Below are 68,198 nucleotides of genomic sequence, written 5' to 3'. Positions count from 1 at the left end.
TGAGGAGAGGTGGGACCAGCTACCTCTTTTGCTCCAGGGTCGACCTCTGCTAGGGGCACATAGGCCCAGAGTGTGGGCCAGTCGGCCGGAACCTGTCCAGACAGGGCTCCCAGCTGACTCAGAAACCTGGCAGAGGTCCCACCCAGCAGCCAGCTCCAGCGACGGGCCGGCCCCTGCTCATACTGTCCCCACTGCTCAGCTACCTTGCGACAAGGGGATGTGGGCCCTTGAACTTGAAGCAACTCACTGCTCGCGGAGAAAGCGGAATCCCAGGTTCTATGATTTAGAGAGAATTCAGAGATTATCTACTCAAAACCGTCTTCTTGATAACAAAGGAGAGAGAGAGAGAGAGCCGAGAGGGGCAAAGTGGGGGCAAGGAACCTGGGTCTATTCTGCCCCCACTTGGTGTTCTTACTACAGCACGCCGGCCATCTGGTTGTCCCCTGCCTTACTTGGCCTTCAGATAGAGAGGCTGGGGACATCAAAAGGTGACGCCAGGGTAGGGTGTCACCTCCCCGTGGTCGTGACTCAGCGTGAGAGACGCTGCACCGTCAGCCCAGGGATGGGTCATCCACGGATTGACCTGCCTTTGGCCAGCGGAGCCAATCAGTGGCTGCTGCATTTTAGTGACGCCTCACACATTTTGTCCATGATTTTCAGTGAATTTCACTGAGCGTGGAACCTGGTGCTCCGGCGGCCCTTATTAGAAACAGGAACCCCGCAGATTTCCTAACCGCTGGTTGATTTTGGACAAGCCGATCTCTGGGCCTCAGCTTCTCGGTCTCGAAGATGAGAACAGATTGTGGTGAGGCTCCCCTCCCCGCCACGTGATGGCATCCCCGTGACCTTGTCCCACCTTGGCCTCCACCTGGGGCCACGGACCCCAAACGGGGCTCTGCCTGAGCCCTCGTGGCTGCACTCTTCCCGTGTTTCAGCTCTGCTCGTAGGCACCCCCCCTCAGCTGCCTTTCCTGGCAGTGTGCTCCCTCGCCCGTCCTGAGCCTATCCAGGTGGGTCATGCACAAGCTGATGTCCCAGGACGTCCGTCCTGCCTGACAGTGAACGTGGGTGGGGAGCCACTGAAGCATGGTGGCAGCATTTCTGCCCAACTCTGCTGCCTCCTGAAGGCCCCCTGGTATAAGGAGGCTTTATCTCTATCTATATAGATGTGCACCTGCATTGGTTCACCCATATCTATAACAATTTCAAAGCGCTTTTTTTTTTTTAATTTTTTTTTCAACGTTTATTTTTGGGACAGAGAGAGACAGAGCATGAACGGCGGAGGGGCAGAGAGAGAGGGAGACACAGAATCAGAAACAGGCTCCAGGCTCTGAGCCATCAGCCCAGAGCGTGACGCGGGGCTCGAACTCACGGACCGTGAGATCGTGACCTGGCTGAAGTCGGACGCTTAACCGACTGCGCCACCCAGGCGCCCCTCAAAACGCTTTTTTTTTAAGTTTATTTATTTATTTTGAGAGAGAGAGAGAGAGAGAGCGCATGCGCGTGCGCATGGGGGAGGGGCAAAGAGAGAGGGGAGACAGAGCATCCCAAGCAGGCTCTGCCGCTATCCGTGTGGAGCTCCACTCGGGGCTCAAACTCGAGAGCCATGGGATCGTGACCTGAGCCGAAATCCAGAGTCGGCCGCTGAACCGACTGCACCCCCCCCCCAGGCGCCCCCAACGTGCTTTTCTATCCATCACATCAAGTGATTGTCACAACAGCCTTTTGAGGGCAGCGGGGTATGTGTGTATCTTTTTGGGGGAAAACCGAGGATCAACAGGGTTAAACGTGCTGCCTGAAGTAATGCGGATTTGGAAAGCATTTGTACTTTGGAATTAGCCCTGGAAGTCGAATTCCAAATATTCTAGTCACTTAACCTCACTGAGCTTCAATTTCTTCAACTGTAAAATGGAGACAGTAAGGTCACACCCCCCTTCTCTGCATGCTCCCTCCTGAAAATCACCTGATGTTTGTGTGCTGGCATAAGAGGCACAGTGAGTCAGAGGCCGGGGATGGGGACTGGAGACCAGTCTGCTGAGGCCCCACAAATTCCCCACCCCAAACTGATTGGTGCCTTTGACCCCAGGTGTCTGCCAGGTGAGGAGACAGAACCGAGAGGCAGCAACAGGTGAGGACAGAAAGAGCCTTTGGGGTCCAGGTTCAGACACTCTTCAGAGCTCTTACATTCCATAAGCATCATGCTCAAAGGCATGTGTCTGATTTGTGTGTGGGGGGGGGAATCGGGACTTGCCACATGTGTATGTCTTGGCCGTTACCAATAATGAGGTCATACCCAAAAGGCACTGACCTTTGAGTCAGAAAGCCAGAACTTCTAGTCCTTGTTGGGCCACTGAATTGCTCCCTGGCCGTGGTGGAGCCTTTTGTCCTTTCTGGGCCTTAGCCGTCTCGTGGGTAAAATGAGGTCCTTTCAACGCTTAAGTCGTATGACATTATGAATTGAGCAAATGCACTTGAACTTACTAACTCGGAAGCAGATCCTAAGGTCTCCAGCGCCGTTTCTCCTTCCGGTGGAGGACTTCTCGACCCCCTGACGTTGCTTGCCTTGTTCGCTCTGAGCCTGGGCATGAGTGGGTGCTCAAGAATTTCTTGCGCTGGGGGCGCCTGGGTGGCGCAGTCGGTTAAGCGTCCGACTTCAGCCAGGTCACGATCTCGCGGCCCGTGAGTTCGAGCCCCGCGTCGGGCTCTGGGCTGATGGCTCGGAGCCTGGAGCCTGTTTCTTTTTTTTTTTTTTTTTTTTTTTTTTCAATGTTTATTTATTTTGGGACAGAGAGAGACAGAGCATGAACGGGGGAGGGGCAGAGAGAGAGGGAGACACAGAATCGGAAGCAGGCTCCAGGCTCTGAGCCATCAGCCCAGAGCCCGACGCGGGGCTCGAACTCACGGACCGCGAGATCGTGACCTGGCTGAAGTCGGACGCTTAACCGACTGCGCCACCCAGGCGCCCCCTGGAGCCTGTTTCTGATTCTGTGTCTCCCTCTCTCTCTGCCCCTCCGCCGTTCATGCTCTGTCTCTCTCTGTCCCAAAAATAAATAAACGTTGAAAAAAAAATTAAAAAAAAAAAAGAATTTCTTGAGCTGTTGCATGAATGAGTCGACGGTTTTAGGTTTTACCCTCTGCCATCTGGACACCTACTCTCATCGAGGCCGTGTGATTGGGTGGAGAGGGCAAGGGCCACAGAGCCAGACGAATTCCATCTCTGCTTATGAGCTGGGGGACCCTGAACAAGCTACTTAGCCTCTCTGAGCCTTAGTGTCTCCAGCGGTGCTCACAGGGTTGTTATGAAAATTAAAAGAGATAAGGGATGTAAAGGAGTTAACACAGTGTTGAGTGCATAGTAAATGCTCGAGCAATGTTAATTATAAGCACTGGTAGCCAGAGACACAAACAGTGGCACCCAAAACCTGGTCCTTCTGAGAGGATAACAACAATCGTGAGAATAAATCCCTTGTGTTCGGTATATTACTTGAATAAACGGCCCAGTGGTTTTCAGGTTTTGTTGTAGTTGTCAGATTTGTATCCTTATAATCCTGACAGCTATCTTAGGGGCCAGAGCCGGGACTGGAATCCGGGCCCTCTGTCATATCAGTAAGTCTCCGGGGTCTGGCGCGCGGCCCATCAGGCCACTGTCTTTCCCTGATAGAGACACCGAGGGACACAGTGTAAAAGTGCACGATGATCTTAATTGATGTGAGGTTCGGAGATGAGGTAGACACCCGCCTCCCAGCCTGGGTTCTAGGGCGGGCATCACCCATTCATTCTTACCCTGGTTTTCCACTGTGTAAAGTAAGCCATCTTTTTCTAGAGATCCTTGTGGCACTGCTTATTTTGGCATTCGAGGACTTCAGGAACAAGTCTGACCTCCCTCAGCTTACCCCCACCATTTCTCCTCCCAAGCCGCGCCCTTTTGTACTAACAACACTCGTCTCCTTAGTCATTACTTGGCTTTGTGATCAGAACCGCAGGGGACATGGCTACCATGATTTGCACAAAAAGAAGGGAATATCCTCCCAGGATCCTCTCCTAGACTTTTTTTTAGCCATTTGGGTTGGAGCTACAGACAAAGCCCTTGTCTTCAAGAGCTTTTTTTTTTTTTTAAGTTTATTTATTTTGAGGGCACCTTGGGGGGGCTCAGTCGGTTGAGTGTCTGACTTCAGCTCAGGTCATGATCTCGCAGTTCGTGGGTTCGAGCCCCGCGTTGGGCTGTGTGCTGACAGCTCAGAGCCCGGAGCCTGCTTCGGATTCTGTATATATCTCTCTCTCTCTCTCCTCCCCCACTGCTCACTCTCTGTCTCTCAAAAAATGAATAAACGTTTAAAAAAAATAAAAAAAATTAAAAAAAGCAGTGAAGATGAGACCTGGCTGGATCCAAGCGACACATCTGCCAAGACCGATTTCTTGACTCAGGAGGTTATGGTGAGTCTGTCGGGCTAGTGGGACATTCGGCTTTGCCTGTGTAGGAAGTTAAGTGGGTGTCGATTTGAGACCCAGAATCATCCCTCATGTGGTCACATGCCAAATTTGGCCCCTGAAGGAGAAAATATTGAGTGAGCCAAGGGCCAACAACATTTAGGGGGCAGGAGGAGGAAGAGACAGAAATTGAGACCAAAAAAGGGGTGGTCCTTGGGGCGCCTGGGTGGCTCAGTCGGTTAAGCATCTGACTTCGGCTCAAGTCATGATCTCACAGTTCGTGGGTTTGAGCCCCGTGTCGGACTCTGTGCTGACAGTACGAAGCCTGCTTCGGATTCTCTCCCTCTCCCTCTCCCCCTGCTCCTCCCCTGCTTGTGTGCTCTCTCTCAAAAATAAACATTAAAAAAAAGGCGGGGGGAGGGTGGTCCAACAGTAGAATTGGATAGTGTATTGTCATAGAACCAAGGGAGCAGGGCGTGGCAAGAGGAAAGGAGGCCAGCCTGCCAGAAGCTTCCGAAAGGTCTGAGAAGGGTGATTGGACTGGCTGGTGACCTTTCAGAGAGCGTTCTAGAAGGTTTCATGGGAGCAGGATCCGGGGTTGGCATTCTAGGACCCAGTCTACTATCTGCTGGTCGAGGGGCCAGACCTGTCATCTCCCTGAGTGCCCATGTCCTCGTCGGCAAAGATCTCTTAAAGATTAGTGGTGCCTTGGCCATCTTTGTCAACCAAGGAAAGGAGGAGCCAGAAGGGGCCAGAAGGAGCATGCAGCTTCGGCCACTGGTCCTCTGCCCACGGTCTGGGGGTGGGGGGCTGGGGGTGGGGAGGGGGACTCTGTGTCAGAACCCTATTCCCTCTCCTCACCCCCAGGGCTGTTCCCTGCAGGGCGTTGGGTGACTCTATCCGTCCATCAGCAGACATCAGAGAACCCCTGTGAGCACAGACCGAAAGGCCCCCTCAGCTGTTCAGTGGGGTCTGGCTGTACAGGCTCCAGCCCCCAGGCCCTGTCTCCTAGCCCCCACCCCCACCCCACTCTGCCCAGCCTTTCACCCAGTTGGCTGGTGGGGAGGACCTGGGCTCCAAGCCACCCAGGCTCTTCTCTTTTGTTTCTGATAAAGTGCAATGATCACGATGAGGTCCTGGCAAGATCCCCGGGGATGCTGCAGTGCTCGGGAGGAGGGATTCTGTGGGGCAGGGGGAAACCATGGGAACCGCGAGACCGGCTCTGAGATCACCCCTTTTCCTGAGTGACTCTGGGGTCAGCTGGGTACCGTGAGGTTTTCTCTAAAGGAGCAGACTCACCAGCTCCTTCGAGTAGTGACAGCAATAAATAACAGAGCAGGAGAAGGGCAGATGGGGGGCAAGGCAGCATTGGCCATGGGCTCCAGCCTTCTAAAGTTCCCTCTCACTTCAGCCCCTCCTCCACTCTCTCCTGGAGTGCCCCCCTCCGCCCCACTCCCCGGGCTGGCCTCCCCGCTTCGCACCCATCCTCAGCTGTGCTCACTGCCTTTTAGACCTTGGTGGCTTCTCCTGCGGCCCTGTTCTCAGCCTTCGAGGCTCCTCCCCGAGATAATTCCCGGCTCTCCCTTTCAGATGATCGATCACTCCTTCTTCTGAGCCCCATGACCTTTAAAAAATTTTTCATTACGGTTATCGATGTATTGTGTTAATCCCCCTTTGGAAAAAAAATCACAGCCTTGCTCGCTGTTTCAGTGCACCTTTAACGGACATGAAAGCCTGCGTACTCTCCCTGGGTGCCTGCGTCATCCTCTCTTATCCTGTGAGCCAGGCTTTTTGGTTGTGGATGTCGGTTGCCACGCTTTAAAGCCGGAGAGGCTTCATTCTCTTCCTGTCGGGGCTTACGACATGCATGAAGGACGCTCAGGACTGATACCAGCAGGACACAGAGGAGGCTGACCACTGTGGCCATGGCCCGGAGGGGACCCTGTGCGGCCTCCACTACCCCGCCCCCCCACCTGCTGGCTAGAGTGATCTTCCTACCCCGCGACCCCCACCCTGCATCGGCTTGCTCTCCAGCAAAGTTTCTACAATGGCTCCTTTCCACTGACCTCATTAGAGAGAGGCAGGGTGATGTCCGGAAGGCGCCCGGCTGTGTCACTTGCTAGCTGTAAGCATTTCATCTTTCCTAAACCTCAGTCTCTCCACACCGTATTAGCTGTAACAAGATGGGTCCCGTTTGTCATGGAACCCGTGCCCCATCTGTTTGTCTCGCAACGGGCCAGTAAGTCGAGAGACAAGGTGTCGGGGCAAGAAAAGCAACTTTATTGGAGAATACCAGCTAATGGAGAAAATGATGAACGAATGTCCTGAAAGGCCATCTTCCTAACCCCAGTGCCATCAGGAGTTTTTCGAGGTGGGGGTGAAGCAGAAAAGAAGAAACGAGCGACAGTTGCCCCCGGCGCTTAAGCAGTCAATCAGAAGTCTTTCTTTTTTTTTTTTTAATTTTTTTTTAATGTTTATTTATTTTTGAGACAGAGAGAGACAGAGCATGAATGGGGGAGGGTCAGAGAGAGAGGGAGATACAGAATCCGAAGCAGGCTCCAGGCTCTGAGCTGTCAGCACAGAGCCCGACGCGGGGCTCGAACTCACGGACCATGAGATCATGACCTGAGCCGAAGTCGGACGCTTAACCGACTGAGCCACCCAGGCGCCCCCAGAAGTCTTTAACATAGGCCAGGTTGGGGGCACCTGGATGGCTCAGTCAAACATCCCACTTCAGCTTGGATCGTGATCTCTCAGGTTTGTGGGTTTGAGCCCTGCATGTGCTGTTAGCACAGAGCCTGGAGTCTGCTTTGGATTCTGTGTCTCCCTCTTTCTCTGCCCCTCCCCGGCTCATGCTCTCTCTCTCTCTCTCAAAATAAATAAACATTAAAAAAAACAACAACAACATAGCCCAGGTTCTTCGATTTCCCTTAAGAAACTTTAATTTCTTTTTGAGAGAGAGAGAGAAAGACAGAGCGTGAGCCGGGGAGAGGCAGAGGGAGAGGGAGACAGAATCCGAAGCAGGCCCCAGGCTCTGAGCTACCAGCACAGAGTTCGATGCAGGGCTCGAAGCCATGAACCCTGAGATCATGACCTGAGCTGAAGTCCAATGCTTAACCTGCTTAACCGACTGAACCACCCAGGCGCCCCTCCCACAGAAACTTTAAACAATTGATAACTATAAGCTTATCGTGTGCTTATGGAGTGACAGGCAAGAATGTTCTGTATTTTGTGCAACGTGTTCTGTCTTAATTCAGTACTCCTATCAAAACCCTCAGGTCAACAGATGTCCCAAGGGCTCACAGTGCCAGACAGGTCTAGTGTGGATTAACAAGCGAGGGAGAAGTGTCCAGGGCAAAGCGAATTCCAGATGGAGTCAGTTTTGCTACATGTTCACCTGGCAGGGTTGGGGGTGAGACACCCTAATCAGGAGAGCGTGCCAGCGCTCAGGGACCTGGAAACCATCCCGCTGAAATATGAGGGCCCCTCATTTACTCCTGATTCCCAAGGCTGTCCTCAACCCCACCCCCCGTTTTCCTGACATCCCACTTATCCTCAGTCCACCTTCGGGATCCAGGGCTCCAGGCGAGACCTTTCGCTCTGGACACCGATCCAGCTGGAGTCTGGGGGCCTGCCTCCCCACCTAGCCTTTAGGTGCCTCCATCTTTATTTCCTGGAGTCTGTGTGCGACACTACTGTCCAGTGTGAGTCGTGTGTGGTCCTGTACCGCACGCCGGTTCCGTCTCCCAAAGACCGTGCGCTTCCAGAGTCCAGGGCCAGGACCGTCCGGATCACCGTCGCGCCCCTCGCTCCCCCGCCACCACCACGGGCGCCTCGCACAAAGAGGCAGGGCGGAGGTCCCGCAATTCTTTTCTGAGATCTCCGCATTACCAGGGTTCCGAGCCCTGGGCGACGCCGAGGCCGGCTCCAGGGAGGCTGCGGGACGGCGCCAGCGTGGAAGGCGGGAGACACGGGAGTCCCGATTCCAGCGCGCGGGGGGAAGGGCGTCACCTGGCCCCGCCGCTGCGGGAGTGGGCCGGCATCAGGTGCAAAGCCCCGGAGCGGGGCGCGCGGGACCCTGCAGCCACCCCCGCGCCGCCGCGCGGCTCGTCTGGGATCTTCTCCGGCGCCCCGGGGCTGGAGTGGGGCGGGGGGGCGGCGGGGGAGAGGAGGTGGTGGAGGGAGGGAGGACACGTAGCGGCCTCGCCGCAGGGCTCCACTCCGCGCGAGCGGGCGGGCGGGCGGGGGGAGCCGGGGACCGCCGCTCCAGCCCGCTGGCCTTCGAAAGATCCTCCTGGGCCAATGGCAGGCGGGGCGACGCGCCCGGATTGGTGCAAGCGCTCTGCTGATCACTGTGGAAACCCGGGCGGCGGAGAACGCGGGAGGATGCGGAGCCGCGGGCGGGGGGAGCCGGAGGGGCGGGCGGAGGAGTCATCGGGGTCCTGAGCTCCCCGGGAGTTTTTACTGGAGGCGAAAGTCCACCGCGGGCTGGCGGGCGGAGGGAGGGGCGGAGGGAAGGGACCGATTGAGGGCCCTGGGAAGCCGGAGAGACTCGGGAGGGAAGGCAGGGATACTCCCGAGCGCGGGCGAGGAGGCCGGGGGGAGGGGGCGCGGCGGGAGGAGGAGTAGGAGAAGACAAAAGCCGAAACCGAGCAGGGCCCGGGCCGCACTCTCGGGCCGCCGGCGTAGGAGGCCGCAGTGCACGGGGCGTCCCTGGCGGCAGGCAGCATGGGGAAAGGGGGGAACCAGGGCGGCGGGGCCACCGAGCGCGAGGCGCCGATGCCCACCTTCAGCTGGGAGGAGATTCAGAAGCACAACCTGCGCACGGACAAGTGGCTCGTCATCGACCGCAAGGTCTACAACATCACCAAATGGTCCAGCCGGCACCCGGGGGGCCAGCGGGTCATCGGGCACTACGCCGGGGAAGATGCGACGGTAAGGCCCTGGGGGCTCCCCCGCCACCTTTCTCTGCTGCAGGCGGGAGTGGGGAGCCAGGAGTCCCAGGGCTGCAGACGAGACCTCCAGCGCTGAATGGAGCCTGGGGCGTCGGGGAGGAAAGGAAAGGTGTGCCTCCTGCGCTCGCCCTCCGCCCCCCCAGTCCTCATCCTTTAGGACGGCCCGGGCCACCCGGCTATGGGGGCCGCGGTGGGGATCCGGGCGGTGGAGAAGCGTGCGGGGTCTACTGCGCGCGCTGGGACCCACGCGTCCGCTCCTCCCCCCGGGTTCACACGGAGCCAGGGACTCTCCAAAGGGGGCAATCGGGCTTTAGGGGGGGTGGCACCCCCAGCGTGGAAGATGGCGGCTCAGGGGCACCGCGGAACCGAGCGGGAGAGGGGCCAGTTGTGGGACTCAGCGCGCGTCCCTCACTCTCCAGCCAGACAAGGGGGCGGGGAAGGAAAAAGCTCGTCCAGGCCTGGCTTGCTCCCGCTGGAATCCTTGTCTAAGAAGGTCCACAGTGGCTGCCACGAAGGGACCGCCCGGGACCTCCTGTTCCCAAGCCCTCAAGGACCCCCGGGGGGTGGGTTCTTGGGCCCCGGGGTGGGGAACTGGAAAGAGCGTTTGCAAAGCCCAGGTCGAGAGGGGCCTTGAGCTGCTGGGGATTCAGCAGCACTAGGCTGGCTTGGCTACAGGTCCCAGCTGCACCAAGGTTACTCGCGGGCTCCTCAACTACTCAATGGTCCTCTGTTTCTGAATCCTGCCAGCAATGCCCTTTCCTCATCTGCACACCGAAAGGTATTGGGGCGATGGGGCCTGGGCAGGAGCCACAGCTGCCCATCTTGCCCACACCAAAGGTGTGGCTCTGCCCCTGGGGCACCTCCCAGCCCCCTCCCCTCATACCCCCGCCCCCAGTCTGAAATGCTTGCATTTCTTTAAGGTGCAGCTGGAACCCAGTGGACTCACATGGGAGAGAGGGAAGCGAAGAGGGAGTCAAGGAGGGAAGAAAGCCTCTCTTGGTGGCAATGAGCTGAAAGCTACTTGGGCAGGGTGAAGAGGGGAGAAGCCATGGGACGGATACGTAGATCATTGCAGCTGGACGTTTGCTGTCCGGGGCTTTTGCTGTCCTAGCAGTATGGGCCCCTGGCGGTGCAACTTTTGATCTCCCTGCCTCTTTCAAGGCTCCTTGGGACGGGCCTAGCCAAGGAGGCCAGACCAGGCAGCTGTAATCTCCGGCTGTTAATGGCTTGCTGCTTTGATGAGCAGGGGCCAGGCATATGCGAGATCCCCAGGAGGGCCCACAGGAGAAGATGCCTATAGCTTTGGGGCCCATCCGGTCTCGCCTGCTGGAGAACAGTGCCCCGGGGGCTGTAATGCGAATCATAACTTAGTGGACATGAGGTTTTCAGACCATCTGCGTTACGGCTTGGGGACCTTCCCACAAACTGTTGGGGGAAGTTGGGTAAGGGCGACTCAAGTAAAAGACCTGACTCCGGGTTGGGGTCTTTCCACTATCAAACATATTTTCTTACGTGGAAAAATAATGTACTGTGTGGCAAAGCACTTCGTAAGCTGTAAACGCGAGGAAAATGCCACGGACAAAGCGTTATCAGACAAGTTGGAGAAAAATGAAGATTGTGTGAAATGAGCAACAAGGCGGCGGGGGTGGGGGGGCAGTGGCAGCGCCTGGGTGGCTCAGTTGGCTGAGCATCTGACTCTTGAGTTTGGCTCAGGTCATAATCCCAGGGTCGTGGGATCGAGCCCCGAGTTGGGCTCCACGCCAAGTGTGGAGCCTGCTTGAGATTCTCTCTCTCTCTCTCTCTCTCTCTCTCTCTCTCCTCTCTCTCTCTCTGCCCCTCTCCCCTGCTTGTGCTCTTTCTCTCTCCCTCTCTCTCTAAAATGAAATTTTTAAAAAGTAAGCAACAAGGAATTGGGAGGAAAGAAGTTTGAATCTATGCCAGCTTTTATCGGAGTAGCAACGCCTATATACAACCCTTTCCCCCAAAGCTTACTACCTTCTACGACGAGGCTTTTATGGAGCGGCATGCCCTAACTGGTGGTGTGGTTGAGTTAACAGTGGAGTGAAAGACTGGATTCTCTCTCTCTCTCTCTCTCTCTCTCTCTCTCTCTGTCTGCTGTCTGGGACCAGGATGGGAAAAGGCCGCGGGAAGCAGGGCTCGGAGAGGCAGGAATAGGTTAGGAATCAAGAGTTCCTTGGTTTTAAGCTGTTCAGCAGGTAGCTTTGCCCCTCAGAGCATGGACCTCTTCCTCAGAGCTTGGGGAGAGACAGAGTGTCTGCGCCATGCAAGCTTGGGGAGGGACTGGGCAGCAGACAGGGACTGCTCCCCCCCGGAGCACTGCAGTGCACTGTTTTGAGCCCATCGCAAGGCAGGAACATCCTCCCAAGAGGTCAGAAGTCAAGGAAGCCATTCTTGAGACCATTCGGGGCCTCAAGAAGGGATTTTCCTGCTCCTGGAGAAAAGGCCTCAGAAGTCAGGAACACCTCTTTGTTCCTCGAAAGGACAACTGAGCCAAGGACCGTTGTCGTTTGGCACTTCTGCAGAAGTTAGCACTTGGCGTTGCCTGAACTTGATTTTTGCAGCTCACAGGGCACACGCCTGCATGTTAGCTCAGCCCCACAGGTATCTCTCATTGCTCTCGGGTTTAAAGACCTCGCTCAAGTTTAAAATTTTGCTCAAGTGGCAGGGCTCAGCCCTAAGCCGAGGGTTTCTGAATCTTCCCACCTCCCCTTCTCCCATCCACCCTCCCTTCCTATTCTTTCTTCCTCTGGCCCTCCGAACTTTCCTGACTTGGGGCTTTTCATCTTCAACTACGATTCATCTGACACACGGATTCAGGGTCTCTGTGGCTTTGGGCTGGGCCCTGGGCATAAAGATGGATAATTCAGGGACGTCTGGGTGGCTCAGTTGGTGACGCGTCCGGCCCTTGGTTTGGGCTCAGGTCATGAGCGCGTGGTTCACGGGATCGAGCCCCGCGTCGGTCACACTCTGTGCTCAAGTTCTGTGTCTCCCTCTGTCTCTGCCCCTCCCCTGCTCGCATGTGCTCTCTCCTTCACTGTCTCTCTCAAAATCAATACACTTAAAAAAAAAAAAAGATGAATAATTCAGAGAGTGACCGCATCTATTGGGTTTGCTTCACTCCTTCCTCAAGCCCCCTCCTTCTAGGCACCAGCTCCCTCATTTCTGCCCCCTGGGCCTGCCTTGTCTCCAACTTCTCCTGCCCTGTCTGCATAGGTCCCCTCTTAGAACCGAGGGAAGGTGAGAAGAGGTCAGGATTGGTTCCATCTGCGAACCTGCTCCTACGCTGTTCTGAAAAGGCGCCACACTGAAAATGGAACAAATCTCTGACCTCCTGTAGATAGGGCAGGGGGGCCACGGTTTCGAGAGGCAGAGGACCTAGAATCGCACCCCAGCTTTGTGAATCCCGCGGCAAGGCACTTGCTGTGCACTTTGCGTTCTAGGTCTGTGAAATGGGAGGTCATTGCCAGGCTCAAATGGGCTGTGCGTGAGGTCACCCCTTGAACTTGAGGACGCGCTCTGAGTGTGAGGGATCGGTACTGTACTTACTGTGTGTCCCTTGGCCTCCCGCGCACAGGTGGGCACGTGCATGTCCCCAGCACACATGGCAAGGGGGTTCAGGAAATAGGAAACGGAGTGTGAAGAAGAGAGACTTCAGTGACCCCTTTTTTTACCAAAGGAAGGGGCATTTACTGCATGTGAAATCCGTCTTCTGGTTGTGACTGGAGGGCAGCTGTACCTCCTAGAGCTGGATCGGGACCGAGCAGTCCCGTTCCCACTGACTGCGGTCTCAGGGAGGGTGCCGTCCCCAGCTCAGCATCCTCCCACGTCTTAGCATCCGTGAGAATCTGTTGCCTTTTGCAGGCACCTGCTTCCTTTGCGACTGCATCCTTCCCACCGGGGGGTGGGGGGGCGTTGCATGGGCCAGACATCAGCTGGCGCACTCCCCTCGAGGGCCCTCTGGCTGCCCACAGCCTCCATTGCCCCCTTTCCCTTGGCCCAGGGCCTCTGCTGTGCAGAGGAAGTCAGCGACCCCGTCTCTGGCCGGGAACTCAGGGTCCCTCCTCTGCTTCTCCCTCTTTAACCCCTCTTGTTCTCCAGAGTCCCTGCAACCTGGAAAACCTGGAATGCCCTGATTTTGCTGCTCCTGTACTTTCCCGGTCCCGGGTTAAGGCCCCAGATGTCCAAAGCCGGACCGGAGACTAGCTTTGCTCTGCTGAGAAGGGGACATAGCCGGAAACAGATCATGGCACCCAACCGTTGGTGTGGTCGGAAGACCCTGGGGCCGGGCCAGGGAAGGTGTCTTCATGCAGAGGTTGGCTGGCGTTGGCCCTGGGTTGGTGGCAGAAGCGGGAAATGTGGCGTGCGTGTCTTCCGTTTGGGAACCTTTGGTGCTTCTTCCTGCGGCCTGCCCTCCCCACCCCCCACTACACACACCTGCCCACCTGCCCTCCTGGGGACAGTTCCAGTCTGCTCCCAAACTGTCCCCACTCCCTTCTCTTTGCCCCTGTCCCAGCCCTTCCTGGAAAGCCTTTGGCCTCCCTTCCTGTTGGGCTAGGGTAGATTCTGGTTCCAAGTCAACGTTTGCATTGCCCTGTCTTGCCTTGCCTGGGGACCCACCTTACACCAGCCAGACCCTTCTGTAACCAAACAGCTCCCGAGAACTTTCTGTAAGTGCGTGAGGCCTGCCCGCGACACTCCACGCTCCGAAGCGGGGAGGCCCAAAAAAGTGCTCAATTCTCAGGGAGGAGAAAGCTCGTTTGGACGGACGCCTGTGTACTAACATTGGAAAACTCTAGAAGTAGGCACACCTGGAATGTGACGGTGGGCTAGCAGTTTCACCTCCCTCAGCCTCTTGTCTCTAAAATAGGACCTGCCTGGGGTGCCTGGGTCAGTCAGTTAAGCATCCGATTTAACCGACTCAGGTCAGGATCTTGCGGTTCATGAGTTCGAGCCCCGCATCGGGCTCTGTGCTGACAGCTCAGAGCCTGGAGCCTGCTTCCGATTCTGTGTCTCCCTCTCTCTCTGCCCCTCCCCTGCTCGCTCTCTCTCTCTTTCTCTCTCAGAAATAAACATCTTAAACATTTTTTTTTAAACCTAACAAAATTAAATAGGGCCTGCCTCAGAGTTTGGTAAAGATTACTGCCTTACATACACAAAGCCTGTGACTCAGTGGCTGTGTCAGTGTGGGGTGGTTCCACAGTCACCAGCACGGGTGCTGGAGAAGGTGAAGTGTTCTGGGGTCTTAGAAGCACGAGCAAAGTTGCACCAAACGGACCAAGAAGAGTCTGAACGTGATTGCAGAGTGGAAAGGCTTCCGCGGGTCAGAGAGAGCACAGCTGGGGGGTCCTGGGCCCTCGCACTCACTTGCGAGCCCCTCCTAGGCACCGGGGTTGCTCGTAGTGAACCAGACAGTTGGGGTCCTTCCCTTGTGGAGCGCGTATCCTTGTGGGAGAGACCAGCGAGAAGGAAGTGAGTACATACAATGGCTTGTGAATTCGACAACTGTGAGGGAGACCGCAAAACAGGGCGAGGCCCAGAGAAAGGGTGGGACCGGAGGGTGGTTGGGAAAAGCCAGCCGGGGGACACTATGGGAGCAGGGCTCCAGACAGAAGGAAGAGCCGTGCAGAGACCCCGGCATGGGCACGAGCTTGGTGGGTTCGTGGGTGGTCCCCCCAGGCCTGCTCAGAAAGCTGTCAGAACTACTTGCCGACTTGAGCTTCACCTCCCAGCGAGGAGTAGAGAGCAGCCGGCCCTCAGGAAACTGCCTCACCAAGGACTTCCTGTCATTTCTCGAAAGCCGAGGTCTGATGTGAGGAGGGCCAATGAAGAGGCTTCTGTAGGCTCTCACCGGAGGGCAGCGTTGCCTCCACGGCACCGCCGATTCCCCGGGCCCTGCCTTCAAAGCTCCCGGCCGGCCTTTCCCCGGGGGGCCTCGAACTTGGCGCTGGGAAGGTCCTCACTTCTCAGAGGGCGCTGAGGCTGGCCCAGAGTGGCAGAGCTGGTCAGCGCCGGCCCCCAGGCCCCCCTCCCCTCCTGCCCGGGGCCCAGACCAGCATCACATCTCTGCTCTGAAAATACACTTGATCTGAGCCCTTTCTGTTCAGCTAGTGGGGCATGGACATTTTTTTTTTTTTTTCCTCCAAAACTGCACAAAGTGTGGCTTTGTAAGTCTGTTCTAGATACAAATGGAATAAAGACTGGGCAAAAAGACTTGATGCCAGGGATGCAGTGAGGGAGCGGGAGAGGCCTGGCGATTGCTGTCGTGAATACCTGTATTTCCTCAACCAAGATCGCAACGTTTTGCCACTTTTGCATTTCCCCTCTTTATGCGCGTGCGATTTTCTTTGCAACCTCGGCCCTAGATTCTTCACCACCTCCCCCTAAGAATAATCACAATGCTTTTGCTGCTATTAAGAAAACTAATAACTCCTTAATGTGATCAGATGTCCGGCCCATATTCAAATTTTCTCATTCGACTCCCAAAATGTCTTGGAAAACGGCTGAGGTTTTTTTTTTTCTCCCCCCCCACCCTCCAAATATGAGCCTTTCAAATCAAGCATTGCTGTTGGTATGTTTTTGCTTTTTAAAAATAAATGTTTCTTCATTAAAAAAAAATTTCTTTAATCTTTATTTTTGAGAGAGAGACAGAGTGTGAGCAGGGGAGGAGCGGAGAGAGAGGGAGACACAGAATCCGAAGCAGGCTCCAGGCTCTGAGCCGTCAGCACAGAGCCCGATGTGGGGCTCGAACTCACGGACTGTGAGATCATGACCTGAGCTGAAGTCGGACGCTCAGCCGACTGAGCCACCCAGGCGCCCCAAGCATTGCTGTTTTTATATCTTTTTGTCTTATCTTTGTCGGTTTTTAAAAATCGAAACACCCACCTCCCAACACGCACACGCACACTTTTTTCTCCACTACGGTGACATTTCTGATGATTTCTCATGGCGTCATTCTAGTCCCCTGTCCTGCAATGTCTCAGTTTGGTTCACTGCAGGGTAAATGTTGTTGACCACTGGGACAGCATGTTGTAGCCCACGAGGGGGACCTGATGCCAGCTCACCTCTAATGGAACTGCTGCATCTGTTATGAGGTGGCTTAGATAATAATGTACCTAACAGAGGGGCGCCTGGGTGGCTCAGTCGGTTAAGCGTCCAACTTCGGCTTAGGTCATGATCTCATGATTCGTGGGTTCAAGCCCCACGTCGGGCTCTGTGCTGACAGCTCAGAGCCTGGAGCCTGCTTCGGATTCTGTGTCTCCCTCTCTCTCTGCCTCTTTTCCACTCGTGCTCTGACTCTCTCTCAAAAAATAAACATTAAAAAATAAAAAAAAAAAAAGTAATGGACATAACAGAAAAAAACCTGGAGAAAATGAACTAAAATATTAACAATGGTGCTCACCGTCTGGGTGGTACTTATTTTTCTCTTTATTCTTCTGTACATTCCTTAAATTTGCCCAAATTAAGCATGCTATTACTTTATAATCAGAATTACCATAATATGATGATATGATATTACAATATTATTTTTTTATTTTAAAGGCAATGTATCCGTGTTAGAGAAAGTTGGAAAAGTAATGGAATAAACAACACGTAATAGTGTAAGGCTTCTCCAAGGTTTTTTTTTCATAATTTCAGTAATTATTTTCATACTTTTTCAAATTACGAAAACTTTTTTTTTTTTTTCAGAAATGGTTTTTACCTAGTTCTGTAATTGTTTTTGGTTTGACGTGATCTCCTAAGCACGTTTTCTGTGTCGTAGCAGGCTCCAGCCCGGTGCTGTTGGCGGCTAGCCAGGTGCACAGCCTGGTGGGTGGTCCAGGCACCCCTTGGAGGGATTCTACGGAGAATCTCATCCTTCCTGGGCTCTGCCCAGCTCTGTGCCCGCACAGTGCCTCTCCCTGGATGGGCGCATTTTTCTGACTCACTCGGCGGCATCCTGAATGTCCGCATGCACCCTTGGTGAGCTCAGGGTGGCGACCCAGGCATGCCGCCGGTGCAGCCGGGCACAGAGGGATCCACCAAGATGAGGCTGGAGAGAACATTTAGGGCCGGGTCCCGGGAGGCCTCAGTCAATGGCTAAGTGGGGACACAGAGAGCCGGTGCTGGTGAGCCCTGCTTTCCCTGGGTTGAGGCCCCCACTCACCACCTGCTTTCCTGCTCCCCAGGATGCCTTCCGAGCCTTCCACCGTGACCTTGATTTTGTGCACAAGTTCATGAAGCCTCTGCTGATCGGAGAGCTGGCCCCGGAAGAGCCCGGCCAGGACCATGGCAAGAATGTGAGTGTGCCCAGACCAAGAAAGGAAGGGAGGGTGTGTGGGGAGAGGGGGAGGTGCTCGCCCCAAGACAGAGAGTGCCGGGGTGGGCCAAGGGAGCTTTATGTCAGTCCAGAAGAGCCACTGCCCAATATCTGGGGTCAGAGAGCACCCAGAGGCTCTGCAGTGAGCCCTCTCCTCTCGCTGCCAGCCTGGGCTGGCCCCCTACCTTCGAGTAATTCATTCCCCACCTTTTCACCTCCAGGGTCTCAGTTGAGCTAGGCTGGCACAGGGTCCTTCCTTCTTGTCCAGCCCCTGAACCCCCCTTCCACCCCCCCCCCCCCCACCATTTTCTCTCTCCTTCCCTGGGAAATACAGGCCATTCCTTGTGCCCTCCTAAGGTCAACCTCCCTTCTGCCCTGGATCTCCACCGCTCTGCCCCTACTCTCCCTTTTCCCTCGAGGTCTGAGCAGGGAGATTGTCTTCACCCCTCCCTGGAGCTGACCTGGGGCTCCTTCCTCCCCCCTCCCCCCCGCACCGCAGGCAGGCGGCTTCTCTCCTCTCCACAGTGTCCTGTGGGTTCCCTCCTTCCTGGCCTTGCTTCTCTGGCCCCCACCTTGTTTCCCTGCTCTCCCTGCTGCTTAAACGGTTGGCAGATTCTTCGACATTTATCACCCAGGCTCCCAAACCTGGCTTTCTCCACGCACGCCCCGCCCCATCTACCCTTTCAAAGCACCCTCTCTCCTTCCCTGCCTGCCCTACCCCTGCCTCCCAGCCCCCTTCTGTCTCCCAGTCACGTTCGTTTCCCCAGAGCCACCCCCAACTCCTCCCTGGTCTCCGGGGCCCCCATCCCCAGTGCCCATCAGGTGTCCTGCCTCCCTGAGCTGTCTGCTTTGTCTCCTCCACTGCAATCCCCTCAAGCCTCGACAGAGTGCCCAGAACAAGTCAGGGCAGTGTCGGGGAGTGGGAAATGCAAGCTTGCATGTGCCTGTGTGTGTGTGTGTGTGTGTGTGTGGTAATATATACATATCCATAGCATCAACTTTACCATTTTAACCGTTTTTAGATGCACACTTCAGTGGCTTTGAGTGCATTCAAACTTTGTCATGCCAACTTTACCACCACCCACGTCCAGAACTTTTTCCCCACCCCAAACTGCTACTGTCCCCGTTAGACATGAACTCCCCGGTCTCCCTCCCGCCAGCCGCGGTCAACACCATTCTACATTCTGTCTGTGATATGCCCGCTCCAGGTAACTCAATTGAGTGGAATCATACAATATTTGTCCGTTGGCGTCTGGCTTCATATCACAGAGCACGATGTCTTCAGGGCTCATCCGTGTGGCAGCAGGTGTCAGAATCTCCTTCCTTTTTGAGGCTGAGTGATATTCCACTGTGTGGATGCACCACATTCTCCACTGATGGAGGTCTGGGTTGCTTCTGCCTTTGGCCTTGTGAATAATGTCACTGTGAACACGGTGTGTACAAGGCAGGCTTTTGAGTCGAGTCCTTTCTCCGCTACTCGACTGGCTGTGGCCACACGGTGCAGTCCCCACGGCTGCGGAGGCTGCTGATGCGGTGCACGGTGGCCGGGCTCCCTGGGGTCGCAGGCTTGTGGATCGGCCCCTCTGGCCACCACTTCTCTGGGCCAGAAGACGTCGGTCCCCTCCAGAGCAGCCACGTGGCCGACACCTTCCCTGTGCTCTTGCTCAACAGTCCCAGATCACGGAGGACTTCCGGGCCCTGAGGAAGACCGCTGAGGATATGAACCTGTTTAAGAGCAACCACCTGTTCTTCCTCCTCCTCCTGGCCCACATCATTGCCATGGAGAGCATCGCCTGGTTCACCATCTTTTACTTTGGCAATGGCTGGATTCCAACCGTCATCACGGCCTTTGTCCTTGCTACCTCTCAGGTGAAGTGTGACACCCTCACCGGTCACCGGAAGCCCCCGCCCCAACCGCCCCCCTCCCCCGCCTCCAGCTCACAGGGGCCGGTTACGGGTGAAAGCTGGCACTGTGAAAGCATCTCTCTCCCCAGGCCCAAGCTGGATGGCTGCAACACGATTATGGCCACCTGTCAGTCTACAAGAAGTCCACATGGAACCACTTCGTCCACAAGTTCATCATTGGCCACTTAAAGGTAAATACCAGCAGCCCTGGGCGTCCACCCGTCAGTCAGCGGTTGGCACGGCACCATCTCACTTTGTGGAAGCCAGGTCTCCTCTTGGATCGGTGGCCGTGGCCGCAGGGTAACGAGGCAGAGCCACCTGTGAGCAGTCTCTTCCCACCGGGCTGCTCTGGGCTCTGGGACTGAGCACATCCTGCATTTCTCTGACCTTCTGAGCCCTGTCTCCATATTAAATTAGACCCACAAAACCAGCAAAAAAAAAAAAAAACCAGAGGGCAGGTGTATCCTGCTTTTGTATATTGACTCAATTGATTATATTGTTTACTCCTTATCTAAAGCCTTATCTAGTAAATTCCTTTTAATCTCAAAGGGAGATATTGTCATAGAAGTCTTTAGATAAGGGGCATCAAATAGCGTGATGATCGGCTGAGCCCAAGGGCCAGTGCTGTTTATTTTTTATTAAAAAAAATTTTTTTTAATGTTTATTTACTTTGGAGAGAGACAGAGCATGAGCAGGGGAGGGGCAGAGAGAGAGAGAGACAGAGTCCGAAGCAGGCTCCAGGCTCTGAGCTGTCAGCCCCGACGTGGGGCTTGAACCCACAGTCATCGAGATCATGACCTGAGCCGAAGTAGGAGGCCCAGCTCACTGAGCCACCCAGGCGCCCCGGGCCAGTGCTATTTAAAGCTCATGAGTAAATAGGTCCTCCTTTCTCACCTCCTTGCAGATGAGGGGGTGTCCCCACAAAGCTTTACAGTGAGGCAAGTTCGGAAGAGGACAGGCTGGCCTTGCCCGTGACCTTGTGCTCATTTGATAGCCGTATGTCCTTGGTTTTGGAAATAAGTCCTTGCCAACTCATTCTGAGACAGATCATCCCCCAGTCAGCCCTTCCCCAGCAGCCCCCAGCTGCTCCCTAAGAAAGGCTGTGTCCTAAACAATTCCATCCCTCCTCACCCTGGCGTGGGAAGAGCTACATGTGTGGATTAAGCATGTGTCCCTGCAACTCAGGCTGCGCGGAGCCCTTGGCTTGTCGGCTGCGGGTCTGGTTGGGGGTGAACTGGCAACGAACTAGTAACGAGTTCCGCAGCAGTTTGCCTGGCCCTGAGCCTGAAGGGGCCTGAGAACCTGGTCTCTTTCCAAACATTCAGGGGTGAAGGGAGAGGGTGCGTATAGTGGAGCGCTTTGTTTTGTTTTATACTCTTTTCTGCTGGAGAAAACCCTCCTCCGTATTGGAAAGTTAACATTTCACTCCCAACCGCTGTCAGCCCCACACGCTTAACAAAGATGGGCCGGGCCGCCGTGTCCTGTTTCCAGACGCCGGGTGGGAGCCGGGAGGGAAGGCCTTTCCTGCCTGATGTCCCTCGGTCTTTGAAGGGCCCTGGAGCCTCGCTCTTATGTCAGATGGAAGACGAGGCCAGGACAGAGGACATGAGTTTATGAAATCAGAACCCTGGCACAACGGGCAGAGGTCGGGGACATGGGTTCCGCTCGTGCCTCTCCAGCCCTCCGCTAACCGTGTCCTTCCGGCTGTGTCTAGGCTAGTGGCACAGGCATGCAGTTCACCCCGGGGTGCTCTGGACCCAGGAGGGTAACGGCTTGCCTGAAATCGCTCGGGCACCTTGTAGTCACACAGCAGCAGACAAGTCTTGTAGGCCCAACTGTTCGTCTGGTCCCTTTGCTGGGAAAAAAGGGGGCTGGCTGCAGGGAGGTCCCCAAGTGCCCTGACAACTTGGATGTTTTAGCACAAGCCGGTGAGGACGGAGAACGGCGGGCCGGGAGCCTCGAGGAGCTGGGACCTGATCCTTACTGGCACCCTGCTGTGCTCCAGGATTCCAGTGTGAGCTCCCCACATCCCGAGGGCCCCCTCTCCTTCAGCCCTGTCACTTCCAGTGGACAAGAGTTCTGAGCCATCACGCCTCTGTCGAAAACCCTTTATTTGTTATTTAAAAAAAAAAAATTTTTTTATAATGTTTATTTTTGAGTGACAGAGCGTGAGCAGGGGACGGGCAGAGAGAGAGGGAGAGACAGAGTCCGAAGCAGGCTCCGGGCTCTGAGCTGTTGGCACAGAGCCCGACACGGGGCTCGAACTCACGGACCGTGAGATCATGAGCTGAGCTGAAGTCAGACACTCAGCCGACTGAGCCACCCAGGCACCCCTGTTTAAAACCCTTTAATCGGTACTCTGCATCTGGAGATGGAAACCAGAAAACCGGCAGCCTTTTCAGTACATCATCTCGGGCCACCAGGACTAGGGTTAAGGCGAGGGAGGCACTTGCCTCGTGCACACAATTTCGGGGGACACCAAAAGACTCAGTAATCGACATTTGAATATGTTTTTTAAAAAAACGAAATTAATGCAAAAAACTTGCCCGTGAACAAAATAGCAGCATTTTAAAGAAAGGCCAGGGCTGTGCTGAGCCATATTGGAACCTGAGACAAAAGGGAGGAAAGATCTGGGGCGGCACCTGGGTGGCTCAAGTCGGCTAAGCGTCTGACTCTTGATTTTGGCTCAGGTCATGATCTCACGGTCCATGAGTTCGAGCCCCACGTCGGGCTCTGTGCTGATGGCTCGGAGCCGGGGGCCTGCTTCAAGTTCTGTGTCTCCCTCTCTCTCTGCCCCTCCCCTGCTCGTGCTCTGTCTCCCTGTCTCTCTCTCTCAAAACTAAATCAACATTTAAAAAAATGAAAAATAAAGGGGCGCCTGGGTGGCTCAGTCGGTTGGGTGGCCGACTACAGCTCATGTCATGATCTCGCGGTCTGTGACTTCGAGCCCCACACCATGCTCTATGCTGAGAGCTCAGAGCCTGGAGCCTGCTTCCGATTCTGTGTCTCCTTCTCTCTCTGCCCCTTCCCTGCTTGCTCTCTGGTCTCTCTCCTTCTCAAAAATAATAAACGTTAAAAAAATAATAATAAATTAAAAAAATAAAAAATGAAAAAAAAAGAAGAAAGTGAGGCGAACCAAAAGTAGATTCAGAAACTCTTGTTGATGCATTTGCTTGCTTCATTACAGCCAGGGGTACACGTTTTTCCTTTTCCCTCAGGCTCTGATATAGCTCGACCCCGGGATTACTGGCGGCGATCCTGGGTCTCCGACTCAACCAAAGGGCTTTTGGCTTCTGGAGCAGTCCACACCACCCCTTCCCCGACCCTCAAGGCCTGCCCCCAGCCTCCTCCCTCTGTCTGGAAAGCACCTGTCACTCACTCTGCCAGGCCCCCTCCTGCCCAGCCTGCAGAGCGAGCCAGTCCCCTCCTCCTGCAGGTTTGCTTCTCTTCCTGGGCCCCATCTCAGTGTGCTAGGGTGCCTTCCTCTCCTTCCCTAGTCAGGGGCTTGCCTCTGGATCGCTCTGCCTAGTGAAGAATGGAAAAGAATCACAGCAGGGGAACAGCAAGATCAGACAACATTTTGTCTCTGATCTGCCCAGAGAGTGAGATAGCTCTCGGGCAGTCGGTCACTGAGTCATCCCCGGTGGCGGTGGCGGGGGAGGGGGGGGCGGTTTCGCAGTTCAGCCTTCTTTCTTTCACTTATTCATTCAGCAAACATCGCTGGGTTGGTGTATCCTGAACATCATGGCTTGCTCCTCAATTTCTTTGTGCCAGAGACTTTTCCATATGACCTTCCCCAGGAGTTGGGTTCCTTCCTTCTGGCTGGAAAGGCGAATGTGTCATCTGATTATCTGATTTCCCAGTCCTCTGAACTCTCACTCACTGTCATTTTTTTTTTTTTTTTTTTTTTTTTTTTGGCTCTGATGGGTTTTGAGACTCACCTGCTCACAGGTCTCCACAAAGGCTACAGCTGCGGGTGGCTGTGCCAGCCCATGGCTCTTAGTGTCCAGAGGTCGTGTGTGTGCCAAAAGTATCTTCCAAGTAAAATATTTGTTTTAGCAATGAGGCCTTTTTGCAGATGGCCGGACCCTTGGCCAAAGAGTTGATTGATCCAGAAGTAGTTCACCAGTAAAGAGACAATCATCAGGAAGGTCTTAATTTCCTTTTGTGGGCCACAGGGCAACTTTGGGGGATGGGCATGTCTCCAAAGTGTGGCAAGAGCTGGAGTTGGTGAGCCAGAACTTTCTGACCTTGCAGGACATCCTTACATAATGCTTCTTGTCTCCTAGAATCATGGTTTTATATTTACATGTTAGAACTGGGAAGCTATTACCTGTTCCTGTTAGGGGTCATTTCTTAAATTCTCCTCCTGGCCTCCCGGGTGTGACCTCACCCCTCGGTACAGCAGCCTATCCGGCTGTCGGGTTGCCTCTTGCCGACGGCTTATGGTACGTGCTCAGATTTATGCAACCGTCGTTTGGGGGAGCATCTTCATCACTCCCAAAAGAAACCTCAAAGCTCATGGCCACCCCCCTTCCAACCCCCTCATCCCTCCCTCCCATCCCCAACCCCAGCCCTAGGCGACCACGGCTCCTTCTATGTCTAGATTCTCTATTCCAGACATTTCATATAAATGGAATCACGTACGTGGTCTTTTGTGTCTGCCTTCACCCACTTACCATGACGTTCTCAAGGCTCCCCCGCGTTGCAGCAGATATCCGTGCCTCACACCTTTTTATGGCATGGCCAAACGGTATCCCATCATGCGGATCAACTACGTTTTATTTATCCAGCCATCAGGCTGACGGACATTGGGTTGTTTCCACTTTTGGGTTCTTTTGAATAACGGGAACATCGGTGTCCAATTTTGTGTGGCCGTGTTTTCATTTCTCTTGGGTACCTGCCTCGGAGCGGGATCCCGGGCCAAAGAGTAGAGACCACTTCTTACCGTCTCCTGAAACAGAAGTGTTTCTCCTTGTGGAACGTGGCATGTGGGGGACATACAGAGGATGCGGGGGCGGGGGGGAGGCTCACACCTGGTGCTGGTAGAGTCCAGAGGCCACCCCACACCTGCCAAGGCGCCCGCCTAGCACTAGCTGTCTTCGCCCGCCATCGCTGAAGGCCGCCCAGCGCTCTGGACTTAGTACCGGCAGGACTGCATTCTGATGTTTGGGGGGCGGGGGGTGCCCAAGGCCCCGTGTATGATGGTGAAGTCAACCCTGAGCACTGGCGGTCCTAAGAACTGGTCCCCCCCCCCCCGCCAGACAACTGTGCCACTCACCCCGTCTTCCCCCACAGGGTGCCTCCGCCAACTGGTGGAACCATCGTCACTTCCAGCATCACGCCAAGCCCAACATCTTCCACAAGGATCCGGATGTGAACATGCTGCATGTGTTCGTCCTGGGCGAATGGCAGCCCGTTGAGGTACGATGAAGTGTCAGTGTTGACGTGGGAAGTGTTTGGCCCGAGGGGGAACCAGGGAAGGAATCCTGCGGGTTGAATAGTCATCCAAACGCATCTGCATCTAATGCGTACGTGGAAACCTTTCCTGAATCACTCAAGCTGGAATTTCTGTGGCGTGGCCTCACGTACAAATAACAGATCAGCTCCTTATCGGTGTTAGAGGCTTCTCTCCCTCCTGTGGGCTGGGGGAGAATGCTTCCTGGCTTGTTTCTTCCTGGGGGCAAGGGAAACCTGATTCCGGTTTCGCAGGGAGGCACAGTCCCAGGGCTCAGGCGCGGTCCCCCAAGACCAGCTCAGGAAGTCTTATTTGGAGAGTCAGTCCTCGATGCTGGGAGGGACCTTGGCCAACCTGCTTCACCATAGGTGACAAAGTGAGGCTCAGCGGAAGGAGGGGGTGTGTTCAGGATCACATGGGTTAGTGGCTAGTCTGGGACGAGGCCCCAGATCTGACAGCCAGGTCCTTTTCCTTCCACGCTACCACACTGCCTTATTTTTATATTCGTTCCTTTTTTTTTATTATAAATCTAGAACTTACCCATTACAAGCATTTAAGTAGTACAGAAATACACCAAATGACAAAGCGAATCTCCTGTTACCTCCATTGTCCCCCTTTGCCCCAAAGATCTTACCCCTGAGGGTGACCACTAATGACAACATAGCATATAGATTCTTCCAGATTTCTTTTTTAGAAACCAAGATTAAAACTTAGACATTCTTGGGGCCCCTGGGTGGCTCCGTCGATTAAGTGTCTGACTCTTGATATCGGCTCAGATCCTGATCTCATAGTCATAGGATCGAGCCCCAAGTTGGGCTCCGTGCTGACAGTGTAGAGCCTGCTTGGGATTCTCTCTCCCTCTTTCCCTCTGCCCCTCCCCCACTCGTACTCCCTGGCATGCGTTCCCTCTCTCTCTCTCTCTCCCTCTCTCTCTCTCTCTTGTTCTTTCACTCTCAAAAATAAACTTTAGGGGTGCCTGGGTGGCTCGGCCTGTTAAACATCCAACTTCGGCTCAGGTCATGATCTCACAGTTCGTGGGTTTGAGCCCCATGTCGGGCTCTGTGCTGACAGCTTGGAGCCTGGAGCCTGCTTTGGATTCTGTGTCTCCCTCTCTTTCTGCCCCTCCGCTGCTCACACTCTGTCTCTCTGTCTCTCTCTCTCTCTCTCAAAAATAAATAAATGTCTAAAATAATAAGAAAGAAAGAAAGAAAGAAAGAAAGAAAGAAACTTAAAAAGAAAATGACAAAGTAAACAACCTTAGACATTCTATCCTGCCCCTTGCCACCTTACCAAACATGGACCCCTTTCTGGGAGTCCCAAGTGCATCAGCCTTCGCCGGGGCCTGGCCAGTGCTCTGGTGTATTTCTATACCATAACATAACCCATGCCATTTTATAAGACAGGAAAATACATTGCCAATTCTCAACTTCTCTTCTCTAGGGTTTAATTCACCAAAAAAAAAAAAAAAAAAAAAAATCTACATATGCTTTTGCTGTTTGTAAATATGGTGGTGAGATGAGTTTAGGAGATTTTTTCGTTGCTCTTGTACAGCTCGTAAGCGTCACGCTGCCGTGCACAGAGTAGGGACTCCGTAAGCATTTGTCAAGAGAGGCGCATCAAGGAAGGAGAGGGGCCTGGGAGTCCCAGCGGTGCTGTGGTGTTCCCGACGATATTGGCATCCAAGCCTTGGAGCATGGAAGGGAGAGAGCCTGTTCCTCCAGTTCTGGCTCTCACCCTGTCTTTCCCATTTCAGTTCCACCCAAGAGAACATCTGAGCAGAAACATGGGTTTTCCGTGGCATGGTCAGTGCAGAGGAAATTAGCCAAAGTTCAGTGCTTTGGAAGCGAGGAGCCTCTCTGGCCAGGCAGGGATTATATTCTCTGCCGAAGCACAAGCTTGCCCTGTTTCTTCTAGGAAACAGTTTGCTAGCTTTGATGTGAGGTGTCCGGATAGTGGGGCCGACGAACCTGGGGCCTCGATGAGTGAGGACAAAGGCTTCCCTTTCTCCCTGAGGCTTCGTGCGGTAGAGTCGTCGGCTGTCCTGCCAGATGCTCTCTGTGTCCCTAACAACACAAATCCAGTCTCACCAGCTCTGCTGGCAGGAAGCCTTCTTTCCTCTCCGTGTGGTGGCCAGGGAAACCTCTTTCAACATCTCGTCTCCGTAGACACTTCTGGAACGCCAGCTTTGGGGCAGGTGCTGGGGAGGGAAGGTTCGGGGATCTGGTTATCGGATGGCCGGTAGCATTTGAGAGACCACAGCCGGGGCCACGGGGGCTCTGTGGAAATCCTCTGCTTTGACCCACGTGTCGAGGGAAAGGCCAGATGTCTGCAGGACCCTGCTGCCCTGGAAGGGACCCTGGTGACCATGGGTCTGATGACATTGTCTCAGGCCGGGCCCACATACCACACCCCCCACACACCCCAGGGCCAGCCACCTGGCCCCAGATGGCCAGGTCTCAAGGTCTCTCTCTCTTTTTTTTTTTTTTAACGTTTATTCCTTTATTTTGAGAGAGAGGAAGTGGGGGAGGGGCAGAGAGAGAATCCCAAGCAGGCTCTGAGAACTCACGACCTCACAAACCGTGAGATCATGACCTGAGCCAAAAATCGAGTCAGAAGCTTAATCCACTGAGCCACCCAGGCGCCCCCAGGCCTTGGGATCTTGAGAAAGCCTCTGGCCTCCAGAGCAAGGAGGCCGGGGCTCTTATCTCCAGGCCCCGATAAACAGACCAGCTCCAAAGGGCTGCCCGGCACGCAGAAGGGTGAGCAGGGTGGGCCTCTTAGTTATCTGCCTCCTGGTCTTCTTTATGACTTTCAGGAGGATTTTGTTCGTTTTATGTACCAAGATATATTCATTTCTTCCCTTCCTGCAGATTCCTTTCATTTCTTTTATGCTTTGCAAGTTCTTCAAAAAAAAAAAAAAAAAAGATTTTAAGTAATCTCTACACCCCATGTGGGGTTTGAACTCACAACCGCAAAATCAAGAGTCGCACACTTTACCGACCGAGCCGGGCAGGCGCCCCAAGAAAGTTCTTCGTACATATTATTTTCAGCGTCTTAGGGCTTCACTTTGAATTATTTAACTTTGGCCGAAGAGGCTGTGGGTAAGGCTGGCGTCCTCCCTCCGCAGTTGTCTGGAGTCAGCCCGTTTTTTCTAGCACCACCCTTGTCAGCGCGCAAGGCCCTTCCCATGTGGCGACGACGGAGCGGGGTAAGGGGGGCTCCCCCAAGCCCTGCGCCTGGGCTGGGCTGTCTGGCCTCAGGCAGGACACCGTCTGCACGACTTGGGCGGCCCTCCATCCACCCTAGGCCCTTGATAACTTACCGTAAGCTCGTTAGCGGACTGACGTTCCGTTCCTGGGAAGAATTGACGTCCTTGTACTCGATCTTTCCATCCAGCAGTAAGGCGTCTTTCTCCAACTGCTCAAGCCTCTTTTTATTTCTCGTAGACTTTTCTTTATACGTCTCATGGGTGGTTCTTGTTCAATTTCATGCTGGATATTTTCCATTTTTGTTATTGGGGTTTCGCCAGGGTTCAGGGAAGCTGTTGATATTTGATTGTCATCTTAGGTCCAGCTGGTTGTCCACTCAGTCCTCTTTGGGGTTTTGGGGGGGTTTTTTGTTTTTGTTTGTTTTTTTTTTTTTTTGGCTTTTTAAAAAATGTTTATTTCTTTATTTTGAGGGAGAGAACAGGGGAAGGGCAGAGAGAGAGGGAGAGAGAATCCCGAGCGGACTCTGCGCCGTCGTCCGCAGACCCCAACGTGGCGTCGGGGGGGGGGGGGGGCGGGGGGTTGGATCCCACAAAGCGTGAGATCATGACCTGAGCCGAAATCAAATGTCGGACGCATAACTGACTGAGCCACCGTGGCGCCCCCCTCAGGCCTCTTTGTGATTTGAGTTATTTCAGCTGATTGTTCTGAGTTTCCTGGGTAGACAATTCTATCCTTGAAAATAATGAAGATTTACTCTTTCTAATAGCTCCACACTCTTGTTTCTGGTTTGGGTTTTCTGACATTACTGGAACTTCCAGAATAGAGTTAAATAGCGGTGATGTCAGGGGCAGCCTTCGCTCAGCCATTTATCTATCTGTCGTATCCCAAGGGGAACGGTGGAGCCATTATCCCCGTGGCGCTGTAGGAGGGCTTTCAGAAGCCATGAGTGTGCCTCCCCACCCGACATCCTTTTCTGCCCATCTGGGACGGGGATGCTCTCCCTGCCCCGCCGCCTGTCTGCACCTGCCCCTCCAGGGAGACCTTTGTGAACGGGCCGAGTAACCAGCCCTCCCTTGGAACAACCACGGCCCTCCTCTCGGGGCCCACGGACCAGGGTCTTGCCATGCTGTGCATGCCCGGCGTGGCCACGTAGTTCATTTCTCTCTGTGAGTTTGCAGGTTCCCAGAGGCGGGGACTGGGCTTGGCGACAGCTCCCCTCCCCCAACCCTGAACGGACAAGGAAGGCCCTTGTTGTTCCTCAGACATTTTGTTCCAAAGCTGAAAAGTCCCCCGCACACGCCCCTGGCACGCACTCAGCCTGTAAGCCAAGCCTGGCCCGTGGTCTGCGGAGGGGCTGGGCACAGGACGGTCAGCCCAGCCTGGGCAAAGCGGTAGGGACCTCCGGGAAGCCAGGCCACCAGAGCTGGCAGGGCTCCCCCTGCCCCTGCTTTTGTCCCCTAGGAGCCTCAGCTCGGGAATGCGTCAAAGGGAGCCCTGTGTGTGCCACCGTTTTGTCCTCTAGACCACAGGAGGCCACCTGGCCTGAGTGAAAGCACCCTCTGTCTTCTCTGCGTCTCACTTATGACAGCCCTGCCACCTGAGCTTTCTCCCTCCGTGTGACAAGGACTCTCCTGGAGGAGAGGAGGTGTGGGGGTCCTCCAGGCCCCGCACCCACTATGGGGGGGGGGTTGCGGAGAGCAGACTCTGACTGAGTCGTGCGCCTAGCGTCGGCCGAACACGGCATGCGACATATCGCTTAATCTTTGCTTAACCACGAGGCAGGAGCCCTCATCGTGGCCATTTCACGGATGGAAGAGCTAAGGCCAAGAGACCTGAAATAACTCGCTCGAGGTTGTAGCTAGAAAAGGCAGCAGCAGCATCCAAACCCAGGCTGTCCTGCCCCCAGGCCAGCGCTCCTGGGTCCTGCCAGAACCTGCCCAAGGTACCACCTGCTGGACATTAGGAAATGAGCTTGTGGGGCCACCCCAGCTCTCTGATGAGTTGAGATGCAGGGAGCAGGCACCTCCTCCCAGCTTCGTACGTTCTGACGCCCTCTGCCTGCCTCCCCTGAGCCTGGTGCCCTACACGGCTAGATGCTGGCAATGAGCTGAGCCCGCAAGTCAGGCACACATCGCCAGACCGGGCGTGCACTCTGGTTGTCAGAAGGCCAGCCTTACCCTGCCAGACGGCCCTGCCCCTGCTCCAGCTGAGGTCACCGAGATGGGAACGTGCAGTGATGTGCGGTGACGTTTTGTTGTGTCACCGCACGCCACACGTGTAGCTGTGACGACAGTTCATGGTTCCATTCGCGGTCCCGAAGTCCCATTATATCCGCTTCATGTGCTGGTCCCTCAACAGCCCTGGGATGTGCCCATCAGACCCCCCCTCGATGAGTGAGGAGCCCAAAGCTCATGACAGGGCAGGGGAGGGTGTGTGTGAAGCAATTTGCTCAAATACTGAATTGTTTCCGAATCCCGAGCCCCTGCCTCCCTAAGCCTGGGGACCCAGGGTCTGACAGGGAGGCCCACCGCTGCCCAAGGGACGGCCGGGCAGGGGGCCAGGGACCCAGCAGCGCCTGTGGGACAGTCTGCAGCATGGGGGCGGGGCACCCACGGGAGCCAGTGGGAGCTGGGGGAGCGGCAGCCCATGTGATCTCTGTCACTCCCCAGAGGCCACCAGAAAGCGATGAAAACAGTGGCTTGCTACAGAAACGCAACGTCAGCTGAATTCCCTGGTGCCACCCCTAAGTCCTTCTATGGGGACCTTCTGGTCTACCCACCTGGCTGGCCTGGTTTAAGGGTCACTTCCCTAGTGGAGTCTAACTAGCCCGAGAGGGTCCTCCGGGCCTGGGGCCACCTCCTGGGATGACCTCTGGGGCCGAGATGTGATCGGAAGGGCCCCTGTCCAGGGCCAAGAAGCCTGCAGACTCAGGCTGGGCCTGTGGGCCCATTTCCTGGCTTCTAGGAGGAGGTTAGAGCAGGATCCAGCGGCCCCTTCTGTAGGCTCCCTGGAACCCTGGACCACAGCATTCTCCCCCCACCCGTCAACTGGCCGCTGAGGAACCTTCGAAGGCTGCCTCTGAAGCTTCCTTGGCTGGGACCTCTCCGAGGCCAGCCGCAGCCCTGGCCTTAGTGACCGTCTTCGTGTAAATGGCCACACTTTCTGGGGATGAGCGAGACCCTTGCCAAGGCACAGGAGGCCACACGGAACAAAGGGGTCACTTCTAGTGGTGCTTCAGCCAGATGTGTCATGACCAGGGCCCCTGGTGCCAAGACGCCAGTCCTGGGGACAGTCTGGGCTTCCTTCCCACCAGGACCCCTTCTTTCAAGAGTCATGGGCCCTGTCTGTGAGTTTGACGGTCACTTTCCTCTCTCTCACCTGGAGATGGGGGCATTGGATGGCCAATATCCAGGGTCTCGCCATCTGTAATGTGCTCTCCTCTCCTGACTGCAGTAAATAGGAATGATCGCCTTCCTCTGAAGGTGGATGGATCCAGGGAAGGGTGGATGAGGGGCAGTGTCCCAGGGGCCAGCACCTGGCATTTATGCCCATGTTCTCATTGGCTCCTCTTAACGAACAGTGATTTGGGTGCCGAACAGGGCTCAGAGAGACTAAGTGATCTGTGCAGGCCTAAGCCCAGCCTCCCTGTGTGGCCCTTCAGCATCGGCACCAGGAGCAGGGGGCCACTCTCTGAGCATCACCTTATGGTCTCAGTCCCCAAGGAGCGAGGTGGGCTGGTCTCCAGAGGACTGGACCCTAGAATTTAAGGGCTCCAGGGACCCTGTGGGGCAGTGGCTCCCCTACCGGCTCGTGCTCAGCACGGCCGAAGCAGCTATGTGCCCAGGCCCCAGCGTGGCCCTCCTCGTTCGGAGTGTCTGGGCGTCAGGGTGCCCTGCCTGGGACCAGGTGGCTAGGTGTGGCCTCCCTGGCCTGCCGGCACCCTGAACAGAAAAGCATCCTCCTGGGGAAAGTGATTAGCTTTTGAAAATTGCAGGAGGCTCCAGGGAAGGAGCTGCTCCCACCCCGGCGACTGTTAACAATTCCCCTGGCCCTTACCTGGGTTCTCCCGGCTGCGGCGGGCTCTGGGGAGCTCCCCGGGATGCCCCGAGAGCTTTTCTCACCCTCAAAGGGGTGGAGGCTGTCCAAGGAGCTCCCTCTGTGGGTCCCCACGTGAGTCATTCAGTTGCGCACTGGCTCCACAAACATTTGTTTAGGGCTTGCCATGTGGGCTCCGAGTCAGCTTTCTTGGGCCAGATCCCAGCTGGGCCCATTTTCCGTGTGGCCTTGGGCAATGATTTGACCCAGGTGCTCAGAAGCACCAGCCTCCTGGGCTGGCAGAGGCGTGGGCGAGCTCAGGCCTGCAGGGGGTGAAGCTTGGGGTAGGCACCCTCAGCCCGGGCGAACCCGAGGAAACGGTGGCCACTGTTCGCCGGGGCAGCCAGGAGCCCCGAGGGCCAGAGGGGCTCAGCTTTGGGGGCCCAGGGTGCAGACTGACAGGAGAGGGGCGGTGGCCGCCGAGCGGTGGGGGGGGGGGGGGGCACGGGCGGCCGGAGCCTGGGGGTGATGGGTGCTCATGCTCTCTCCCCTCCCCTCAGTACGGCAAGAAGAAGCTGAAATACCTACCTTACAATCACCAGCACGAGTACTTCTTCCTGAGTGAGTGCCGGGGCGCACCCCACAACCACACCCCACAAGGGCCATCTATCCGCTCTCGCCCGACACCCCTTCGGACCCAGAAATCGCCCCCAAGCCTGTTAGAGCAGGAGGGGCCCCGGCAGTAAACGGCATCCCCAGCAGACGGCGCCTGGCCCGTGATAGGGATGGGGCACAGACCCAGGGTCCCGCACTCGGGGGCGGGGGTGGGGGGGGTGGGGAGGGTCCCAGACGGAAGGGAGGGCGGGGTGGGGGTGGGGCGCGTCTGCTCCACCTCTGCTCCTCGGGCACAGGTCGCCACCTCTGCCTGTGAGCTGCAGGGCTGGGCCCCCCATTCAGGGCTCGGCCCGACTCCCGCCCCCGGACCGTCCAGGCTCTGAGCACCTCTGTTCTCCCCGCAGTCGGGCCACCACTGCTCATCCCTGTGTACTTCCAGTACCAGATCATCATGACCATGATCGCACGCAGAGACTGGGTGGTGAGTCAAGGGGTACAGCTGGCCAAGGGTGTGGGGGGCACACAGGGGCAGGTGGGCCCAGGGGCCTGCCCTGTCCCCCCTCGGGAGGGGGGGCTGTCTTGTCACTCTCAGGAAAGAACCTCCTTTGAGGCTCCCAGGAACCGAGGAGACCACAACGCCCCAGCCTCACACATTTCCCCCCTACACACACACACACACACACACACACAGTGGGGGCAGTGGGAGGCCACCGCCTTTGCAGAGCTCCCTCGGAAAGTTCCCAAAGGCGACGTGATGAGAGCCAGACTCGGGCCACCTGTCCACCGCTCCGGCCACTGCCTCCCGTGCAGGCCCCGAGACCCCGTGAGCCAGGGCACACCATGCTCCGCGTGGTGAACGGAGAGCCGCCGGGCGCTGGCTCAGATGACAGGTGCATCCGGTTGCTACGGCCGCACAAGAAAGGAGCACAGACTGAGTGGCAGCTGTGTCCCACCACAGAGGGGCCTCTCTCGCAGTTCTGGGGGCTAGCAGCCAGAGGTGGGGTGTTGGGGATGTAGATCCTTCCGAGGGCTGTTAGGGAGGACCTGGTCCCGGCCAGTCTCCTTGGCCTGTGGACAGCCGGGTCCCCTGTGGGTGTCTCTCATCGTCTTCCCTGTATGCACCTGTATCTGTGTCCAGATTCCCCTTGGCGAAGAACGCCGGTCACAGTGAATGAGGGCCCACCCTGTGGACCCCAGCTTAGCTGATGGCATTTGCAGCGACCCTAGCTCCAGACAAGCTCGCGGGAGGCCCTGGGAGCAGGGTTTCAACGTACGCATTTTAGGGGGACACAATCCAGCCTGTCACATCGGGCTTGGCAGAATCTCCAGATTCTGCGTCCAGAGAGAGCCGTCCAGCGCGGCCCACGCCCCGGCCGTTGGCTTTACGTAGACGTGCAGGTGTGATTCTATGTACAAGGTTGATAGAATGACCCAGATGGAGCCATCCCCACTGGCAGAGCCTTGACTGTGGCAGAGTATGGCTCCCTGGGACTGGGACGGGGCGGGGCCCCTGCCCGAGGCCAAGTGGAGGCGCACGTAGGTATTGCTGGTCTTTTTTTTTTTTTTTTTAACCCAGTTTCATAAATGAGAATATTGAGACTCTGAGAGTTTGGGACTTGCCCAGGGTGACACCAAGCGGCAGGGGGGGGGGGGGGGGTCTGGCACTAGAACCAAGGCCCTGTGCGCTCCCCTTACATCAGCCCCCAGTCTCTCTCAAATACTACCTCCTGTTTCTATGGCATTTGAACGGCTTCCGAGTACTTTGCCTTAACCTCTCTCGTTGAAATTGTGGGACAGGGGCCATGCCTGTTGATTCTGCTAAGGTCCAGGGCTGGGACCCAGGAGGCGTTGGGGTGGTCCGGGAGGCAGTAGATTCTGGAAGTCTCTGCCAGCCCTGTGTTGGCAGAACCTGTACCGCCCGCTTCTGGGACATGATATTTTTCCGGAAGCGAGCGTTTCATCAGTACTTACCGTGTTCCAGGAACAGTTCAGCGCGGCCACCTACATTATGTTGTTTTACCCTGGTTTATGAGTTAAATGGCACAGGCTGGAGGATTGGAGCTTCTGGGTCAGTTAAACCGTGGGAATTTGAACCCACACCTCCCACCTGTGGAAACTGCTGTTTCCCCTGGGGACCCGGGCTCTGGAAGGGATCACACAGCTGAAAAGGAACTTGAGCCCTGCCGTGTGGGGTTTCGCGGTGCTGCTGGAGGTATTTTTTTTTTTTAAGTTTATTTGTTTATTTTGAGAGAGGGGCAGGGGAGGGGCAGAGAGAGAGAGAGAGAATCCCAAGCAGGCTGGGTGCTGTCAGCACAGAGCCTGATGCGGGGCCTGAACTCACCAACCATGAGATCATGACCTGAGCTGAAATCAAGAGTCAGACACTTAACCAACTGAGCCACCCAGGCACCCCAGCTGCTGGGGGTATTTTAACCAGCTTTCATGGCAGATGACTCCTGCCTGAATATTTCCTTTTTTTTTTTTTTTAACCGTCCTTGTTCCCCAAGGGATAAAGTACTTGATAAGGACAGCAGGAAAGGAAATGAGGCTACGTACCTCAATGGGATCAGGTGGCAGAACCAGGGGAATATGATAGGACCCCTCAGGGCCCTGCCCTTGACCCTGCTGGGGAGTCAGGTTCAAGCTGGGTGAGAGGGACCGGCCTCCAGCCTCGGGCTCCTTCTACGAAACAGAAACTGACTGCGGTCAGGTCCGGTGCTGGGGATTCAGGGCAGTTAAGATCCAGGGCCACGCCTGGGGTCCATGACGGCACAGGGCATGGGACAGACTTGTGTCCTGCAGGGGCTTGGGGCAGTGGCTTGGGGCAGTGGTCCGCCGCAGGAGCGGTTCTGCCGGGCCAGCTGGCAATATCTGGAGACATCTTTGGTGGTCACAACTCGGGGGAGACAGTGCGACTGGCATCTGGTGGGCATCTAGCCGGGGACGCTGCTAAACGTCCTGTCACGCACGGGACAGACAGGCCCCCGCGGTGGAGAGTTAGCCCCAAAGGCGGTCGGTCGTGTAGAGGATGAGAAATCCTGGCCTGGAGGGGAGGGCTTGAGACACTGTCAGTCAGAGCTTCAAGGAGAGAGGTGTTTACTCTCCGGCAATGTTGCCCGTCACCATATCCTGGAGGTTCTGGGTCCGACGCCACGAGCCACTCTCTCCTGAGATTCTCTCCGTCCGCGTCCGCGTCCTACCTCTGCTGGTTCTCCTCCCCGTGCTTCCCTGCCCCTGACACCAGTGGTCCTGTGGTCATGTGTCCCTCTGCACAAAAAGAAAGAAGCACGCACCTCATTCATATACATGTACTTTTTTTTTTTTTTAATTTTTAAAAAGTGTTTATTCATTTTTGAGAGACAGACAACGCGCTAGTCGGGGAGGGGCCGAGGGAGAGGGAGACGCAGACTCCGAAGCAGGCCCCAGGCTCCGAGCTGTCAGCACAGAGCCCCACGCGGGGCCCGAACCCACGAACCGCGAGATCATGACCTGAGCCGAAGTCGGACGCTTAACAGACTGAGCCGCCCAGGCAGCCCCAATACACACATACTTTCTACTGTACCACGAACACACACAAGAGATGAAAATGAACGTGATGGAAAAGTTGGAGCAGAACCCGGAATGCTCGCTTCTCCCACCGCCTTCAAGACCCCTCGCCGGATCCCAAGGTCGTGCCCTCCTGGCCTCCCAGCTGCTCCCCTCTGCCTTTCCTGCTCAGTCGATGGCACCAGTGCAGGGACCAGCCGGGATTCCTCACGACCAACCAGTCCTCAGATGCACCTGCCTCCACCTCCTAAATCGTTCTGGAATCTGTATCTCCTCCTTGGGACTGGGGGCCCTGCTTCGAGTCTCCATCATTTCCTGTCTCAGCTACCGAAATAACCTAATCCCTCCATCTCCAGTTGGCAGGGATCTATTTTAAGATTCAAATGGGACTGTGTTCTTCCGATGTGGAAACCTCTCAGGAGTTTTCTGTTGCCCGAGAGGTAGAAGTCAGTGTCCCAAGGCAGACGGGACCTGGTGGTGTCTCCCGCCCCCACGGCGAGCACTTGGGCTGTAGCACATGGGACGTAAGATCTGCATATAAACCCAGCCCCTGCCCCCCGCTCACCTCCCCACCCCCGCGCACCCCACCATCTCTCCTGTCTGGGCTTTTTTTTTTTTTGTATTGTCGTCTTTCTGCAAATGTCTCCTACAGTTCTTTGCTTGACTGCCCTCTGGTTTGTCCCAGCCCAGCTCGGGCACCTGCCTCCTAAGGAAGGCCTTTCCTAAATCCGAGGATCGTGTCAGGACCCCACCCAGTGCTCCCCATTGCTTCTGTCACCTTCCATCCAGACGCGGGGCTCGTGAAGGACCTCCTTTTGCTCCTAGCACCCAACTCAGCCTCTGATAGAGAGGAGGCATTCAAGGAGGAGCCTAGCCGGACTGGGTGGCTCAGTCGGTTGAGCATTTGGCTTCAGCTCAGGGCATGATCTGGCGGTTCGTGAGTTCGAGTCCCGCGTCGGGCTCTGGGCTGACAGCTCAGAGCCCGGAGCCTGCTTCCGATTCTGTGTCTCCCTCTCTCTCTGCCCCTGCCCTGCTTGCACTCTGTCTCTCTCAAAAATAAACATTACAACGACAACGACAATAGTCAGACATAGGATGAGTTGGCCAAGCAGACAGGGGGAGAAGGAGCCTCCAGGTGGGTGCAGCCTGGACGCAGACCCTGGGCCGGGTCGAGAGACTGGCTGCATGAGGAGGCCAGGTCGGTGGGCAGGCATGTGAAGGGCCCATGCGCCCTACCCAGAGGCTAAGGTTTATCCTTTATCTAGTGGGGGACGGGGCGAGCGGTGGCTTTGGGGGTGGCAGTGTCATGACCCAAGTTGCGTGTTAGGAAGATCTCCATGGTGACAATGTGCAGGGACTAGATTGGAGTCGTTCAGAGCTTATACTTGGACGCTTCACTTACTGTTGTAATACGTGGTCAACCCACGTCCAACCTCGGCGGGAGGTTCTCTCCCTGTCCCGCAGATGAGGACACAGAGGCACAGCTGGACGAGTCACCCACAGCTATACAGAGCCAATGGTGGAGATGGGACTCACACAGGCAGCCCCACTTAGAGGCCACGCTGAGTCTCTGGAGAGGAAAAGTGATGGGGGAGAGCGAACCGTGCAAAGGCCCTGGGGCGGGAATAAGCTGGGTCAGGGTGGCTGGAGAGAGAGTGGTCCCTGATCCTGCAGAGCTCTGCGGGAGAGACAGGTTCTGCTCGGGGCTGAGAAGGTGGCTCTGGTTGCCATGGTGCACGAGGAGAAGCAGGAGACCGATGGGAGGCATGCGGACTCGGGTCGGGTTGCAGCGAGGCAGTGGAGAGAGAGGGACCCGTTCCACAGAGCGCCTACCCGTGGGGCTGCCGTGGAGGGTAGAGCAGTGGGGACAGCCGAGGGAGGCACTTGCCCGGTGAGAGAAGACAAGCAAGCTTGCGATGCTGTTGTCACCTTGGCGAGGGGCAGGCCGGGAGAGGGGACAGGAGGAGAATCAAGTGTGTGGAGAGGACCAGCAGAGTCAGAGGCTGCTGGGAGGGCCTTTACGTGGAGGACGGACGGTGTCGCTGGCCTTTGTCCTGCAAGGAAGGAGATCCCGGGTCCCAATGGGAGGACACGGCTGAAGGGCAGCTGTGGGGGGCATTATATGCACCTTCAGAATCCCCAGGACCAGAAAGGGGCTGTTCCTTGGCTGGCGTCTCCTGCTCCCCGCCCTGTTTCTTTCCCTGAAGCAAAGCACCCAGGCCCCTCCTGCTACACACACATTCAGCATTTCCCTGGAAACAAAAACGGCCACAAGCCCTGTGCGAGCAAGCATCGCATCCTCCGCAGGCCTGGTGCCCCACGTCCTGAGGCCACCTTTGCCTAGTGCGGCGCATGAGGGGCTGTGGGCACACGTGTGATCAGGATGCGGCGCCCGGGAGGACGGCTGTCCCACATCTAATCTCGTTCTCTGTGCAGGACTTGGCCTGGGCCGTCAGCTATTATGCTCGCTTCTTGCTCACCTACAGCCCTTTCTATGGCATCCTGGGGGCCGTCCTTTTCCTCAACTTCATCAGGTACCTGAGCTTGGCCTTGACAGGGCTTCGACACGGGGGGGCCCCGTGCGGAAGGGCTCAGAGCTCCCCACTTCCTGCCCTGGGCCCCACGACGTGGCGCCTCGGCAAGGGCTGTGGCTCACCCCCCGCCCCCGCCCCCGCCCCTGCCCCGGGCCGTCTGTGGCTAGGGGAGAGGCTCTGTTCCTGCCATGGCTGGGCCCCACGGGCAGCAAGACTCCGTGGCTCCTGCGCTGAGCCGGACTGTCTTCCAGGTTCCTGGAGAGCCACTGGTTTGTGTGGGTCACGCAGATGAACCACATCGTCATGGAGATCGACTGCGAGCCTTACCGTGACTGGTTCAGCAGCCAGGTGAGGGCAGCGGAGCTGGTCACTGGGGCCCCACGGCGTGTGCGGGTCCATTTCCCGGCCTCCAGAACTTGGCTGCCCCGTGCACCCGGTGGGACCTCCCTGGGGCTGCCTGTGGCCTCCCACTGGGAGGGCTGAGGTCTCTAGGCAGGGCCGTGCGAGAGGGAGAGGGAGAGGTGGGCCTCGGGGGGAAGGAGGTGAAGCCCTCATTCTCCCTTCCGCTCCTGGCCTCTCGCCCCCTCCCCTCTGCAGCTGGCTGCCACCTGCAACGTGGAACAGTCCTTGTTCAATGACTGGTTCAGCGGGCACCTCAACTTCCAGATCGAGCACCAGTGAGCGCGGGCGGGCAGGCGGGCCGGCGGGGAAGGTGGGTGGCACAGGGAGGAGGCCACCAGCCCCATTCGGGCTCGGGCAGCACCTCGGGGCGACCTCTCTCCCTCACCCTGGCCAGGCTCCCTCCAGAGCACCGAGCTCTGCAGCTGAGGTCAGGGAGGGGCTCACTCTGCACCGGGGACGGCCACCCCTCACGTGTGGCCCAAGCTTTGTGATTCGAGAGCTTGTACCGGCGGCCTCCCTCCATCCTGTAAGCCTACAGGGCAGGGGGATCGATCCCTTTGCTGACAGGGGAGCTGAGGCCCAGCTGGGCCCCACCGCCCGAGTGCCGGCTCCTCTGGGGGCACAGCGGGAGAGCCCTCACCCTGGCCCTGCTCCCCCCAGCCTCTTCCCCACCATGCCCCGGCACAACTTCCACAAGGTGGCCCCGCTGGTGAAGTCTCTGTGCGCCAAGCACGGCATTAAGTACCAGGAGAAGCCACTGCTGAGGGCCCTGCAGGACATCATCAGGTAAGGGGGGAGGCCACGGGTGCTGGGGCCCAGGGCCAAGACCAGCTGTTGACAGCTGGGGACTGACAACAGCAAGGGGGCCGCGCCCTGCCAGAGCGGGCGTCCCCACCAGGCCACCTCCCTTACTAGGGATGGCCTGGCTTCTCTCTGGGCTGGCTGAGGACCTTCCCTTTGTCCTTCCTGGGTGGGGGGAGGGGGTGGGGGTGGGGGACCCCGCCCCTCCTGGGCCCTGACTGTCCCCTCCTCCTCCCAGGTCCCTGAAGAAGTCCGGGCAGCTGTGGCTGGACGCGTACCTCCACAAATGAAGCCTTTGGGGCGCCCACGGGGAAGGGGGAGCAGGTGGGAGTGCTGGCCACGGGGTGGGGGGGGTGGGCTTTTGTTCCGAGGGGTGTCCGCGAGGCCGGGGTACACGCTGGCCACAGACCCCATTTTTGGTCTTTCTCTCGTTTTCCCTCCCCCCTTTCCCTTCACTTCTCGCCCTCATGGGGCTGCCCTCTTGTCAGGCAGCCCCTCCCCCTCGCCTCCCCGCCCCCAACCCCAGGAGCAGAGAGAGGTGCTCCGTCCCAGCCCCCACCTCCTGCCCCTAAACTTCTGTCGGGCCAGAGGTCCACAGACGCGGCCCGCGACACACCCGCCTCCCCAGCCTTGCTGCCTGGCCTCTGGGCCTCACGCCTCCTTTTCTGCCTCAGATGCTCTTGGGGTCCGTGGGGCGGGGTCCTCGCTAGGCGCCATGCTCTCCCCGGCCCTGCAGGCCCCGCGCCTGTGTCCTCCTCGTTCCCGTCTCCCGCCCAGCCCACGCTGGGACCACCGGTGCTCGGGGCCTCCCTGCCGGTGCCACCTCTCTCCGGATGTCCAGGGTCCTGGCCCGCCTCTCGACTGCCTTTGCCTGAGCAGCGCAGCCAGCTCAGACCCCCCGGGGCCCCGGGAAGTGTCCTCGCCCCTCCGGTGCCCTCTGACCCAGGGCTTGTGCTGTTCCACCCGACGTCTTCCCAGCCGCACGGCCTGTGACCTCGGGTCCCAGGGGGCGGTCCTGAAGGTGGGCTCAGCGGAGGCCGGTGGCCAGGTCAGGCAGGTCCTGTCAGGTCCCAGGAGCATCAGCCTTGCGCCCCGCCCACCCTCTTCCGGGCTGGGAGACCTAAGATTCTGGAGCTATCGACCCCTTCTCCAAAGTGCTCCCTCACCTGCCAGGCAGCTCCAGCCAGTCTCTCCGCTTGGCCAAGTGGCCTCGGGCCTTTCCAGCTGCAGGAGGGTGCCCGAGGGAGGCCTCACGCAGCCCCTCCCCCGAGTTGGGGCTGCCAGTGTGGACATGCTCACACTGTCTTCCACTCTCCCATCTTCTGGTGTTTTTAACCTTTTGTTATACGGTACATTCTGACAGGCGGGTGGCAGCAGGGCTGGGCCTTGTGACAACTTTTACCACCTGCCCCTCACCGCCTCCCCAGGCCCCGCAGTCGGCTGAGCCGGGCTCACTCACTCAGCCCACGGTGGCCCTGACTGCGGGGGGCTGCTGGGGCCGCTGCTGTCGTCGAGGGGGCAGTGGGGGCACAGAGGGAGGCAGTCCCGGAGGAGGTGACCCTGAGCAGCTGGGCGGGGGTGGGGGGGTGCGGGGGGGACTGGGAGGGAGGTCTAATGAGGGCCGAGTAAACACTGCAACTAGGCGTTTGGGGCTGGAGGCCAGGTGGCCGAGGGGATGGGAAGTGAGAGGGAGGAGGCCTCCGGCCTGGGGCATTCGGAAATCTAACCCACTAACCAGTATTTAGCGTCAGGGGAGGGGAGCGGAAGCAAGCTTAAAGTGGGGGCCTTTGGGGGAAGGCCGTAGTCCCCCAGCTCTGGCCAGCCAGGGGGGGACCAGCCTCTAGTGTGACAAACCTCCGGCTTGCCATGGCAGCGTGGGTCCGAGGCCCCCCCCACTGAGAACGCGAGGCCCAAGGAGCTGTCCCTCCCCCAGAGACAGAATGGACCCATAGGGAACTGATCTTAATTTTTACCATGTTGTTTCCCTGCTCCCCCTACATTTTTTGGAAATAAAAGTAATTTTATTCTCACTTTCTTGATCAGCGGATGACTTTATGAGCGTTAATGCTGGGCAGGGTGTTGGGATTGGAGGAAGGGGCTTTGCAATCAGGGTCCGGGGCACCAGGGAGGAGGCTCGTGCTGACACAGGCGGCCTTTTTCCTGTCCCCTCCCCAACTGCAGTCACCCCACCTCCGCCCCCTGCTGCCTCTGTTCTGGAGAGAACTTCTCTCCCCTCCCCTTAAGTGCATTCACACAAACCCAACTCCAGACGTGGCCACCGGAGCCACAGGAGGCTTTCTGGAAGGTCTCTGGAGGGCAGCAAGGAGGAGCAGCCCGAGGCCACCTTCCTGCCATCCCCTTCTCTGTCCCCAGTTTATCCTCAGACCAGCTGTCTGCCCACAACCTCACCAGTCAACTGGCTTCTGCCAGACTCCCTTCTCCCCATTTCCTGGTCGGTGCACAGAGCCCCGGGGGCAAAGAAACTCTCAGAAGGGGCTTTGGAAAGTCCCGGAGACCTACGCTTCCATCTTGTGGCCCGTGCCGTGGCTCGTTGGGTCCCCACAACCTGGGGAGACAGCCATGCCATCTCAGTCCAGGGCCACCAGCTCAGAGGCAATGGCAGAGACTGAGTCCCACGCCTGGGAAAAGTCCAAAGGGATGTGCCAGGGACCCTTGCTCAGTTTCCCTCCCATGCTGCTCCCCCGCTTCTGGGTGGGCTCAGTTGGCAGGTCAAGCCAGGTGTGCCAGGAAAGGGCCAGGAAGTTCAGCACAGCCAGCACCTCAGGGGGCTCCCCATTTAGCCTTGCATCTCCTAGCAGGGCTGGGGAGGGCTCCAGAGTAGACCCTCATCCCACTCTTGCTTTCCCCGACTTCAGTATAGCCAGCAGTGACAGCCAGGTGTCCCGAGTGGGGTGTGTGTATGTCCCCAGTGGGTGCAGGGACACTGCAGTAGGACCCAGAAGGAGGCCTGAGCCAGGAGGCAGAGACCCACCGAGTGGCCTTGGGGGAGTCCTTTGCCCCTATTCTCTGGGCCACATTTGTCTATTGAAGGCACCGGGCTACAGTGATCTGACCTGCGAGCCCTTGCCCTGGCCCTTCTGGGAGACCCTTTAGAGGCTCTTGAGGCTGAAAGACCTTGAGGAACACACTTCCCATCCCTCTCACCTGGGCCTGTGTTCCACCTCCTGCCTAGGCTGGGTGTGGTCCCCTGTGTCCCAGGTGGCCCTGCCACCCCACCGGCTGGAAGCCCGGGGTTCATCACCTGTGACAGCCTGGCTCCTGGGGAAGGGGAGAGTGGTGGTGGGGTGGGAGTGGGGGGCGGCTGATGGGCTAGGTGGACGCTGGGGCTATGAGGGCACCCGCTAAACCTCGGCTCAGGTCAGTGGGCATGTGGAGCTTCTCTGTGACTCCTTCCCACCACACCGTCCTTGACCTGAAGTATTACCCTTGGGGCAAGAAGCTGGGGACGCCCATACCTGCTCTCTGCCTAATTGCTTCTCCTGTCCCCGGACCTGGCAGAGAGAATCATGGGGGTCGGATCCCCACCCCCTGCCAAAGTCATGACACCCTCACATTCAAGGCCCTGAGTGATGATAAGACTGGAAGCTTCCATTCACAGGTAAGGCTGGGACGGGAAGGGAAGGGCCTGGCCTGAGGCCACTTGGTGGCAACAGCTGGGTCCCTGCTCCTCGCCCAGCACTCTGCCTGGGCATCTTCTTCGCTTCCTTGAGGGAAAGGCTGTCTCCCAGAACAAGGCACCTCCCCACCCCCCCTGACACACACACCATGTCAAATGCCAGTCCGCTCCCGAGAGGCCAGGCAGCTGTCTAGGGGGGACAGCAGGCCGAGTCCTTGCGGAGAGGAGAGCACACTCCCAGCAAGGTGGCCACCCTGGTGAAAAGTATCAGTTTGCTGGGTGGCCCGGGCACGTGCAGGGTGCCAGGCCCCGGAGGAAGGGTCAGCAGAGCAGCCCGGCCTGTGTGTGCTCCTCGAGCCCCAGGGGTGGTCAGTGCCCTGGCAAGTTCCTTAGGCCTCTGGTGGGACCCTCAGAAACCCTCCTGGCCCACTGGGAGGAGAGAGGAGGCCTTTGGTGACAAGGGGCAGGGCAGAGGCGGCAGCCCTGGGCCCGGATGGCCCTTGGGAGCCATCGGCCACTGCTCATGAGACACAGTGCTTTGGACCAATCGGGACTCCTCAGCTGTCCCAGCCACACCATCCCCAGAGAGGTGTGCCCCTCTGGACAGGACATCTCAAAGAATCCTTGTTCTGACAGCTGACACGCGGAAATGATAGGCTGTGGACCCCAGGAGTGCCCACAACCACTTGCGAAGAAACTGAAGCCCCTGGGGAGCCTGGGTGGCTCAGTCAGTTAAGCATCCCAGTTAAGCGTCAAGTTCAGGTTACGATCTTGCAGTTCGTGAGTTCAAGCCCCACATCAGGCTCTGTGCTGACAGCTCAGAGCCTGGAGCCTGCTTCGGATTCTGTCTCTCTCTCTCTCTCTCTGCCCCTCCCCTGCCTCTCTCAAAAATAAACAAACATTAAAAAAAAAAATTCTTTTTTTTTTTAGATAAGAGACTGAGGCCCGGAGAGGTCTGGAGACCTGGGGCTCTTTTGGCCGCATCTGACATTTCTAACCAAACTGGCCCAAGCATACACACAAGGGGCCACCTAGCATGTTAGCATTTGAAGGCCACGTCTCTATGGTCCTCTGCCATTATAAATGTGTTTCTTTGTATTTTGAAGGCATTTAGTTCTTTCTTCCAAATTCAAGGGCCAGTACCCAGGAGAATTAGTGACAGGTCCCGAGAGCTTGGAAAGGACCCAGCAGAAGAGGCGGCCAGGTGCTCTAGGACGTGTCAAGGGAAGGGGAGTGTGGGGAAGACCAGTGAAAGACAGTGACCTGTCCTGTCCCAAAGGAGTCCGTTCATAACTGGGACCAGCCATTCCCAACATCACAGGCAGGGCTGGTACTTGTGAATCTCCTTTTCCGCCATCTGCCCGGGCTGTGCAGATGTAGGCAGATGGTAAAGCAGGGATACGGGGTTTCTTGGAGGCTCTGCCAAGGCCCTTCCTTCCTTCCTTCCTTTTACAAACCTAGCCCACGCTCCCTAGGTTTTTGTTCCATGACTGCATAAGACATCTGATAAGGGGGAGCTCAGCCCAGGAGAGGGGTGATGACCTATCCCCAGAGGTTCTAGCATGGGGGACAGAGTGGAACAAGGATAAGGATGACCCGCCAGTGAAGGATTTCAGGCAATAAGGAGAGATCGGTGGCTACTTGAGGCCAGGCGTCTTCCCAAAGCGTCCTCGGAGGAGGAGGTCCCTAGGCAACCACCCATTTGCAGGCGGAGAGCACTCCCCACGGCCACCACCAGGGGCAGCATGGAGCGTGGCCTGCCCCACAATGGTGCAGATACTCTGGATGCCCCTAGGTGGCGTTGCAGGCTCAGCCTTCCCCCCCGGTGGGGACTGCTGCCCTCAGGTCTGTCCCTGCGAGCCACTGCAGGAAATGCCGCGATTGTACAGGAGATGGAGGGAATGCCATCCCGGGGCCCGCATGGCACCGCTCAGACAGCCACGGGCTTGTCCCAGGTCAGGGCAGGTGGGGCCCCAGGGTGTAGGGCTTTGTGCATAAAACTTTTTACATTTCAGAGGCCTGTTGCCAAGCCCTATGCAAAGAGCCTTCCATACAGCATCCCTTTTACCTTCCGTCACCCTCGGGGATCATACTACCGCTCAGAGAGGTTGAATAACTTCCACAAGGTCACGCAGCTCTGAGTCCAGGCAGAGGCGGGACTAGTCCCCTGGTTTACGGGACTCCGGAGGAGAGGAGGGTGGGAGCTGCATGGGGTGTGGATCAGGGTGGGGCCGGGCGGTCCTGGGAAAGGACTGAACGAGGCCCCCAGCACGTGTGCCCCTTCCACCTCCCGGAAGAGAACCCAGTCCAGGGCCATGGGGGCCTTGACAAAGCGAGGGGCAATCCTGTGGCTGGTGGGGAGAACTCCCCGTTCCCACTCCAGAAAAGGCCTCAGAGAAAACCTAGCTCAGCACTTTGTTTTCTTTAAGCTGCTTCCAGCAGGCGAGCACCGGGTCCCAGGAAGGCATGGGAGAAACCCAGGGTCCCCTCCTGTGGGCCACTGAACACAGTCAAGCTGCACCCCCGCCAGCATGATGCTGGGTGCAAATGCTAAGATGGGCAGGTGGCCCTAAGAAGCTCCTCTCCACAGAAGCTTCGGGAGGCCAGTGCAGGGCCGGGGGGGGGAACATCCTGGCTTCCCCTTCCTGTGCTGGGTGGGAGGGGGGCGCCTGCAGACGTGGCCCGAGCCCTGGTCTGCCGGACCGGCTCCCGTCCCACCTTGCAGAGGAGCAAAGCGAGTGAACCCAACGTGACGGCCGCAGGTTGCTGGTGAGTGGGTGAAAGAAAGGACAGGAAGGGAGGGACCCTCACAGAGACCCGAGCCTGGGCCAGCTGCCAGCTTCCCGACCCAGGGCCACCAGTCTCTCCCCCTGACCCCCTGCCCCCCCAGCACCCTGATGGCCCAAGTGGCCTAAACTCCTCTCAGGAAGTCCAGCTCCAAGATTCTTGCAGATTCAATACTCCACCGTTTTTCTGTGTTTGTTTTTATATAAAAATAACCGTTTTCCCTAAATTTTTGCTCTAGGAAAACATGCCATGCTGTGTGGCTTTATGTACTATCCCCCTAGCCCTGGTCCTGTTTGGCCAAGAGCCATGGCCTTAGGGCTGCCAAGCAGACAGGTGAGGGGGGTGGTGAGGTGAGGACAGCAGATCCAGAAGGGTGGGCAGGGCCCCCTAGGCCAGGTGGGGGGTGGGGTGGGGCAGAGTGGTCAAGCCTGCCTGGGCCGGCTTGGTGGTCGCTGGGGCCCTGGGTGCCGCCTTCACTGGTGGAGGTAGGCTTCCAGCCAGATGTCGCCAGACTTCTTCAGGGACCTAGGAGGCAGAGGTGGGGTGGGTGTTTTCTCTCACCCCTCCCCCAAGATAGTCCTCCGCGCGTCCCATTCCCCTGGGCCAGGCAGCTGGGGTGGGGGAGCAGAAGGGGAGACTCGGAGAGGGGGGCTACACTCTCATCAACTGGAGTAGAATCTAGACCTCGGGTCGGGGGAGACCAAGGCCGGGCAGCAGCCAGCACGGGCCTGTCCCTCTCTCTTTGGTCTCCTTCTGTGAGGCCCTGCGACCCTGGAGCCCGTGTGTAAGGCACGGAGGCTGCCCACCAGGAGCCCGACGACAGGCAGAGGAGCCAGAAATATCAACCACTCGCCAGGAACCCCTGAGCCAGCTCTTCTAATGGGACCCTGCCCAGTGGCAGGGGCTCGGACGACGGGGCTTGGAAGGGTCATGAAAGGGAAGCAGCAAGAGTTCAAACACCAGCATAGAAGGAAGGGCCTGCAAGCAAAGGGAACAGCATGTGCAGAGTGCAGAGGTGGAAGAGCTCTGGCGGGGGGAATCTGACCTCTGCTCCCCACTGCCAAGGCCACCTCCATTGTCCCTCACCCAGACGGCTACAGGGACCCCTGCACTGCTTCTTGCTTCAAATCGAGCCCCATCGGTGCACTCCCGGTCAGGGCATCCAGGTCCCGCGTGTCCCTCCTCCACTCACACCAGCACACGCCTGCCTCACGGCCTTTGCACTACTGTTCCCGTGCCCCAGATGCTCTTCCCCCCGATGTCACCACTGCCAACCCTCTGCCCCCCTCCCTGTCTCTGCTTACATGTGACCTTCTCGAATCCACCTACCCTGCCACCCTACTAAAACTCACAAGTCCCCTCTCCTGCTCCTACTCTTAGGTTTTTATGGTTCCATTTCACCAAAGCATACGTTCTCTTCCCACAGTTTCTGTAATTTACTTAGTTTAACTGGTTTCCAGATCTGCTAGGCAGGGATCTCGGCCTGTTTTGCTCACTGATGTTATCTATAGCCCTCAGGACAGGGTCTGGGCCCATGGCAGAGGCTGCCCTAAACCCCGGCAGTGTGAAAGAGCCCTGGGAAGGGAGGGCAGGCACAGGCTGAGGACCGAAAGGTGGATCAGACAGGCCTTGAATGCCAGCTCTTGGGCTCAGAGAGCCAGGTGCCCAGGAAGGGGCGCTGAGCGGGGGATCCTTACCCAACGATGTCCACCAGGGCGGTGAGAAAGGGCTTCACCTCGTAGTTGAGGCCGTGCTTGGCACACAGCGCCTTGACCAGCGGGGCCACCCTACGGTAGTTGTGCCTTGGCATCGTGGGGAAGAGGCTGGTGGGGAGAGCGTGTGCTGGCACCTGAGGTGACGGGTGACGGAGGGGGCCCCCACCCCACCCATCGCCACCCAGGCCCCCCCCCCACCCCCCCCGTTCACCACCTCTCCCCAGCCTCCAGGGAGTCCAGGGCTTATGTCCTGGCCTCCCTGGGGGAAGACTAGACACAGGGGCCCCTCATCAGCTCCTGGGCTCAGGACTCACTCCCACCCCACACTCACTGGTGCTCGATCTGGAAGTTGAGGTGCCCGCTGAACCAGTCGATGAAGAGCGAGGGCTCCACATTGCAGGTGGCTGCCAGCTGGCGGAAGTGGGCGGGGCACAGGTGAGAGAGGCGGGCATGGGGGCCCCCACCCCCCTCACTGGGTCCCTGCCCGGGCCCACCCCTGCTGCCCACCTGAGAGCTGGCCCAGTCCCGGTGCTTCTCATGGCCGATCTCCTTGGGGATGTGGTTCATCTGCGTGATCCACACGAACCAGTGGCTCTCCAGGACCCTGTGAGGGGAGCTCAGGCACTGCCCATGTCCAGCTCACCCCTTGCACCGGACCCGGGCCTTGGCTTCCTCGTCTGCACCATGGGATCACGGGACCCCTTTCCCAGTGGTGTTTAAAGAGGCTGAGCAAAGCCGGGTCCATTGCCAGGCGGAGCTCGGAGCAGCCCTGCTCACGAGGGCGGACATCCATGGGGCTGCTTATAAGCCAGGCCGCTTCCTGCAGACCCACTGTCCCTGGGGTCCTGTCACTCGTGTTTCCCAACAACCCAGGGAGGCTGCACTGCTGTCCCCATCCTGCAGATGGGGCAATGGAGGCTCTGACACTGGAGGGCTGTGGTCAGGGTCCCCTGCTGCCTGTGTGTGGCCTCCCCACCTCCCTGCCATCCCGAATCTGGCCATACCTGACAGCGACGAAGAGGAGCAGCGCCCCAGGAACGCCGTAGAAGGGGACGTAGCACAGGAAGAAGCGGGAGTAGAAGCTGGCAGCCCAGAGCAAGTCCTGCAGAGGAGGGTGGAGGAGGGCAGAGGCCCCCGAGGCAGCCGGGAAAGGGAGCTGGGGTCATCCACCCCTTCTGCCTGATGTGCCTTGGAGCCCCGGACGGGTCACTACCCCTCTCTGGGCCTCTGTCTTCTCAGCTACGTAAAGGGACGGGATCCTTGCCCTGCTGGCCTCATGGAGGAGTGTGCAATGGGGGAACCCCTCCCTGGGGACAAGTGCCTGGCAGAGCCGGCCCAGGGGACCCCCACCCCCAGGGAGGGCACCCCGACCGGGAGAGCACCGCGCGCCTCGCGCACACCCGCACAAGTACACACGCATCACAGCGGCACGCGCGCGCACACGCGTGTGCACCCGTCTGCATTCGCGGACGGGGCCGCCCCCTTGTGCCCCACGTCCCGCCACCACAACTGCACCCCCTGGGGGGGGGGCGGCGCAGAGCCCCCACTCACCATCCACCGCATGCACACCAGCATGTACGCCAGATTCTCCACTTCAAAGTTCACCAGGGTGAGCAGCGGCGGGCCGACTGCGAGGGGCACAGGAGGGCTCAGGAGCAGGGCAGGGGTGCCAGGCAGGCCAGGCCGAGGGAGTCAGGGAGCGGGGCGGCGAGGACATCCCGGGAATGCCCGTGGGGCCTGGTGCCGGTCCCATCCAGCCGGCTGACCCTGCGTCACCCACGTGGCCTCGGCCACCCATCTTCCCTTGGCCTCCGAGCCTCCCCGGGCTGGCCCTCGCCCCCCCGCCTCCGTGTTCCTCCTGAGGAGGCCAGCCTCCCACGTCCCCTTAAATCTTCATCCTGGCCACCCCGACAACCCCCCGGGGCCCTAGGGCTCCAGGCCACTCTGGCGTGCGTGCAGGAAGGAATCCTGAACACCCCGGGGCGGGGCCGGGTCGAGTGGGCCCGGGCTGCAGGCCGGGGCCAGCAGGGCTGGGAGAGGTGTGCCGGCGCCATACTGAGGGGGTTTGAACAGGTCCGCCCCTGGCCCGGGAGGGGGTGGAAGCAGGCAGGGGCAGACAGGCCCTGGCCGTGGCTGTGCCCCCACCTCCAGGAGGACCGAGGGACACTCACTCAGGAAAAAGTACAGATGCTGATGGTTGTAGGGCAAGTATCTGCGCTTCTTCCTGCCGTACTGCAGAGGAGACAGCCGGGGCTGGGGTCAGGGGGCAAGGGCAACCCCGGGTTCTAGCAGGTGGGCCCTTCACCCCCGGCAGGCTGGGAGGTGGGGAAGGGGTGCCCTTTGGGTAGGGACTCAGCGTGGAGTGACAGTGGGGGGGCTCGGTCACAGTGACTCAGTGGCTACCGCAGATGGGAAAATGGAGGCTCTGACGACGGAGGGCTGTGGCCAGGGTCCCCTGCCGCCTGCCTGTGACCTCTCCGCCTCCCTGCCTGAGGCCCAGACGAGCGAGTCCACATCCTTCCCACACACCTCGACCGACGACTCCCCCAGGAGGAAGACGGGCGCTACGGTCACATCCGGGTCTTTGTGGAAGATGTTGGGCTTGGCGTGGTGCTGGAAATGGCGGAAGTTCCACCAGTGGGCAGAGAAGCCCTGCAGGGGAAAGGGGGGCTCTGAGGGCGGGGGCCAGGTGCCTGACCGCGTGGGTGGACCCGGCGGGGCACCCCCAGCTCAGCCCCACGGCTGCCCACCACCCACCCCCACCCTCACCTTCAGCTGTCCCATCACAAACTGCTGGGCCAGGTGGTTCCACTGGGACTTCCGGAAGACGGAGGTATGGCCCAGGTCATGCTGCAGACACCAACACTGAGCCTGGGGAGGGGAGCAGGGTCAGGAGCCGGTGGGAAGGGGCCCCAGGGTGCCCTCCCCGCTCACAGGACGCGGCCGCCGCTCATGGTACATTTTAAGACCCTGTGGGCCAACTCCCTCTTTTAACAGGTGAGGGCAACTGAGTCTCGGGAGGCCTACGGGCTTGCCAGTCTGTCATGGAGACTTCTGGTTCCCCGCCCTGAGCTTCCACGGCTCATTTAAAATGCAGCTTGACCTACAGATACAGCCGTCACGGGGCCTCTGGCCGGTCATTCATTCACTCAGCAGGTATGTCCAGAGTGTCCCCACGGGCCGGGCCCCACTGTCTACTGGGCAGTTCGGGTGGCGGCAAAAGAATGCTGGAGTCACCTGGGAGGTGGCCAGGACAAGGGCGGCGAGGGTGCTGGGCACCCAGCCCGGGCCGAGGAGGTAGATGGTGAGCCAGGCGAGCACCTCCATGGCCAGGATGTGGCCCAGCAAGAGAGCGAAGAAGGCGGGCTTGGCCTCAAACAACTTCATGTCCTCAGCTGCCTGGCGCAGGGCTCGGAAGTCCTCAACCAGCTGGGCCTGCCACGGCCGAATGGCTGGTCAGCTATGGAAGCGGCCCTCCCCTCCCCCCCTCCCCCCGGGTTGTCCCCGGGAGCCCCCAACAGCGCCCCACGCTGCAGCCACTCCCAGTGTCAGGCCCAAGGGGTACAGCCCAAGAGATGGAGGGGCGAGAGCACAGGCGTGGGATCTGAGCTGGGGAGCCGGCTGGTGGCCGGGGCTCACCCCGCCAGAGGTGTGGGCACACAAGAAGCAGAGAAAGGCAGAGCTGGGAAAACCCTTAGGGCCCAGTGCTTCAAAACCCTCAGTGTCGATGGGGATGCTGGACCCAGAGCAGGAAGGGGCTTGCCTTCAGCAAGAAGGGAAATGGAACATGGCAAATGCCGGCCCAGCCAGACCCGGGCCTTGGGCTCCTGCGGGCCTCCTATAGCTCTACCTTCGGCTGCTGCCCGGGAAGGGAAGGCAAACCCAGCCCAGGACCCGGGTCCCCCCTGGAGTAATGTGGATGGCGTTGCTACCGGCGATGCTCCCCACCCCTCCAGGTCCCCGCACTGGGGGCTTAGCCTCCACCAGGGCCCCGCTCACATTCTGGGGTCCATCCTGGCTGGGCTCCTCCGGGGCCAGCTCTCCAATCAGCAGGGGCTGCAGGAACTTGCGCACGAAATTGAGGTCCTGGTGGAAGGCGTGGAAGGCATCCTGAAGGAGAGCAGACAGTCAGGTGGACGGAGGGGCAGATAGAGACGGGGTAGAAGGCAGAACAGACAGATGGAGAAGCAGCTGGTTGTTCCGGGGTCATAAAAAGAGGGCCAAATGGGTCAGCCTTGCCCATTAGCCCTTCCTGGTCCTCCCTAGGACCTGGGTGCCCACCTGGTCCTGCCCGGGCCCTGGGTGCCCTGCCGGGTCTTCCCCGGGCCCTGGGTGCCCTGCCAGGTCCTGGCCAGGCCCTGGGTGCCCTGCCTGGTCCTGCCTGGGCCCTGGGTGCCCTGCTGGGTCCTCCCTGGGCCCTGGGTGCCCTGCCGGGTCCTCCCCGGGCCCTGGGTGCCCTGCCAGGTCCTGGCCAGGCCCTGGGTGCCCTGCCGGGTCCTGCCTGGGCCCTGGGTGCCCTGCCGGGTCCTCCCCGGGCTCTGGGTGCCCTGCCGGGTCCTGCCCGGGCCCTGGGTGCCCTGCCGGGTCCTCCCCGGGCCCTGGGTGCCCTGCCAGGTCCTGGCCAGGCCCTGGGTGCCCTGCCTGGTCCTGCCTGGGCCCTGGGTGCCCTGCCGGGTCCTGGCCAGGCCCTGGGTGCCCTGCCAGGTCCTCCCCGGGCCCTGGGTGCCCTGCCTGGTCCTGCCTGGGCCCTGGGTGCCCTGTCGGGTCCTCCCCGGGCCCTGGGTGCCCTGCCAGGTCCTGGCCAGGCCCTGGGTGCCCTGCCGGGTCCTCCCTGGGCCCTGGGTGCCCTGCCAGGTCCTGGCCAGGCCCTGGGTGCCCTGCCTGGTCCTGCCTGGGCCCGGGGTGCCCTGCCGGGTCCTCCCCGGGCCCTGAATGCCCTGCTGGGTTCTCCCCGGGCCCTGAATGCCCTGCTGGGTTCTCCCCAGGCCCTGGATGCCCTGCCAGGTCCTCCTCAGGCCCTGGGTGCCCCAGGCCCCAGGTGCTTCCCCCAGCACAGGGCACCCTTCTCCAAAAATCAGTCCAGGGCCACACAGACTGGGTTCTCAGGTTTGCAAGGAAGATACATGGTTCAACTCATTTGATTTTAAAAGCAGACGTGGAAACGATGGGTTTAAAAAAAAAAAAAAATCAAATAAATATGGAACATTCCTGTGATTCTCTGGAACAGCTGGGGGTGGGGATGGGGTGCAATGCAACAGGGGTTGGAAAGTCGAGAAAGACAAAGCACTGGGGTAAGGGACCAGTTAGGAAGTGGCCCAGGCAGCACTGGAGCGTGAGCCAACTCGGATTGCCCAGCCGGGCTCCCTCAGTCTCTCTAATCCGGTCCTGGTGTGCCTGGCTCGTTACTGTTCCCAGCTCTTCAATGGGTCTTTCTCCCTGGACTCTCTCTGAAGGGACTAGTCATCCAGCTGCCTGAACTGTGGAAACACCACGGGGTGGATGTCCCCTGGGCCTTGGGAAGGTGACTCTTGCTAGGGAGCCTACCAGAAGCTGGGCCCCTACACTCACTACCGGGACTTCCCCACAGTCCTGGGAGGAGGAAGCACTTTAGGCCCCTCCGGGCCCCCACCCCCCACCCCCCACGCAGAGGCACCACCTGCAGGATCCACCTGAGCGGTCCCCTTTCCTGTTGTCTGCTCTCTTGCTGGCCCAGGGCAGCCCAGAGAGCTGGGGGCTGGGAGGGTGCTGTTTCTGGAACAACCTAGACTCCCTCCCTGAGCTCCTAAGAGGGGAGGGGGCTGTGTACTACTGATCTCCCCGCCTCTCCGGGATGACCTTGATGGAGGGGCAGGACATTTGGGAGTGAGAAAGTGTGGGGGAGGCTGGCCCCCACCCCAGGAAGCTGCTGACGGGGTGGGGGGTACCCCAGGCTCCTGGGGAGCTAGGAGGGAAGGCCGCTCTGGGGCTGGCTGGGCTGACCCCACTCACCGCGACCTTGAGCGAGTCGACCCTCCAGCTTGGGACTAGACAAAAGAGGGCAAGACTCCGGGGACTTTCTGGCTCTGGACTTCAGAGCAGTAACTTTTTCTTTTTTCTTTTTCTTTTTTTTTTTTTTTGCCCCTTAATTCACCTCTTTCACCCTTTTTAAGTGTGCAGTTTAATGGCACTGAGTGTGCTCACACTGCTGGCCATCCATCACCACCGTGCACTTCTAGAACTTTCTTACCTTCCCCAACTAAAACTCTTGTCTTCATGAAACACCAACCCCCCACCCCCACCCCAGCCCCTGTTAGCCACCACTCACTCTGCTGTCTCTACGAACTGGACCACTGGAGGGACCCCTGATAAGAGGAATCAAACAGATTTGTCCTTTTTTATGCCAGACTAACATGTCACTCAGCATAACGTCTTCAAGCCTCACCCCTATTGTAGCAGGTGTCAGAATTTCCTTCCTTTTTAAGGTTGATGAGCAGGCGCTGGGGAGTTTCCGCTGAAACTCCCTCGTGGCACATGGGGCCCACGCGTGCCTACTGTGGCCACGGCCCCAGGATTTCTTCCTTCCTCTTCTAGTCCTTCTCTCCCAGCCCTTCTTCCCTCTGTGTCTTCTGGGACCACCCTAGCGCCCAGCAGATCCCCGGGGGGGGGGGGGGGGGTCCAGGGCCAACTTCCTGGATGCTTCTCCCTGGGTCCTGATTCACCCAGGCCAGGCCTGGGGAAGCGCTGATGGACAGGGCCACCCGAGGGCCCTCCAGCCAGGTCTATCTCCTGGTGTGGCAAGGGGAGGTGTGAGCCCCGGAAGGGCTGGCGAGAAAACCCCAGAGCTCGCAGACCAGGCTCCGGCTGATGGGAGGAGATGGGCAGGGCTGTGGCGGGTCCTTGGAAAGCAGGTGGGCTCCCGGGGCTGGTGGGCACCGCTGACCCTATCGCGTTCTCGGCACCAACAAGGTGGGTCACCGGCCTCAGACCCAAACCTGATGCACCAGCAAATCAGCTCTTGCTGGAATACTTGCTGGGACCAACGGACCAGATCCTCTCTGGGCTACTGCTTAAGGACCCGGGGCCTGGGCAGAAGACTCAGAGAGGTTAAGCCACTTACAAAGAGCACACAGCTCCATTTGATGGCGAGTGGATCAGAACCCAGTCTGACTACAGAACTGGGCTTGTGGCCGCTCCTGGGCCAGGAGGAGGCAGTGGGTCTCCTGTGTGTGTGTGTGGGGGGGGGGAAGGTTGTAGTGGGGGGGGCCTCACCATGAAGCTGGGGGGGCCTCACCATGAAGCTGGTCATCATCCCACACAGCCAGGGACCTGGCTGTTTAGCAACTGGACTATAGGGGACAGGAGGGTGGTCCTGGCATTTCTTGGGGCACTGCAGGAGGCCCCACCCCCACCTACCCCTGGTGCACCTGAAAACATCCTCCCTATGATCCTTCCCCACCTAACAAGTGGAAGGTGGCACTCGGGGTCTCTCACGGGGTCTGGGAAGAGAGCTGGGTGAACCCGCTGGTGGCGGCGACAGGCTACGGTCACAGGAGCGTCCTCAGAGCCTGGCAGGGCAGGGGCTGGATAGCAGGTTTGAGTGAGTGGACACGAGCCAACCATCCACAGCCAACAAGGCAGGGATATGAACCAGTTTGCTGGAACAGAGGCTCGAAGTGGCAGGGGCATCTGCCCAGGTCAGAGCTTGTCATGACAGAGTCGGGATGCGAACCCAAGCAGCTCTGTGATGTCCACGCCCTGCCAGCCCCACCTCGGTCCCTGGAAAGCTCACAGTGGCTCCCGCCCTGCCCCCATAGCCCCACACGAGCCCCGAATAGCAGCCAGTTGAGGGGCGGGAGTGCGGGGCTCAGCGCCAGACTGCTGAGAACGGAACCTGAACAGCTACTTATGAGCCACAGACAAGATCGCACTCTCCTCCACTCGGTATTTTCGCATTAGTAAATCAGAAACCGCCCGTGCCCATCTCGTGAGGCTGCGGGGAGGACTGAGTCAGTGGAGGTAAAAGTGCACTTAGAAGGGCCCGGTGTCCAGCTCTGGCCGAGGCCCTGCTGGCCTGATGCGCCCGAATCCACTCAGACTTAGTGGCCTTGGAGGGTGGGCCTGTAGGCGTGAGGGAGGAGAGTGGAGTCCACCCTGCCGGTCCGACCCTGGCCAGCCTGAGGCTGGGGAACAGACACACGGGATGGGGAACATTTCTGGTCACTCCCCCAAAGAATCGGGAATGTTCCAGCTCAGGAAGGGAATGGAGCGGGGCTGTGGGCGGGGGTGGGGGGGTGGGGGGGGCGCTCAGGAGGTCTGGGTCTGTCCTTGCTGCCTCCTTAAGCCTTTGTGGAGGAGGCAGCGGTGGGTTGTGACGATGGGGAGTAGGGGGGGTAAGCGTCAAGGGACACCCCAGGAATCCCGCCGCCCCTCCCTCTCGCAGGTGGAAGATGCAGGAGACCCTCGTGCCCAGCACTCATGCTCTTTACCATCCCCTCCCCACATCATTCCTCATCAGAGCCAGTGGAGAAGCACTATCAGTGCATCGTTTTGCAGATGAGGACACTGAGGCACAGCTCCGAACGCGACGTGTCCAACTCGCACCCACGCAGGCAGGGGCAACTCCAGGACAGACCCTCCCGGGAAGCCACCCCTGGTGTGGCTGGTGACGGGCCAGCACACACAGTAGGGCTCCTCCCCCCAGCACCCTTGACTTCCCGAGTCAGCGACCCCAAAGGGGCCATACCCACTGACACTTTCTCCACCACCACTCTCCAGTTCCCTCCTCAAGCCCTGGTTCTCCCTAGCTGTTTTCTGCTATACAGAGTAGCGCTTGGGTGCCCTGGGGAGGAAAAGCAGGACAGCAAGGGTGCCCGGCCCACCTCTGTACCGTGTTCCTGCCCAGCACTCCCCCAGGGGGAGCTGGGCACTGTGACTACCCTGGGAAGGGGCCTGAGTGGGTGGGGACATCACAGAAACCACCTACGGAGCCCCGGGGAGGTCACACTTCATGGGGAGTGGCCATCAGGCAGCAGGGTTTCCAAGGCAGCCAGCGAGGTGGGAGGAAGCCTGAGCGTGGGCTCTGGGGCCAGGTCATCTGGGTTCATGGCCAGCCCCTCTCTGAGGCCCCACCCTCACTCTGAGGCCTGGGATATGCCTCACTTCCCCCCAGCTGCTACCCAGACACAAGTCCCACCCTCCGAGCCCAAGGACCTGATGCCCTGCCCTTTGAGGGCCCCAAGAAGGTCCCTTCGCATCACCCATATTCAGCCTGTCTCCTCATCTGCAAAATGGGCGAACACTCACACCCGCTTTCTTTCAATCGGTTGTTGTCTGAATGCCACACGATAGCCACTCTTGCCTTCTGCCCTGGCCATGCCTGTGTTTCGGAGCCCAGGTGAATGGCCACCTCTTCTGAGTGACCTTACCTGGGAGAATCATCCCACCATCTCTTCCCTTAGCCTCCTGCCTTTCTCCAGGAAGGCTCTGTCTTCCCTAGGGATCCTTTTAAATGTATATCAGATTCCCCTGGCTTCCCTGCTCTGCCCTCCAAAGATCCCCTTAGAATAAACCAAAGTCCCGCTTCCAAGGACACAGAAGCCCAGCCAACTCCTGTCACCTCTGGACCTCGCTGCCTGCCCCCTCCCAGCCACACCATACCCTCACTGTTCCTTGAGTACCGTCCCACTTCTGAGCTTTCGCTCTAACTTCCTCCTTGAGATGTTTTGTTCGCAGCTGGATCTTCAGAGGTTAGAGCAGAGTTTGGTGGCTAGGACCTGCTCGCTGAATATCTGCTACTGGGTTTACTGATCCAATAATTGCAGAATGAACGAATGGAAAAGCCGGTGAAGTCACAGGGTAGCGTGGGGTTAAGAAGATGGGCTATGGATTCAAATCTCAGACCCACCACTTAATTTCAAGTCACTCTGCTTTTTTGAGCCTCAGTTGTCCCATCTGTAAAGTGGGAAAAACCAGTAATAGTACCTGCCTCCTAGGGGTATCCTGGGGATTAAAAGACAGCATCCGTAAGTCAAGTGCTAAACTTGGAGCCTGGCACAGAGCAAGTGCTCAGTACCCAGCCCTGGTATACTTCTGGTCAGCAACAGCCAGGCCTCGTCCCTCCCTGGCTGCCTCCACTAGTCTCAAGCCGCCTATGACTCTTAGAGAAACCTGGCTCAGGGCCCAGAGCACTCTCCCCAGGGTACCCAGTTTTGTATCCCAGGATGGCCACAGGCTGACTTCATGGCACAGGAACTCTGGGAATTTCCTGGCAGGAAGGCTTCTGTTGCCTGGACATGAGAACAGCTGATGGGCGGCTGGGGCTAGTGAGAGATGGCCTCAGGAACACAGCCCCGGCATGACAGCTGCCCCACCCCTACCTGTGCTCCACGGCCTGGAATGGGCGCCTGGGGGCTGGGCCTGACCACACACAGCAGTGGGCCGGTCTATAATCTGTCCATCTGTTTGCAGGACATGCTCACACTTATCAGCCAGCAACGTATACCGACCAGGAAGGACTACTCCATGGGCAGGCCTGGGGCCACAAAGTTGAAAAGGCAGGGTCCTGCCCACAGCTGGCTCACTGTCTGGCCCAGCTCTCCCCTCTTTACAAATGAGGAAACTGAGGCTCAGCGGAGTGACGCCTGGTTCAAGGTCACACAGAGTCTCCACTGGCAGAGCCAGGACCGAGCCCCAGGGAGCACACAGACTGCTTCTCTGGAAATGGGCAACAGACCTTACTGGTGATGAATCAGTGAGAAACCTGCCAGACGGAGGTCTCAGGGTCAAGAGATAAGCGTCTGATGGGGTTCCCCTGTGAGAGGCCCCCCAGCACCGGCCTGGGCACCAGGCAGGAAAGAGCATTGAGAAATGCCCTCCGTCAGCCTTTCCTCTCTCCTGCCTCCATTCTGCCCTTCAGCTCTGAGGTTGAAATAGGCCCGAGCACGCAGCCATAGGATCCCTCAGGGGTGGCGAGGGCACAGCCAGCTGAGGGGGAGGGGCAGCGGCACCCCAACCACCCCATACCCCGGCAGAAATGCATGCGCGTCCAACCGTGCACACGAATGCATGCAGCGCTCACGCACATACAGGCCTGTGCGTGGCCACCCACTTGTCGGCCCCTCGTCATCTTCAACTCCATGGCCACCACCCGGCCCGTGGACAAGTCTGTCAGTGTCTAGCCTTTCAGGAGGCTTCTGCCTCTAAACCCTTGGCTTCTTAGGGGGGAAGTGGGGAAGAGGGACCTTTCCCTTAGAGTCTTTGGAGACTGTCCAACCTGGCAGTCCTGGTAAACAGGACCTCCCGGGACAGGACACGCTCTTCTGCTGCCAAAAGTTCTGCCACTTAGGGATTCGTCTCCTGGAATCTTGAAGATTCCTGGTACCCGGCCGGTGTGGCCCATCTCGAATGTTCGACGGTCAAGGCAGAGCATCGTGGTCTCTCCACATGAGGGACTGCTGGACCACGGGAAGGGGCTGGTGAGGAGGCTCCCCGAACAGGCTGCTCTACCACTGGGCTCCGGCCAGATGCTCCCACTGGACCAGGTCACAACCCTCCTTGGCAAGACATGTCTAGACATGGGCTGGGAAAGGGAAGTCGGGGTTCCCAAGGGTCAGTCTATTCCTGGGGTGACTGTGCTTCCCGAGGAGGCCCACCCAGCCTGGCTGGCAAAGTTCTCCCACGTGCAGCTGCCAGCCCAGGAGAGGTGAGTCACTGCCCCTCAAAGCAGTTTACAGCAGCTCTTGGGAAAGCCACAGACCTCTGGGCACTGCCCAAGCTTTACTGCCCAGCCCCCAGCCTCTGGTGGCACAGCCTTGCCAGTCCCCTGGGGACCCCACCCTACCCCTGGCACTGGGCAGGAGCAACCTGGCCTGGGGGACCCAGAACCGAGAGAAGCTCAGAGCAGCAGGGAGGGCTCACACTTCGGGCCGGCTAGTCGGCCATGGCACACCCACCTCTGAGAGCCCCTCACTCCCCCTACAGACCCGCTCCAGCCCAGCCCCCACCCCGTCCATGGCCGGGTGTGCAGGTCCTCCGCGCAGGGACGTGGCCTCCTCAGCCCACATCAGGCCCTGACTTGTCCATCCCAATTCTGGGTCAGCGAAGAGTATCAAGGGTCAGCGAAGAGTAGAAAGGATGCCGGATCGTGCAAGCAGAGCGGATCGCAGTGCCCACGACCAGGCCCCAGCGAGCTCCAGGCTCCAACCCGGCCAGCGGTGGGCTTCCTTACCGTGGCGTCCTCAGCGCCGTGGTGGCCAATGAGGCGGCTGCCCCCCGGGTGCCGTTGTGCCCAGCGGCTGATGTCGTAGACGCGACGCTCGATGACCAGCCACTTGTCGCCCGGGAGGTTGTGCGGGCGGATCTGCTCCCAGCGGAAGGTGGGCAGCGGCGCCCCCGGCTGCGCGGGCCCCCGGCCGGGCTCCCCGACGTCGCCCATGGCCCCGTGCAAAAGCCCTCGGCCCCCCCGCCCCCTGCCGGTACCTTTCCGAGGTCCGACAGAGACCCCGAGGGGAGCGAGTCGCGTCCCCGGGGGCGTCCTCCGCTGCCACCCGCTCCTCCGCGGCCCCGCCCTGCCGCTGCGGCCGCCGTACGAGCGTGCGCCTGCCCGGCTCCCGGCGCAGGGAACTTTTCCCTCCCTTATAACCGCGCTGACAGCGCTCGCCTCGCCTCCTCCCCTCGCTCGGCCCCGCCGGCCCGCCCCGCGCCCGCTCCAATCCCCGCGCAGCGCCTCGGCCTCCATTGGCTGCGCGGCTCTCCGGGCCGGCGAGGGCGGTGTCTGGGGGGGCCCGCCCCGCCCGCGGGGGCCGCGGCCACCACGCCCGGCGCTGCCGGGGGTGCCGTCCGCTCCCGGCCCCGCGGGTGGGGCGGGGGACGCGGGAGAGGGACGGGGACTTTACACCCTGGGCCGGCGCCGCGCGTGCCCTCGGGGCCCAGGTCTGCGCCGGCGGGGCTTGGAACGACAGTCTGCACACACGGGGTTTCGAGCCACGCGTCCTGGAACGTTAAATCCTGAGCGCACAGAGGTGGGGACGCTACCTCGAGGCGACTGTAAACAGCTTTCCACCAATCGGGGCGCCCCAGCGGCGGGGCGACGAGGCCGCCGTCGGGGCTGAGGATCGTGGCCGGGCCAACCCGCCCCACGCGGGGGCCGTCTGCGGGGGCCGTTGGAACTGCAGGGTTGGGATCCCGAAGGGTGGCCGGTGGCGTGGAAAGGGAGAAGGGGGCACCAGAGTCGGGGGCGGGGCGCTGGCATTCACGGGTGCTCTGCTGGATGGCTTGCCTGTTACAGTCCCCTTCCCCCGCTTTTGGCTTAAATAAATTCAAGTCCTTTTGAGGGTGTAGGGGGCTCCCCAAATTACTTTGTAGGGTTGTTTTTTTTTTTTTTTTTGAGATAAAGACACCTGTTCCTAAAAGCGAAGCGTTCACACTCAACGTGAAATGAAATCAGGCTGAGGTTATGTGGCAGGGTAGCGGATATCAAACTTGACCGCATCAGAATCATGGGAGAGCTTGTCATGACAGGCCGGCTGGGCTCACCCGCAGAGTGGGATTCGGCAGGGCAGGTTTGAAGGCAGAGAACTGCATTTGGAACGGGCTCCAAGGGTGGTGATGCTGATGTGCTGGCTCAGAGAATGCACTTTGAGAACACTGAGGGTATTTCTCTGATAACTTTATTTTTTAATGTTTATTTATGTTTTGAGAGAGAGAGACACACACCCACAGAGTGTGAGTGGGAGAGGGGCAGAGAGAGAGGGAGGCACAGAATTCGAAGCAGGCTCCAGGCTCTGAGCTGTCAGCACAGAGCCTGACTCGGGGCTCGAACCCACGAACCGTGAGATCATGCCCCCAGCTGAAGTCGCACGGCTGAGCCGCCTGGGTGCCCCTGATACACTAACTTTTTATCTTGGTTTCACAGTTTGTAGGATATCATGATAGCTGGAATTTGTGGGGCAGGAGGCCAGGGTGCCAAGAAAGGCTGAAGGGGCTTCTGGGTTCTCCTTGGTACCACCAGACCTCTATTCGGTTGCCAGGACAACCGGTCAGGCCTTGCGGTCACTATGGCCCTGGATGGCCTGAGCACCGACTCCTCCTTGAACCGCCTCCCTGAGCAGGCGTGCGTGTTGGGGGCCGGGTGGATAGAGGTGTGTGGCTGGCGGCTGAGGTAGGAGGTGACAGCAGAACCCTACCAGGTTTGCACAGAAGCACCAGGATAGCCGAGGCAGGCTCTTAGGGGACCTGAAGCTCCCGCACCCAAATCCAGCCCCCCCCAGGGGCATGGCCCCCCCACCCCATCTTTAGCAGCCCTCCATGTTCCCCTAATGCTGATCCCTTCCCCCACCCCCCTGGTCTCAGCCATGTGCAAGGCAGCTGGGGGACTGGAGTGGGTTAGAATCTTGCCCCAGCTGCCCCCAGAGAGGTGAGGAAGATGAAGGCCTGCACCGGGTCCCCAGGAGGTAAAGCAAAGACAGGGCTCGGGGTGGTGCCACCCTTCCAGCCACTTTCTCCCAGCAAGGAGAGAGAGGTCGTGGAGCTCCCCTGCCCCCTGTGGCTGTGGTCCCCTAAGGCCTGAACTGGGGGTCTCTCCCTCATAACCCAGCCAACAGCTTCCCACGTGTGATTTCTCTGCAGGCCTCGAGGCTTCCATCGGTGGCTTGACCACTCCAGGCTTCCACCCAGGGGACTTTGCAAGCTCCTAAAATCAGGGGGTCTGGGAGAGCTTGAGACTCCATTATCCCAATCCCCACACCCTCCATGTCAGGGCATCTCGAAGCCTCTCAGACCACTTGGAAAGGGAGAGGCTCCACTTGGCGTTCCTGAGCTGCCATTGGGCCACTGCCAGGCCCTGGGTTTAGGCAGGGGGAGAGGAGAACTAGCTGAAAGACAAGGGAGGGTCTGGCCAGCTGCAGCATTTTGGGGGGAGGGTTTTTGTGCTTGTGCTTGAGGTTTGAGGGGAGCCCCTCGAACCACTGGCTGGCCCCTGTCCCGGCCCCTGCGGGGCCTCTCCTGGCCACGAGCTGGCACACGGGCCTCTCGTGGGACACACTCGCGTCTCCGCCCGCTGTGGAACCACCAGCCACTGTCCTAGAGCCCAGTGAGACTCGGGCAGGCCAGCGGGCAAATTTACCCCCAAAAGCTCTGGGCCTACCGGCAAGAGCAGTCACCAGGCCCAGGCACGTGCTCGGCGGCAGACACAGGTCAGAGCTTTGCAACTTGGCTTTGAGTTAAAGTTCACCACACCGTGGGCTTGGGGACCAGGCCCGGGACACAACTCTTCGGCGAAGGGTGCAGTCTGAGGGGGCCAGGGCCACAGAATCACGTACGAGCTGTGGCCCCACCAGCCACAAAAGTCTGTCCCTGACGGCGTCGCTATAGCACAGGCTCCTCCGAAGGTCCCTGAGCAAGAAGGCGGCGCATAGAAGTGGCCGACGAGCGTATGAAAAGATGCTCAACACCACGGATCATCAGAGCGCTAGAAATCACAACCGCAGTGAGCTATCACCTCACAGCCATGAGGGTGGCCATTATCCAAAAACACCGACGTGGCAAGCGTTGGCAAGGGTGTGGAGAAATCGGGACACCCCCCCCCCCCCCCCCCGCGCTGCCGGCAAGATGGTAAAAAGGCAAAGCTACTGCGGAAGACGGTGTAGAAGACACAAGTCAACAAATTGAAGACAGGACTACCACATATCGCCCAGCAGTCCCGCCTCTCTGTATAAATCGCCAAAGGAATCGAAAGCAAGGTCTCAAAGAGATAAGTGCGCTCTCCTATTCATCGCAGCATTATTCACGGTAGCTAACGGGTGGAAACAACCCAGATGCCCCTCAAGGGATGGGTGGGTAAAGAGACTAGTAAATCGTATGTGTTTTTGGCCACCATAAAAGACACGAGAAAGGGGTGGGGGAGCTGCGAAGGTCATTTAGTCCCATCCTCCCAACTCACAGATGAGAAGACTGAGGCCCAGAGAGGAGCCCATCGCCCAGGTACGCAATCCTGGCAGCATTACATGAGGGCAGGCTTGGCAGATCGCAGACTGTGACACAGCAGAGCAGTGCGTAAGGCCAGCGTGTGGCTGGGCTCAGGCTCAATGGCTATGGTTGGAGCTAGCTTTTAAGAGGTGGCCACATGTACCAGGAGCACTTCGAGAGGCCCGAGTGAGTTATCTAGAAAATTCACTTAAGAGGCACAACTCCCGCACGGCCGATGTCGGTTAATCCTCTTCCGACTCCAAGAGCCAAAGCCCTGAGCCCCCTCCAGAGAGCCCCTGCGCACCCCCAGAAGCCTGAAGAGCTTGGGGGGGGTGCTGTAAGCAGGGGAAAACGTGGGAAGCCAACTTAGATGGAAATGCGCTTCTGTCACTGCCTGACACTCGGTTTCTCCGTCTCTGGAGAATAGGCCTAATCCAGCGCCAGGCACAAGGCAGGTGTCTAGGAAAATGATGCTGGCTCTGGGGCACCCGGGTGGCGCAGTGGGTTGAGCGTCTGACTTCGGCTCGGGTCATGATCTCTCTCGTGGCTCGTGAGTTTCAGCCCCATAAACGCTGCCTGCCTGTCAGCGTAGGGCGCGCTTCGGATGCTCCGTCCTCCTCTCTCGGTCCCTCCCCCACTGGCGCTCTCCCAAAAATAAATATTAAAAGAAAAGAAAAAAAAAAAAGGATGCCGCCTCTGGAGCTGGTCTCATCCATTCCTATCTAGGGCCACCGTTTTCTGGGTGAACTCTCAGTGCCTCAGGGGCTTTATCTGCAAAATGGGGAAACGATACCTCCCGGGACAGCCCTGAGGGTTAAATGTGTTAGTATCAGCTACTGTTGGGAGATACTGAGGCCAGACTGCGTGTCCCTTGGTCCCTCACACGTCTCGTTGCCCACCACAACCCTCTAGGCCTGACAGGAAATCCTATCACAGGGCCAGACAGAGCAAGTCTGGGGTGTGGGACGCGCTGCCAGGGCTCTGAAATGTTGTCTGGTGTCTCCTTGGCCCTGGGTGTGGCTTGTCCGGGGCCATGGAAGCTGGGGGCAGGGATGGGAGGAAATCTGCGAGGCTGGAGATCAAGAGGGACCAGGCTGGCGGCTGGACAGGGTGACAGGGTTGGGTGGCCTTGACAGAGTCCTGATCTACTAGCTGAGAGGCCCTGAGGCCTCAGGCTAATCGGGGCCCCTTCAAGGTATCACCAGCCCCAGCACACACGGATTTCCGAGGCTGCTATGCCCCTCCCCCTCCCCCACTGGCCTGGACCCACACCGCTACAGGTGGGGAGGGGATGTGGAATCACAAGACACCTCTCCAGGCCCACCCTGTGACTACTTTTCCTTGCGAAGAAACCATCTAAGAGCGGGAGTGGCTGGCAAGGCCACAGCCGTCACATCCCTGCCTGCCTGCCTGCGCTGCCTGCAGACATCACCAATCGATCCCCGCACCACTGTCCTGCACTCACACCCAGCAGCCCTGAGGTTTTGACTGTGAACTCCAACCTTCCATTAGAAAGAGGCAGGGAGGGGGAGCCTGGGTGGCTCAGTGGGTTGAGCATCAGACTTTGGCTCAGGTCATGATCTCACGGCTCGTGGGTCCGAACCCCGCATCGGGTTCTGTGCTGACAGCTCAGAGCCTGGAGCCTGGAGCCTGGAGCCTGCAGCCTGCTTCGGACTCTGTCTCCCTCTCTCTCTGCTCCTCCCCCGCTCATGGTCTATCTCTCTCCGTCTCTCAAAACTAAATAAACATTTAAAAAAATAATAAAATAGGCAGGGATACCAGAGGGGGATCTGCCCAAGGTGCCCCTGAGACGGCTCCACTCTCCGCACAGGACGCCACCCCGCAGGGGAGAGGAGGTGGGGACCGGCCCTGCTAACCCACAGCCCCACGGACTGGACCCGCTGGAGAAGACTCGAGTGGTACTCCCTACAGCAATCCCTTCAGGATTTGGGCCTAATCCCAAGCACGAGGGCGGGCTAGGGAAGGATTTGGTTTCATTCCTTCAGATGCCCAAGCCTTGGCCTGAGCCCCAGGGCGGAGGAGTGAAGGCGCGTGGCTGCCCAGCCTCTACCAACAAAGCCTTCCTTTATTAAATAGAGATCGTGTTACATTCCATTCAAAGGAGGAAATCGGCCACGGTGAGGGATGTGTCCAGGTTGGACCCCGGTCCTGAGTGGGCTGTGAGGGGCGAGGAGGGGCCTGCGTCCTGCCCACCCTCCCCCGGTCCTGTGTACAGGGCTTGGCGACCTCAGCCCCCACTGTCTGAACGGCCACCCACAGCTGAACACAGACACGGTGTCCTGAGGCCCTGTCTGTATTTTACTTCGGGAGCAAAGTATCCTAATCCTTCCAGTGGTGGGGGCAGGGCCTCCAGGAGCACAAGGCTCAGATGGAGGAGGGGGGGAAGGTCAAGTGCGAGGGTGGGAGGAGGGGCCCTGATCCATCTTAAGAACAGTTTGGGGTAGTTCTCAAGCAGATGGTGTGCAAGTCCTTGACAGCCCCTTGTGGCTGCACTGCCCCCACGGGAATGGGGGAGGGATGGCCACACGGGGGTGCTGGTGGCCCAGGGCTTGGGAACCGAGGTGGGAGATACCCTGGAGGTCAGGCCACCCAGTGTGAGCCCTTTCTGAGGACATCACAGCAACAAGGTGACTGCAAGCAGCAGCTCCCAGGCCTGCAAAGGGGGTGCTGAGCCCCTGAGTGTGGGTCCAAGCTCCTTGGTCTTTGGTGCCTTCTTGAAAGTCTCCTGGTGGCTGTAGGGCCACTGGGGAAGGGCGAAGGGTCAGCTCATGAGGTCCTGTCTTTCCCGGGATGAAGATTTGGTACCGGCTCAGCAAGGCCTCCATGGCCTGGCCATCTGTCCATCTGCCCGGCTTCTGGCTCAGGGCTGGCGCCAGGACCCTATCTTCCTGTCTGTCTGTGCCGGGGCAGGTGTTGGCTGTGGCTCAGAGCCCCCCTCCAGGCTCCAGCCATGCCCTAGGCCTCCTGGGGAAAGAAGCCGAGCTTGGCCAGCGACATCTCCTTCCGCAGCCTCGTGATCTCCCAGAACATCGGCTCCGCTGCAGGCAGAGAGAAGGTGGACGGCTCAGTGACAGGGTCACCTCAGGCAGATGGTCCAGCCCCCGTCCCCTAGCTTTGGGCAGGGCAGCTGGCAGGTACCCTAGGGCTCCCCGGTCCCCCAGGACAGATAACCTCAGTAAGTGGCTGGACCTCTTACAAGCGCCACACTGAGGCCTTGTAAACTGTTGAGGGCTGAACCCACTCTGCACCGTACCAGTGGGAGAGGTGACACCACCCCTGCGGCCTGACACCCACCCACACAAGCACGCTGCCACACATTTGGTGGGGACTTCCAACCCGTATCCTTGGGGTCTCAGAGACCCCGAGCAGTCAGCAGAGCCATGGATTCAGCCCAAGATCCCCTCCAAGGCCTTGACCCCCAAGCTGGGGAGGAGAGGCTCAGACTTCAAATGGACTGGGCAGCAGGGAACCGAGTTTGGAGGAGGGGCGGGAAGCTAGACATTGCAGAATAGGGCTGAAGGGGATAACAGGTGGATGCAGGACCAGCCCTGGCAAGAGCGAAGTGGGAGGCAGCGTTCAGTGTCAAACGACCGACGGTGAGGAGGTTACCCCCAGCGGGAAGGAGATTCACAAGGGACACCCCATCGTGCAAGGTTTCTGATGCCAGGCCGGTAACAGGGAGCCCCGGGGCCTGGGAGAGGTTGCTGGGTGGGAGAAGGCAGCCAGACCCGGCAGACCCTGGCAGGGTCCTCCCCTCTGTCAGGGCAAAGCCCAGCCGGTGGACCCCTCAGATGCTGGCCCGCCCTCTCGCTGCCCCCATCCCTCCCAGGCGCCGCCCTCGCCGGCCACCAGGGGGCGCTCACCTTCCTGCCGCACCAGGCCTTGCTGGATG

At 58.6% G+C, this 68,198-nt stretch overlaps 3 protein-coding genes across 4 annotated transcripts in view; 1 reads left to right on the top strand and 2 right to left on the bottom strand.

Moving 5' to 3' along the window:
* Positions 1 to 9,004: 9,004 nt before the first annotated feature.
* On the top strand, positions 9,005 to 42,234 carry FADS2 (fatty acid desaturase 2). The gene is made up of 12 exons (XM_047877624.1): positions 9,005 to 9,362; positions 17,569 to 17,679; positions 19,371 to 19,568; positions 19,694 to 19,795; positions 24,903 to 25,028; positions 32,867 to 32,927; positions 33,326 to 33,402; positions 38,904 to 39,001; positions 39,253 to 39,349; positions 39,599 to 39,678; positions 40,064 to 40,189; positions 40,443 to 42,234. Exons 1-12 carry the CDS (start codon positions 9,156 to 9,158, stop codon positions 40,492 to 40,494), a joined length of 1,335 nt encoding a protein of 444 aa, XP_047733580.1. The 5' UTR covers positions 9,005 to 9,155; the 3' UTR covers positions 40,495 to 42,234.
* A 4,575-nt stretch (positions 42,235 to 46,809) lies between these two features.
* On the bottom strand, positions 46,810 to 60,789 carry FADS3 (fatty acid desaturase 3). Its single transcript, XM_047823970.1, has 12 exons — positions 60,549 to 60,789; positions 52,343 to 52,453; positions 51,581 to 51,778; positions 51,113 to 51,214; positions 50,873 to 50,995; positions 50,515 to 50,575; positions 49,895 to 49,971; positions 49,348 to 49,445; positions 48,851 to 48,947; positions 48,675 to 48,754; positions 48,326 to 48,451; positions 46,810 to 47,153 (listed from the first exon to the last, which is right to left on the bottom strand). Exons 1-12 carry the CDS (start codon positions 60,753 to 60,755, stop codon positions 47,102 to 47,104), a joined length of 1,332 nt encoding a protein of 443 aa, XP_047679926.1. The 5' UTR covers positions 60,756 to 60,789; the 3' UTR covers positions 46,810 to 47,101.
* A 5,562-nt stretch (positions 60,790 to 66,351) lies between these two features.
* RAB3IL1 (RAB3A interacting protein like 1) overlaps positions 66,352 to 68,198 on the bottom strand; it is a 20,564-nt gene continuing 18,717 nt past the window's right edge. For both annotated transcript variants that reach the window (XM_047823404.1, XM_047823406.1), the window contains exons 9-10: positions 68,170 to 68,198; positions 66,352 to 67,344 (exon numbers count right to left, since the gene is read on the bottom strand). The exon at positions 68,170 to 68,198 is cut by the window's right edge and continues 38 nt beyond it. In XM_047823404.1, the coding sequence (XP_047679360.1) occupies positions 67,262 to 67,344; positions 68,170 to 68,198 (112 nt within the window). In that variant the 3' untranslated portion in view covers positions 66,352 to 67,261. The remainder of the gene's footprint in view (positions 67,345 to 68,169) is intronic.

Source organism: Prionailurus viverrinus, chromosome D1 (genome assembly GCF_022837055.1).
Source record: "Prionailurus viverrinus isolate Anna chromosome D1, UM_Priviv_1.0, whole genome shotgun sequence".
In the NCBI taxonomy this organism is placed as follows: domain Eukaryota; kingdom Metazoa; phylum Chordata; class Mammalia; order Carnivora; family Felidae; genus Prionailurus; species Prionailurus viverrinus.
This window is presented reverse-complemented; position numbering and strand designations above follow the sequence as displayed.

Bases quoted from the DNA above. Each gene is read 5' to 3' on its own strand.
- FADS3 (XM_047823970.1), bottom strand. From the start codon at position 60,755: ATGGGCGACGTCGGGGAGCCCGGCCGGGGGCCCGCGCAGCCGGGGGCG. The intron at 51,779-52,342 runs GTGAGCGGGGCC...CGGCCGTGGCAG, and splicing joins GCCAGGATGGACCCCAGAAT to GCCCAGCTGGTTGAGGACTT. The intron at 49,446-49,894 runs GTGAGTGGGGGC...CCTCCTCTGCAG, and splicing joins TGGTGTGCATGCGGTGGATG to GACTTGCTCTGGGCTGCCAG.
- FADS2 (XM_047877624.1), top strand. From the start codon at position 9,156: ATGGGGAAAGGGGGGAACCAGGGCGGCGGGGCCACCGAGCGCGAGGCG. The intron at 19,796-24,902 runs GTAAATACCAGC...CTTCCCCCACAG, and splicing joins TCATCATTGGCCACTTAAAG to GGTGCCTCCGCCAACTGGTG. The intron at 33,403-38,903 runs GTGAGTCAAGGG...TTCTCTGTGCAG, and splicing joins TCGCACGCAGAGACTGGGTG to GACTTGGCCTGGGCCGTCAG.